Source organism: Urocampus carinirostris, chromosome 20 (genome assembly GCF_059441175.1).
Source record: "Urocampus carinirostris isolate Australia breed hairy pipefish chromosome 20, RoL_Ucar_1.0, whole genome shotgun sequence".
In the NCBI taxonomy this organism is placed as follows: Eukaryota; Metazoa; Chordata; class Actinopteri; order Syngnathiformes; family Syngnathidae; genus Urocampus; species Urocampus carinirostris.
Genome location: NC_142368.1, coordinates 23,019,691 through 23,091,779, shown reverse-complemented (window position 1 = coordinate 23,091,779; position 72,089 = coordinate 23,019,691). Strand labels below are relative to the sequence as shown.

The 72,089-nt window shown below is 41.0% G+C and overlaps 2 protein-coding genes across 3 annotated transcripts in view; both read right to left on the bottom strand.

The window, feature by feature from the left end:
* Window positions 1-21,535, bottom strand: part of batf (basic leucine zipper ATF-like transcription factor) — a 29,185-nt gene extending 7,650 nt beyond the window's left edge. The window contains exons 1-2 of the mRNA XM_088325180.1: window positions 21,424-21,535; window positions 16,594-16,698 (exon numbers count right to left, since the gene is read on the bottom strand). Coding sequence (XP_088181306.1) covers window positions 16,594-16,698; window positions 21,424-21,486 — 168 coding nt within the window. The 5' untranslated portion in view covers window positions 21,487-21,535. The remainder of the gene's footprint in view (window positions 1-16,593; window positions 16,699-21,423) is intronic.
* A 6,712-nt stretch (window positions 21,536-28,247) lies between these two features.
* zc3h14 (zinc finger CCCH-type containing 14) lies at window positions 28,248-57,184 on the bottom strand. Of its 2 annotated transcripts, XM_088325089.1 has the most exons (17): window positions 56,869-57,184; window positions 56,626-56,668; window positions 52,236-52,350; window positions 52,122-52,162; window positions 51,902-52,013; window positions 44,064-44,370; window positions 43,131-43,297; window positions 42,952-43,052; window positions 41,632-41,787; window positions 37,040-37,114; window positions 36,815-36,947; window positions 36,126-36,343; window positions 34,462-34,603; window positions 32,535-32,674; window positions 32,373-32,455; window positions 29,923-30,023; window positions 28,248-28,613 (listed from the first exon to the last, which is right to left on the bottom strand). In XM_088325089.1, the coding sequence occupies exons 1-17, from the start codon at window positions 56,902-56,904 to the stop codon at window positions 28,610-28,612; spliced, it is 1,974 nt and encodes a 657-aa protein (XP_088181215.1). In that variant the 5' UTR covers window positions 56,905-57,184; the 3' UTR covers window positions 28,248-28,609. The 2 variants fall into 2 exon arrangements, with proteins under 2 accessions (XP_088181215.1, XP_088181216.1); XM_088325090.1 differs by lacking the exon at window positions 28,248-28,613 and having other exon boundaries at window positions 29,919-30,023; window positions 34,462-34,600.
* Window positions 57,185-72,089: the final 14,905 nt, after the last annotated feature.

The window sequence follows — 72,089 nt, the reverse complement described above, 5'->3', positions numbered from 1 at the left end:
ACCACAACTTTTTTTTTTCTTTTTTTTTTGCCTTGCCTTTCACAGAGTTTGTGGTTTTACGGGGTACCCTATGAAGCAAGATAGTAGACAATAATGTCAGCCCTCTTTAGGTGAGCCTCGTGTTATGTAAAATAAATACAATTTTGTTGACCTACAACCATTTACACATTATTATTATTTAGCCCCTCCTAGTCGTAAAAAATACAAATAGAAAAACGGGCTAACGGGTAAAAGCCAGAGCTTATCTTGGTCCCGTCCCCTTGAAAATTACATTAATCAAATCATGTGTACCAAGCAAGTCCAAGGTCCCGTGATGAAATTTTTACTGGCCTGAGGATCTGTCATAAAATAATAATATTTGGCCCGCCATTAATGTTGACAGCAATATAACATCAATTTGTACCAGAAAAATCAGCATTTCACCAGATGATGGGAGTATCCTTTTGGTCACTTTGCCCTGGGCTTGTTGTGTTTTAGCCCACCCCATTTCCAACAGAGCAACTGTAAATATAAAAAGGAAAGTTGACTGTGAGGTCTGCCGCTTTCAGTATAAGTGGAGCATATCTTCCCCGAAATCCAAATCAACTGCGATTGCCTAATTTGCAAGAAACTGTGGCTGTTTTTAAATATAATAATGTAATAGTAATTATTATCATATATGATGATAATAATAATAATACTAATATATAACAATAATGTTTTTGAATATAATATAAATAGGTACGGCAGCGCAGTGGCTAACACGTGTGCGGCACAATTCTGAGGTTATGAGATCGAACCTTCCTGTGTGGAGTTTGCATGTTCTCCCCGTGCTTGCGTGGGTTTCCCCAGGGCACTTCGGTTTCCTCCCACATTCCAAAAACATGCGTTTCAGGTTAATTCAAATTCAAAGTACAAATTGTCCCTAGGTGTTAATGAGCTAGTGACTTGTCTGTCTCTGTGTGCCCTGCGACTGGCTGGCAACCAGTTCAGGGTGTCCCTTGCCCACTGGCCGAAGATAGCTGGGATGGGCTCCAGCACCCCCTCGACCCTGCTGAGGATAAGCGGTGCAAATAATGGATGGATAAATAGGTACTGCCGGACAAAACATTCGGACTACAACAAGCTAACTAGAAACGAACGCTGTGAAAAGGTAAAGTAACTGTTCTAACGGCACAGCAGCACCTTTTTATGAGACCCTTCCCTTATTGCTCCAGCGAAGGTCGGGGGGTCCCGTCCCTGTGCGTTGAGCCGACCAGATGAACCAGGTTTTTCCAATGCTGGCGGTCTTGTGCCAGCTGTTCTGCATCCTCTACGGCAACTCCGTGTTGTTGGAGGTCGCCCGCAACGACGTCGAGCCATCGAGTGCGGGGTTTCCCTCGTGGTCGTCTCCAGCCTGCGGCCTTTGGGTCAAACTGGAGAATGGCTCGTGTCGGATGGTCTGGTGGTAGACGAAGGACATGGCCAAACCAGCGGGTGCGGCGTTGTGCGACCAAGGAAGATGCTTGTGGCTGGCACGTGCGGGCTCTGAGCTCTTTATTGGAGACTCGCTGGGGCCACCTGATGTTCTCGATGGTTCTGAGAGCCCTGCTATCAAAACCATCGATTCTTGTGGCCAGGGTGTCGTTCAGGGGCCATGTTTCTGAGCCATAAAGCAGGATAGGGAGTACGGCGAGGTTGTAAATGCGGAGCTTCGTCTTGCGTGCGATGGTCTGGTGCCGCCAGAGTGGTTTCCAGAGAGACTGCAGAGCAGATGCTGCCAGGGCTCTTCTGCGGAAAATCTCTGGTTTTAGGTCCCCATTGTCTGTCACCATGGACCCCAGATATACAAAGCTCTTGACAGGCTCTACGATGTCGCTACCAATTTGGATGGGAGGTGGATCTGGTCCATCACCGACATACATGAACTTGGTTTTCGTCCAACTCACTTGCAGGCCAAGCCGCGCTGCCTCTTCGCTGTAAATGCCCAGAGCGTCTCTCAGCTGGCTGTAGGAAGTGCTGAGAATGATGGTGTCGTCAGCATACTCCAGGTCAGTCAGGTGGTAGTTGCCGAAAGACACTCCGGGGATGCGCTCACTAACCCTGAACATCAGATGGTCGATGATGCAATTAAAAAGGTCGGGAGCAGCCACACAGCCTTGGCGAACGCCGCTGGAGATAGCAAACCAGTCGGAGTCAATGCCGTTGATACGGACACAGCTCTCTGTGTTGCTGTAGAGCAGCTTGAACAGGGCTATGATCTTGGGTGGTGCTCTGAGAGCTTGGAGGATGTTCCACAGTGAAGAGTGGCAGACGGTGTCAAAGGCGGCCTTCAGATCAATGAATCCGATATATAGATTTTTTAACCCGCCTATTCAACCAGGTGTGGGAATCGGAGCAGCTGCCCACCGACTGGACCAGAGGAGTCATCTTGCCCTTCTGGAAATGCAAGGGCGACAGGCTTGTCTGTGGAAACCACAGAGGCATAACCTTACTCTCCATCCCGGGCAAGGTCTTTACCAGGATCTTGCTCAGCCGTGCCCTTCCAGCAATCAGAAGCTGCCGCCGTCCCCAGCAGGCTGGCTTTATGCCCAACCGCTCCACAACGGACCACATCTCTGCCGTCCGTTTGCTGATAGAAAAGACCCGTGAATTCCGTAAAGATTTTTATGAGACCCTGCGAGTTAAATGAAAATGCTACAGAGGCGAGCTGTGAGGTCACAACGCTGATTTCCAAGCACTGCAAACCTTTCACGGAGGGTGAATTTTTCAAGACTGTTCGAAAAATGCCAGGCTGAATCGTCGGCCCCCGCACAGTTTCTTGAAAAGTTTGGACACCCCTGATGTAAACCGTCGTACACATGTGCATTTTTTTAAATACTCGAAGGTCAAGAAATCAACCATGCTCATTTTTAGGTCGACAATGTTGAATGTTCCTTTGTTATTTTTTTGTTGCTCTAGTACTTTCTGCTGTACACTTGCAGTAACAGCAGGTTTGATGTGGTGTTTCTTTTAAAGTCTAAAAACCGCTTTCGGCTTAAAGGGACATTGTGTAATATGTATCGCCCCCTACTCGTAAAAATAACTTTATTGATTAAAAACAAACAATATCGTTTTGAATAAAAAACAAAAACATACAAACCATGATCTCGACTAGCATTTGTACTTATTTTTCAGCTGACATAATTATCTGGTATCTTGCTGCAACGGGTACTCGAAAAACCAAACACCTCTACAAAAAGGAGAAACAAAATGGTGTAATGTTTGATCACTTTGAATCTCCAGAGTTTGGATGATTTTCTTTTTAGAACTTGGTCCAGGTTGCAAAACACAATACAGCGACATCTAGTGGTCAAATATTACGCGGTGTCCCTTTAAACATAAACTCGCTATTAGCACACTCGAAATGTTTACATAGATTACAAACTATATGTAGCCTGTTCTGAATCCTAACTACTGTATTTTCTGCACTAATGCGCACCTGATAATAAGAGTACCCCCCCAAAAATTTTAATTTGCGATATATTTCTCTTATATAAGACACACTGGATTATAAGGCGCACGGAAGTAAAACTTTAATCAAATCTAGCGTTGCGTAAAAGATGCGTATTAAAATAATTTGTTAATAAGACATAAATTATAATCTCTATAATCTCTATTTTCACCGCTAAAATTAATTCTAGCAAAAAGCAATTAACCTGTCACCGCAAGAGGCAACTCGAAGACCACTTTATATGTTTCTCAAAGGCAGAACAGTTACCAAATGCAATAACATTTAATCAAAACTCCAACAAAAGTTTTTACGCTTTTTTTGTACAATACGTTTCATACTTACGGATATTTATTTTTAAAAGGAGTTACAAAAGAGGATTTGCAAAGAGCATTCGAAAGTTAGCCTCTGAGTTCTGCGCTTAACCTTTGTTTCCTTCTAGACTACAGGTGTCAAACATGTGGCCTGTCGGCCAGATCAGGCCCGCCTAGTGTTTTAATCCGGCCAGTGAGACAACGCTGAGAAAAGCTAAAGAGAAAAATGAGCTGCAGTTTTAAAAATGTCCACTAGATTTCCCCAGAGTCAGGCGCTACTCGCAAAGCGACTGGAGCTGTATTTCTATTTCTGTCCGTCTGTCTGTCTGCCTGTCTCTCTTTCTCTATCCCTCTCTCTCCCCATCTCTCTATTCCTCTCTCTCCCCCTCTCTCTCCCACTCTCTCTACCCACCTCTCTCTCTTTTTCTTTCTTTTTTCTTTCATTCTTTCATTATTTCTCTCTTTTTCTCTTTTTTTATCCCTTTTTTCTTTCCCTCTTTCTTTCACTCTTTCTTTATCTATTTATTTTTATTTCTCACAATTTCTTTTTTCTTACTTTCTCTTTCTCACTTTCTCTTTCTAATTATCTTCCTTTCTCTGCTTTTTTCTATCTTTCTAACTCACCGTGTCTCTCTTGTCTCTCTCTTTTTCAGTTTTTCTCACTCTCTTTTTTTCTCACTTTCTCTCACTTTCTTTCTCACATGTTCTCTCTCTTCCACACTCATTTCTCGATTTCTCTCTTTCTTACCCCTCTCAGTCATTGTCTTTCTTTATTAAGCTCTCTTGTCTTTTTCTCCCTTTCTCTCGCTCTACTGTACTCTCTCTATATATATATTTCTCTCTCTGTCTCACACTCACTCTCATACTCTGTTTCCCTTGCTCTCTCTCTCTCTCTCTCTGTTTAAATCTATTTTTCTCTTACCTTATCTCTCTTTCTCTTTCTCTTAAATCTACTAGGGTGGCCCCCGTGATGTTTTTCTAGCATATGGCCCCCAGCTAAAATGAGATGTACACCCCTGTTCTAGACAAACAATAAGAAGAGTTACTGCATGCAGTAACATTTAATTGTAACTATGCATTTCCAATTTTGTACACCGTATTCATTCCGGTATTTAGGGACAATTTTGTTTTTTCAAAGTGTGCCGTATAATTTGAGAAATATGATGCTTGTAGTTAAATAAAAATGAGGTAAGAGAGAAAGATATTTGGCAAGCAAAGGGTAAAAGAATTACCAGACATTTGCACGTTAGTGGCATGCTGGTCAGCTTTGATATAAGGCAAATAGAGCAAAATGTCCCAAAGCGGTTGTCGAGTGGGTGATATCTTCCACTGAGATTGTTGTAAAAAAAAAAAAAGAAAAAAAGAAAAAGGTCATCATCAAACCAAAATGATCATAACCGCTGATCTAAGCTCCGGGCAAACCCCAAGCGAGTGCGTCACTTCAACGGAAAAGGGAGCCGACGAGCTTTACAAGAAACTGTGGCTGGCCCCCACCCTCGGAGGGCCCCATGATAATTCTCCTTCAAAAGGAAATAGAGTAACGTGGCTGGCGGAAAAAACGCTGTTGCAGGACTGCGGGGGAAAATACGCTTTTCTTGTTTATCAGGGGACCATCAAATAAAACCGCAATAGGCCGGCCCACCGCACCCTTCATGCTCTGTCCAAAAGTGAGGTATACATTTTAGGAAAATATGTATTTATCATTAAGAATATACAGTACATTATGCATCCATAGACTCATACAATAAAGAGCTAATGCTTATTATTTTGGTTTTAACAGATTACGTTGAGCGTCTGTTTGGTCTTTAAAATTATTGTTCATGTGTATTTTTAAATTACCGTAAATTACCTGTAGTGTTCCGCAGGGTTCAGTACTTGGCCCCCTTCTTTTCAGCATTTACATGCTTCCATTAGGCGATATTATTCGCAAGTATGATATCAGTTTCCATTGCTATGCAGATGACACTTAACTATGTCTTCCGATGGAGGAATCTGCCACACTAAACTGTGGAAATTTGGAGGCCTGCCTCACTGAGATAAAACGATGGATGTCACTCAACTTCTTGCCCCTCAACCTTGAAAAGACTGAAATAATAATTGTTGGTCCATCTAAATGCCGTAACTTGTTCTCAAAAACGGCTCTGAACATTGACAAATGTAAAATCACCCAGAGTGACTTAGTCAAAAATGTAGGTGTCATATTTGATCTGTCCTTTCAAACACACGTTAAGAATATTACTAGAACAGCTTTTTTCCATCTTCGCAATATTTCTAAAATTCGCCATGCGCTGTCTCAGTCGGATGCAGAGATTATAATTCATGTGTTTGTTACCTCCAGTCTCGATTACTGTAACGCACTACTTTTAAAGAAAACTTGAACTTTTAAGGTTCTGTTGGTAGTATACAAAATCATGCATGGACTTGCTCTTTCAGATTTAATTTCCCCCTATGTTCCGGTCCGGAGCCTTCGCTCTGAAAATGCTGGTCTACTAGTGATCCCAAGAGCCTAGAACAGAGCGTTCTCCATTCGAGCCCCGGGGCTGTGGAATGCTCTTCCCCCTGAGATTTGATCAGCAACCTCAGTGGAAATGTTTAAATCTAAGCTTAAAACACACTTCTACTCCATAGCATATGAATAACCTATATTTTATGTTGACAATATCTTTCTATTATTTACCCTCATGTAGGTTTTAGATCAGGGGAGGGTGTCATAATATTCTGTGGTTTGCAATAATATGTGGTCTGTGCAGCCCTTTGAGACTCTTTGTGATAAAGGGCTATACAAATAAACATGACTTGACTTGACTCAAAAAATGTTTTTTTAATCTGGACTCTGAATTTTCATGATAATTTGAATATGAATCCCCATTTCCCTAGTAAGAAGTAGCAGTTCCAAAAACGAGTGAACGACAATTTGTTATTATAATTTAAATAGCATGTTGTTTTCATGTTACGGTAATTTTCAGATTGGTTTGATTTTGTTCAAATATTTTCTTGTAATAATTTATTGTGAGTAACATTTTTATCAATCATTCTTTTAATTGCTTCTTCTGAATGTGTTTAATACAGTACTGGTAATATTCTTTTTAATAATAACTATAAATGATAGTAATACATTCCAACAACTTATTGTTGTATTGTTGTTTTATTTTAAGCTTAGTCTTAATTCTGTTGTTGAATTCATCCATTTAATTATCATAATTAATAATTAATAATAATTTCCTTTGTATTGTCATTCTTTGTAACAATGTACACAGAACGAAATGTCGATACACCTGACCCGTTGTAGCGAGCCGATGCAGCCGCAGCCAACAGTGGGCGCCGCCGTTTTTACCAATGTTATAAGTCTTAGGTATGACTCGGCCGAGGCGCGAACATCTATAATTCCTTTTAAGAATGTATTGTTCTTGCCATTATTAGAACTTATATTTTTATATGATCACTGATATAACAAATCTTATAATCCTATCATATTTGGATTACCTACGAAAGTCCCACCTGTTATGAAAATTAGTTTTCATTAGAATTACTGAGTTAGCACAGCTTGTACGCGAAACACAGTGTTTTAAACCACCCCAACCATCAGGGGGCGCTTGTGAGTAAACTTAACATAATAACAGCAGCCTAACTAGTCTTAGATTTCTTGTAGACTACGCTATAGTCATCGGATGTGGCAAAAACAGCAGTTATGTAGCCTGCATAATGTTGCTAGCATTTCAAAAGGACATGGATTAGTATTTAGCGCCTTCTAGTGGTAGAAGAAAAACTTTATTCAAGAAAAACAAAAGCAATATGGATTTGGTGTTTTTTTTTTTAAATTTTGCTCTGTAGCATTCATTTTTGATTTTACTACAAAACAAAGAACCATGTTGGGGTCAAATATAACACAGTGTCCGTTTAAGTTTCAGGACGTTTGGCTAATATGCTTGGTGACTGATTAAGGCTATTTTTCATCTAGCATAAGTGGCAGTCTTTTCATGTGGGACTATCTATACTTTATTTTTATTTTATGTAAAGACTACTACTTTCATTGCTTCCCCCTGATTGCATTTATTTCAGATGTGTGCTTACATATTTATGAATTTAACATCTCATTCCGAAGGCCTTCACAATCAGTTTTGCAGGCCCTGAGGCGTTAAATAAGTGACAATAAAGCTATTGGTTTAGGCAATCAGATTCCAAGTTGGTGGACCAGGGCCCTCTAGCAAGTGTAAATAAACATCAGCAGTTTCACAAACTATGATTAGCTAGGGGGCGGTAATGGAGGTATCACTGGAAAAACGTGAAGAAAATAAACCCGTATCCACTGCCTCTTGAACACACATTTTCAGCCATAAATCGAATGAAAATCTATGTCAGAAATACGACAGGAAAGGCTTGACTTTCAGCATTAGCTCGATGGCGATAGAAAAGAACTTCTTAATGGAACTGAGACTCACAGATAATCTGGACGTCAGAGTACCGAGTATTTTCACAACCATGAGGCGCACATAAAAGTCTCTGATTTTCTTCAAATTGTGCGGCGCCCCCTATCGTGCGATGCACCCTGTGCGTGATGTAAAGCGGCGGACGTAGCTGAGGACACCATGAGGCTGCTAAAAAAAAAAAGTGGGCTTCACCGTTAAAGAGTGATGTGTGGGCGTATAAATAAAGGTTGGTTCACACTGCAGAGCTTAATGCTTATTTCCGATGTTTTTGTGACATAGTTCACATCTCCAACTAAATGCGACTTGTATGCATCTTCTGTGTGAATGCCACATGTCCCGCAAGTGCAGAAGAGACCATTGTTTGCGGAAATACTCATGGATGCTAATGCCGTAGCGTATCAAGGAATTTGAAAGTTATTGTGCTACCAAAAGCTGAACAGAGTTGCCCCCCCAAAATATGAATTAAATCCAAAACCTCACTTTCGCTCCATTGAATGCTTTTTGTGTTTTTGTCTGCCATGGTGTGTTGATTTCTACACTATGCGGATAAACATGGAAACCGGGCATCTGTGAGGGAATTGAACCTTAAGGAATTGATGATTCGCAAGTGCAGGAAGCTGAAAAACGAACTCGGAGAAGTTTTTATTCGGGTGTTTTACTTTGTAATCAATACTTAAATAGTAAGGCGGTATGCTTCAGACAAAACATGTGTCGATCTGTATCATGTTGGTATAAAGGCATATTGGTTGGCGTGATTGAAACACAAAAGCGATCATTGTCTAAATAATGAGTTTTTTAAGACCTATGCTAACACCACCAACATCGCAGCGCTGAGAAGCAAAGTTCACGCGAAGGAAAGTCAGATTTTGCAGGGAAGTATAATTTACGCACATAAGCGACCGTAGCACCCCCGCCCTAATGTGTGGTGTGCCCAGTGTGTTAAATAGAGAAATAGAACCAGCTACGGGAACTGCACCTTTTAACACGGTGCACCCTAAAGTTGTGAAAATATGGTCATTCCCCTCATACCTTTCACATTTATTTCCCCCTATGTTCCTCCTTGGAACCCTCACTTTGAAAATGCTGGTCTGCTAATGATCCCAAGGGCCAAGAAGAAATCAAGTTTGAGAGCGTTCTCCATGCAGTCCCTGGTGCTGTGGAATGCTCTGCCTTCTGAGATTGGATTTGCAACCTCAGTGGAACTGTTTAAATCTAGGCTTAAAGCACACTTGTAGTCTATAGCTTAGGATATCAGTGTATTGCAACATTTACTGCAGCCTGGTCATCATGGAAGGGGGATTACCTCATTTGCAGTCCCTTCACAAGGTTTGCTGAGATTTTGAGTTTTTCTTTGCCCACATATAGGTTTTAGATCAGAGGATGGTTTAATAATTGTCTCTAGTCTGTAATAGGCTGTGGTCTTTGCAGCACTTTGATTACTTGTGTGACTTAGCTGTGCCCGCTCATTTTGCGCCAACTGCCGTGGGTTCTGATTGGCTCCCTGTCAGTATTTGAACCCAGTCCTGTCTGTCCCCTTTTGTCAGTCCGTCTGCGAACCTCAGTGTATACTAGGCAAGCCTTTTTGGATCCTGACTCCCACCTGTCCCGTTTTTGGCTCCCGTCCGTCTCTCGCTATGACCTGTTTTGCTCCTAACCACGTCTGTTCTCCCGTCCCGGCTTACGACCTATTCTTGTCCCCCAACTACGTCTTCTCTCCCGTTCTGGCTTTCGACTCATTTCCGACCCTGACCACGCCTTGCTCTCCCAGTTCCGGCTACTGGCCCGTTTTTTCCCGTCCCTGACACCGCCATCGCTCGCTACGGAAGATCCACTTCCGCGTTCGGAGCACAATCCGAGTACGAGAGTGACTTACGTCCAGGGAACACCTTTCCTCCAATAAAACCTGTGAGAAACGTAACACAATTGGGTCCTGTTTCCATTCTGGTCCTGACAGTACGGACTGACCAAAGAAAAATGAGAGCACTGATCTTAAAAAGACGGAAAGCTAATCTGTCAATGAGCTACAGCTAGCGCCACACGGGCGGGGACAATTGGGCAGCATGGTAACCGTGACATTATTTTCTGAGGTTACTAATAATGCTATTCTATATGTGTTATAGCTATAAAGTAGTTGGATTGATTTAGCACTACTATAGGCCAAGGTGTGAAATGCACGGCCCGTTACCAATGTTCCCTCAAGTTTTCCACGGGTCTGAGCGTTCACACAAAGTCGGTGAGCAACGCTTGAAACAACAGTGAGCAACAGCAATCCCAAGTGTGGCAACTAAATCATTATCAAACATGTCCAAAACTTGACATCACATTACATTCTGCTGAGTTTCCGGCAATGCAAAATTATTTATCACTTTTGAATGAATTGACTAATGTATGATTGCAAAGGTTGTACGGCCTACAAACGTCATTTGTTTTTACAATTCTTTCACAATATTTTAATTTCTTTTATTCCTGGTATCTTTTGTCGCAAAATACTAACATTTTTTTACATCTTGCTTTTTGTTCTCTATTACCCTTTTTCCCTTTATTTGCTTCTTTCTTTTCTTCTGGCTTTTTTTCTGAATTTTTCCTGCTCTTTTTTTCTCTTTTTCTCTCCTTTTGTTTAGTTTTATTCTCAGCTTTTCACTACTTTTTCATTTTGGTATTTTTTTCTTTTTTGTTCTATTGCCCCCCCTCTTCTTTTAAGTAATTTTGTGCCTAATTTTAGATAACATTTGGTCGTGTAGGGATTAAAGAAGCAAAAACAACCTGAAGAGCCGTTTGGGACCCGAAAGAGCCGTTTCTTTTTAGTGAGCCAAGCAGAAGAAGCCAGCTCTCGAAAAACTCTACTGACTTTACTAACGTCGTTCTACTTCGACATTGACTTCAAAATACCACATTTAGAACACAGCGTCAGTAGAATCCGCGTGTTTTTACCTTCACGCACTGTAACTTTGACTCAATTCGCTTTTTAATTAGCAATTTCGAGCCCTCTTTTCTGTGAGCTGGCTAGATTTTCTTGTCCGCGGAAAAGCTCTGGGTAGTGCGAAATTGCGCACACACGCAGCTTCGAGGGAACATTGCCCGCCACTGCGGTTAGCTAAAAAGCCCGACCACCTGTCGCTCTCACTTTGGCGTCTTGTTCGTTCGTGCCAAAACACGTGACTTCTGATAATTGTGGCTTCAATTTTTACACGTCATCAACATGAAATAAGTACGCTAGCTTCTTTAACAGCAATCTTAATTTTAGACCAGTGAAATCAGAGAACAGAGTAAGAGCCTTCTTGCTTTCTACTTGCTTCTAGTTTGCAAGGGAGGTGCTGGATACAAGCTCATGCCCACACGTGCTAATTTATTCACACAAACACTGCGAGCGGCCTCCAAGTGTGCTGCCGACAGAAGCCATGACACATGGCCACATGGTCAGGTAGCAAATATGTGAAGAGAAAAATTGCGATTTTGGCGCCAAGCAACAGTCCAATCATTTCAGGGGGGAGGGGGAAATCTACACTTTGTCTGACATGTAACGCGACGTTAGAATTCAAATCTTCTGACTATGTCAAAAAAGAAGAGAGGCACTAGGTTACAGGTGTCAAACCCTTGGCGCGTCTAATTCAAGGAAAAATGAGATGCAGTTTTGAATAGGTTCACTTCACGTCACCAATGCCAGGCACCAATCGAAAAGCAATTGGATCTGTATTTCTGTCGTGATTGCCTCAGTGAAGTCACCTGGGGCAATCGTTTGGCGCGCTGGAGCGCCCTTCCTGATTGGCTGACGTTCTCCACTTAAGCGGTCCAGAGATGGACATCCAGGTATACTCTTTGGATCCCTAAGTGCTTCGCCAAACTACAAGGTACCCACGACTCCTATTGCCTGATTCATGCCTGCCTTCCGTTTTTGACCTGTTTTCTGTTCCACGTTTTGCGTCCTACTCTCCCGTCCCGGCCATCGACTTACCGCTCAGCTGTACTTTCTGTCCACCCGTCACGGAGCTGCCATTCCGCCCGAAGAGGCTGACGACCGACAAGCGTCGACGTCCCAAGCCAGCTCCAACAACTCTTTCAAATAAAAGCACTTTTGAAACTGACGCTATTAGATCCAAGAGTCCGTTCTGGTTCATGACAATTTCTCTCTCTCTCTCTCTCTATCTGTCTCTCTGTCTCTCTTTGCCTCTCTCTTTCTTCTTTTTCCTCCTTTTTCTCCCCCTCTCTGTCTTTCTTTATCTATTCCCTTCTCTCTTTTTCGCTTTCTTTATCGCTCGCTTTCTCTCTTTCTATCTCCCTTACTCTTTCTCTTTTTCTTTCTTTCACTTTTTCTTTCTTTTTATCGTTCTCTCTTTCTACTTCTCTCTTCCTTTTCTCTCTTGTTTTTCTCTTTCCTTTTCACCCTCTCTTTCTCTCCCTTTATTCCATTCTCACTCGTTCTCTCTCTCCCTCTTTCTCTCTCCCTCCCTCTCTCTCCCTCCCTCTCTCTCTCTCTCTTTCTCTCTCTCTCTCTTTCTCTTTCAACTTTTTTCTCAACTTTTTATCTTCCTCTCTTTCTGTCTTTCTTTTTGACTCTTTCTCGGTCACCCTCTCATCTTCTCTTGAACTATTGCTCGCTTTCTTGCTCTCTTTTCCTCTCTTTATTTTCTTTCTCTAACTCTCTCTCTCTTACTTTCTCGTTTTTTCTTTCTTTCTCATCTCTCCATCTATTTCAGTCTTTTTCTTGATCTCTTTGTTTTTTCTCTTGTTTTCTTTTTCTCTCTCTCTCTCTCTCTCGCTCTAACCCTGTATTTTTCTCATATTCTCTTTCCTACCCATCTCTCTCTTTCTTTCCCTTTTTTCTTTTACTATATCTTTCTCATGCTGACTCTTTCTTTGTCCCTCTCTCTATGTATCTGTCTTTTTCTCTTCTCCCATTCGTTTGATCTTTATCCCTTTCTGACTTTCTTTTTTGTTTATATCGTCCTCTTTCAGTCTCTTTCTTTTCTTTTTCTCTCTTTTTTCTGTTCTTAGTTTTTATGAAAATGCGTATTTTATAATTTGCTATGAAATGTCACAGTAAACTATGCATTGCTGTATTTGTTAGCTCTGCCTTTAAAAACATGGAACAGGGATTTTTGATAACTTTGCGCCCTTTAAAAAACAAAAAAACAATAAAATAATTCAAATCAAGAGCTAGCAAGCATTGGGTAATGTTTTAATGCTAAGAAATCAGAAGAGGTCAAAATACAATTTCCCAATCAATTACGTGGTACAAATATTTTCATGAATTCGCACCCCTGAACTTTCCTCAAAAATTAAATAATTCAAATCAAAACTAGCTAGCTTTGGCAAAAACTTTCATGCTATCAAAACAGAATGGGTAAAAAAGTGACTTTTTCCCCTCTAACTTCATTAAACAGGCACTTTTTGATAGCTTTGAACCCCTCAAAATATCCATCCATCCATTATCTGCATCGCTTATCCTCAGTAGGGACGCGGGAATGCTGGAGCCCATTCCAGCTATCTTTTGGGCAGGGGACACCCTGCACTGGTTGCCAGCATGTCACAGGGCACTCATGGAGGGACTATTCATTCGCTCATTCACACCTCGGGACAATTTGGACCGGCCAGTTAACCTGAAATGCATGTTTTTGAAATGTGGGAGGAAAACCACGCAAGCATGGGGAGAACATGCAAACAGGGAGGCTGCGGTAGTTAGACTTGAACCCTGAACCTCAAAACCATGGGGCCGTGCACAAACCACCCATCCATCGCACCGCCCTTCTTCATAATGTATTTTTAAAAAAAGAATAAAATAAAGAGCTAACTAGTGTCAGCTAACACTTTCACGTTAACAAGTCAGAGTGGGTAAAATGACCCCCCCACCCCCATTCAACTAAACTGAAAGTGCATTTCTGATAACTTTGCAACTCTGAAAACCAACAATCAGAACAAACAATTTAAAAAACGAGCTAGCTTGTGTTGGTTAGCGCTTTCATGATAACAAAGCAAAGTGAGTAAAATGACCCGCTCCTCAACTACACTGAACATGCATTTCTGATAACTTTGGACATCAAAACCAACAAACAAAACATACGATTCAAACAAGAGCTAGATAGTGTTGGTTAACGCATCCATACCAGGAGAGCAGAGGAAATACGTTTCCCTTCTACTACATTGACCAGGTATTTTTGTTATTTCTGTACCACCCAACCAAATAAATTATGTATGAATTCAGACTTGACTCTGCTACCATTAGCAAAGGCTTTCATGCTAAAAAATCAGGGTACACTTTTTTGGTAACTTTACTGATGATGTGATGCACCACATAAAAATATTACAATATCATCCCTTATTTACCCCTTAAATGCTTGAAGTTGTTGCCATGTTTCTTAGGTTAGGTGTTGGGCTGGGGCTGGGAGCTAGGGTTTGGGCTTTCAATAAGGGTTTTAAACATTTCATGGTTCCCAAACAAGATACATCCAATCCTGGATGTATTCAAAGTAAATTGAAATCTGTTCTTGAATATCTGTCATGGTTGCCATGGCGCCTAATTGGCCCCGCCCACTGACACCAGCTGAAACGCGTTGACAGATTGCTTAAACGCGGTTTTGCGAGTTGCCTGGTGTCAGAGCGTCTGCGAAACTCCTGCTAGACTCTGTGCGATGTTCCAAGTCCTGTGAATTTGCCTGTGTTTTGATCCTGTTTTATTTTCGGCCCGATCTGTTTGATTTTTGACCACTCCTTAGTTCTGACATTGATTTACTTCCGCGACCATCGATCCTCGGATCGAGTGTGCGCGCATTCCTCCTCTCCCCAATAAATTGTGAGTAACGTTACGCGATTGGGTTCTCATTCCTGTTTCCTGTCCTGGTTCGAGACAATATAGACAGTTTGGGACTTTTTTGAAAGGTAAGACTCTAAGTTTTGTCTCAAAATTAAAAAATCACTGCAAGTGCTACTAACATTGAGTAATCTGAGTCAAAACTAGAGGTAAGATCTTGGGCCCGGGCCCCAACCCAACCTGAACCCAGCCCGAATTTTGGGTGTAAAATGTCAATCATTAGGTTGGGCCGGCCGGGCTTATCGCCGTTTTTTTCCCTTCGTGGAGTATCTGCAAGCATGCACGTGCTTTTACTCATGTAATTATTTGGATAAATAACATGCTTACCAAACTATCGGGTTTACTTCAAATCACTAAATCCAAAGAAATTGTCATCCTTGGTGTTGGAGTAAAAGATGCGCCGCTTCCTTCTTCACCTCCCTCATGTCAGACATTATTTCCACTTCTCGCCAACGGCTTACAAGCTTTACAAACTGAAGGATTTTATACATTTTACCTTAAAGGATTTTATTAAATACAAGTTACATTTATTGAGTGCAATGAAGATTTTCACTGAGTGAGCTTCAGGTCACGGCGGCAAATGCGTAATGTTTTGGCTGGGGAATTTTGATAACAGGACTCTGACAGAGAAGGCCAGACGCACAAAGACAGACATCGCGACGCTCTTCTCCGGGATGACGGAGCCCACGTGGGGGGCTTTTCGGGCGCGCCCATGGGAGGAGCAGGCACACCAGCTTGTGGAAAAAAACGTGGGCTGGGAGAAGGACTTCAGAAGATCGAGAGGGAAGATCGAGAGAGGAGTTTTGAGGGAGACTCGAGCGACACTAATTCGGCTAATTCAGCTAAGTTCACTTAGTTAAATTTTTTAAGAAATTAAATCTGCCCCCATGTGGAAATGCCGGTCACTTTTCTTTCCAGATGTCAATCAATGATTGTGCAAACTTGCACGTAATTATGGCGCGTATAAATGAATTACGGATTGCGTTGCGCACGTTTAATTTTGTCTCTGATTTGAATATACCCCCCGGAAAATGGCATAAAATTATGTTGGGAATTTCATTGGCTAACCAATGAAATCATCGTTCGAACCAGTTACTACTGATTGAAGATATTCGGAACTCCGCAAGGCGATCTCCGTTTCATAAAACGACCCGTATAGGCTGATGCGGGATATGGACTGTAAAACAAAACCTGAATCTGAAGAGCCGTTTCGGAGGTAAAAGAGCAGGCTCTTCTCAACGAGCTGTGCCAAAAGAGCTGGTTCTCTAAATAGAGCTGTCCTCTTGGGTGCGACCAGTGGGGTGCAATGATGCCTCACGTGACAACGCCATAGTGACTGAGAGCAGGCGTGTTGGCGTCATTTTCACACACTTTTTAAAAAAAAAACTTCATTTATTGCATGGTCTCTAAAATCAGGCTGCCCACAAACAAGGCAATAGCAAGAAATTCAAGCATTATCAAGCACTTCACCCAAAACTCAATCATTTTCCTGACCTTGAAAACACAATATTAAAATTCAAGCAGTTTCAAGGATTTCAAGCACTTGTATGAACCCTGCATAAAACAAAACAAATGATTTGCATTTGTCGCTTGTCTCACCAGGTGGAGGCTGTCGGCCTTTTGCATTTGCCTCATTCGGCTTTTCTGAGCCGCGATGCGATTCTTTTCCCGCCGCATCACTTTCTTTACGTCGTCTGACGAACACTGCGGAAGGTAAAAACATACAAAATATTTCTTTAAAAATGCATCTCCATACAGATTACTTTATTTCTGTTTGTTTGGGGAAGAACAAAACGCCGATCGAATAACAATGATCACTCCTTGATTACCGTAATTCCCTCCTCTGTCCTTCAGCAACTCCACTGGATCCCAATCAACCATAGGGTCAACAACAAAATCCTCCTCTACACCTGCATGGCCATTTATAACCTTGCCCCTCCCTACCTCTCCGACCTCCTTCACATTGCCACGCCATCCCTCAGATAATCCTCCTCCCTCCATCTCGCTATACCCACTGCCCGTCTCAGCTCCATGGGGAGCAGAGCATTCAGCCGCTCCACCCCCCAGCTCTGGAACTCATTGACGCCTGACCTCTGGAATTCCGCCACCTTCAAATCCCGACTCAAAACCCACCTCTTCAGACTTGCCTTTTCATGACCATCTACCTCCAGAGCTAGCCCAAGGCATAAGCGAGCTAACCGGCTGCTCAGGGCAGCACAACCACTAGGGGGCCCCCAAAAGTGGTTAACTTTTTTGGTGTCAACAATACTTCCACAGAAATACAACAAAAGTACTACACAATAGCAAAACAAATATCAAATATAGTGCTTAAAAACATGGACTGCATTTATTATATTGCTTTTATTCTGAAAATAAAAAAAACTTGTATATAATTACTACAAAAATACTACTACATTAATACTATATGACAAAATACTACTACAGAATTATTTACTCCAAAAATACTACAAAAAGACAACTACAGTAATATTCAAAAAATAAGAAATATGACAAAAATACTACTATGGAAATACTACAAAAATATGACTAAAATACTGCTTTGGAAATCAATTATACTTCAACTGGAATGCTAAAAGAATACCAATACCTAATACTATAATATAAAAAAATCTACTACAAAAAGAAATATTCCTACAAAAATACAACAGAAATACTGCGAAATACACCTAGAGCGAGACAACGAAAACTCTCCTATGGAAATATCCCTGAAATACTACAAAAATAAAACTACGGAAACACTGTACTACAAAATTACTACAGATATTGTCACGGTCGCCATGGCGACCGGTCTGCCCCGCCCCCTGGGCACCAGCTGAAGCAGATCAGCTAATTGCGTGGCTGCTATTTAAGGTTGGGTTGTGGGTATTGCGGTTGTTGGCTCATTACACCTTTTCCGTTCTGTTATGCCCCGTCCTGTTTAGTTTGTGTCGGAGGAAACCTGTACCTGACCATTCTGAGTGTAAGAATGTTTTTGGTCTGTTTTGTCCCGGAGTTTTTGGACGACTTTTATTTTGGTAAATAAACGTTTTGATCGTCACGCAACTGAGTTCTCCCTTCCTGCCCCCTGCCTCCGTTCTGGTCCGGTCACCCCTTCCACCTCGTGACGGATATACTACAGATATACAACATTCTTATATAGAAATACCGTAGAACAAAATACAACAGAGATAGTACAAAATAATACTACAAAATTACTATAATCATAAAACTACTGTAATAATGAAAAAATACACCGAAAATACTACAGATATACAACAAAAAATCTACAACAAAAGAACTACAGAAATACTAAAAAATATACTACTATAAAAATACTATGTAAAAATGACTTCAGAAATACTGAAAAATAGTAAAAAAATAAAACTACAGTAACAAATACAAATTAAGTGCTTAAAACGGGGACCTAAAACACACAATTTTGCTCTAATTGTGGTCGTTTCAAAACCAATTTGATGAAACTAATCTATTTAAAAGTATCACACATCACACATCACATACGGCCCCTGACTCCAAATAGTTACCCACCCCTGGAGTAGAGCATGGAATGAGTTCTATTAGTTATGTAAATTAAGAAGTAATAGGGGGCCCCAAACCTAATTTTGCTTAGGGCCCCATGAAGGCTTGGGACGGTCCTGTCTGCCTCATATACCACCACCCTTTTGCTGTGTTTTAATTTGCTGTTAATCACTTACTTGTTTTATTCCTTCTTTAGTGTTGTATGTTACTCTATGACCTTGGGTGTCCTGAAAGGCGTTTTGAAGTAGAATGTATTACTATTAATATTATCATTATATACTAAATCAAAATATTGAGTTAGAATTGTTGGCTGGATGCTATCCCCAAAAATACAGTGAGTCAATCACAGGAAAAGGGAAGGGACATGTTAGAGGTATGAGGTTCCCTCTCACTATTTATGTATTTTAATAACTATTTACTCATATAGTAATCCCTTGTTTTTCAACAGGGTTGCATTCCAAAAAGGTCCCGCAATAGTCAAAACCAGCAAAGTAGAAACCTTTGTTTGTTTATTATTCATTACTACTCTATTATACATTAAAGCCAAAGAACACACCATATTTACAGTCGGGACCAGAACGGAAACAGGACCCACTCGCATAACGTTTACCACAAGTTTTATTGAAGAAACGAGGAAGGGGTGCGCCCACGATCTGGCGTTTGCTCTTGTGCTCGGCTTGTGATCCGAACACGGAAGTGGATCTTCCGTAGCGAGCGATGCCGGTGTCAGGGGCAGAAAACTAGTCGGTAGCCGGGACTGGGAGAGCAAGACGTGGTCAGGGTCGGAAACGAGTTGTAAGCCGGGAGCAGACCTGATTGGGATCAAAAACGGATCGTAATGCAGGACGGGAAAGCAGACGTGGTCGGGATCAAAACAGGTCATTGCGGGAGAAAAACAGAAGCAAAAAACGGGACTGGCGTGAGTCAGGGTCAAAAAAGGGCTTGCCGTGTAAAAACAGATAGGAGTGGATTTAAATTGGGAGCCAATCAGACTCTGAGACAGTTGGCGCTGAGGCAGTTGGCGCCATAGAAGCGGGCACAGGTGAATCACATCGCTAATCATGACATTCGTTAAAAAAATCAAAGTAATGTCAATTACAGTTGGTTTTTTTTTTTTACAAATAGTGTCTGTACTGTCAGATAAGACATTTAACAATAGTCTTGATTTCAGGACACTTGATACAAGTGGATGTCATGGAACCCTGCATATACTTAGGCAGAGGTCTGCAACCCAACATTTTGGAAGAGCCATATTTGGCCCAAAAATAATTTCTGAAGCCGCAAAAAAATAAAAGCCTTAAATTGGCCTCGTAAGGTAGAGAACAACAACACGGCGGCGCAGTGGTTAGCGCTTGTGCGGCACAGTTCACGTCTTGGGAACCTCCTGCGTGGGTTCAAATCCAGCTTCAGACTTCCTGTGCGGAGTTTGTATGTTCTCCCCGTGCTTGCGTGGGTTTCCTCCCATGTTCCAAAAACATGCATTTCAGGTGAATTGGCCAGTCCAAATTGTCCCTAGGTGTGAATGAGCAAGTGAGTTGTCTGTCCCCATGTGCCCTGCGATTGGCTGGCAACCAGTTCAGGGTGTCCCCTGCCCACTGCCCGATGATTGCCGGGATGGGCTCCAGCACCCCCGCGACCCTACTGAGGATAAGCGGTGTAGCTAATGAGATGAGATGAGATGAGGTAGAGAACACTTACTGTCTCTATTTATCTCATCTCATCTCATTAGCCGTACCGCTTATCCTCATTAGGGTCGCGGGGGGGGCTGGAGCCCATCCCAGCCATCTCCGGGCAGTGGGCAGGGGACACCCTGGACTGGTTGCCAGCCAATCGCAGGGCACACGGGGACAGACAACTCATTCGCTCATTCACACCCAGGGACAATTTGGACCGCCCAATTCATCTGAAATGCATGTTTTTGGAACGTGGGAGGAAACCGGAGTGCCCGGAGGAAGCCCATTGTGAACTGCACTGTTTTGGCTGTGATCTGTTATCCTCGGTCGACTTTTGTTGCTAGCAATGTTAGGATCTGGGTTTGGAACTGGGCACAGGTGCATCCAATCACCAAACACCTGTCTTTAGTTATACTGACTCTTTATAATGACTGTTTAAACAGCACACAGGGTCAGGTCATTGTATTTCCGCCTCCATGCCAGTTTTTTTTGTTTTCTTTCTGTTTCAGGTTTCTTGTTAGGAAATTTTGTTAGTTGTTAAATGCCCACTTGATTGGTTGTTACAGTATTTTGTTCCTTGCATTACCATTTCTGGTTTTGGTGTTTGTTTCAGGTTTGGATATTTTTAGATTTGATTTTGTTTGGATATTCTATTTGTTTTTTGACCCCTTGTTTGTTTATTACGTTGTTCCTGGTTTTGTTATTAAACACCACACCTATTACTTACATGCTTATACCATACCCTTGCCTCAGTCCCCGCTTACCTTCACTTGGGTCCACGCCAAAAAAAAAACTAACGAATCGGGGCCATAGATTTTGCATATCACGGTTCTGGTCCCCATTAATCTTGATAAACAAGGGAAAATAGTATAATGATAACTAAAAAAACAACTTAAAGTCAACCATTGTTCCACTTTGGAGGACAAAAGTTCTAAGACCACACTTTTTTTTCTTCTATTTTTTGACAGACATTTTTGGGAAGTTGTTTTGGGTTGTCACACAAGTAAAATGAGCATTACCACGTGAATTAGGTCACAATCTCTACCAAGAATGGAAAACAACATTCAGGGAGAAAACGGGATGACTGCATTGACACTTTCTGGTTCAACAAAGTGTTCCCGTCTGCTCTTCACACTTCTCTAACAAAGGCAAGTCAGGCCGAGTGAGAAACATGAAAAAAATAATCAAAATAATTAAAGTAAATAGAATGGATGCTTACCTGCCTCCGTCCAGGTGAAGGTGACCTATAGCTGGCGTGGTTGCTGTCGGAGCCCTGAGCCATGGCCACAAGTGGCAGCCTCACAACCTTCCTGCTTCAGTTTTGTCGTCACGCTTCAGAAAAGCTTTCAAGAATCTAACTCGGCCCCTTAATGAGCCTTTCTCTCCTCACTCCTCCTCCTTTCACTCTCTCTTCTCTGACTATGGTAAAAGTACCAAAAAATAGAAGGGGGCGGGGGTGAGATGATGATGAGATGTACAGGAAAAACAACACACTCAAGATGGGAGATTCCCTTCCTTTCATATATTTTTTATATTCATTTACAGAAAGCAAAAGAGTCGATGTACCAATGAAGAAAAACATTTGTAGTCGAAGTTTTGACTGGCATCCCAAAGTATTAATTTATTTTGGCACATATTTCCTTAGTAGTGCTCAACACCAGTCCTATGTTTTCAAACCTTTTTTCAAACTTTTTATGTTTTATCTATGTATTTTCAGTTTTGTTTTATGTAGTTTCTGTGTGAGTTGTTCCTATCGCAGAGTTGATGGAGTTTTGGAGCACCTTTTCTGGGTTCCTGGAGGAAAAACATGTCCAACAAACTATGGCGGTTGCACCCAGCCAGAGAAACGTCTTCATTTTCTGATGAAACAGCATTTAGGATTTCATACAACAAAATCTCCACAAATTAAATAACAAGGTTGAAAATTTTGAGCTATATAGTTTTGATTGGCATTTTTAGAGCGCCACGTTCTTGGCCCTAAGTATGTGTACGTGATGAAATAATGAAGAGAGACCGAGGACTTAGCTTGAATTATTAGTTTTTCTTGTTTTTTAGGTACCAAGACTGGTTTTGGTGTGAACCCTTTAGAGAGCCTCGTTGTTAGGTCCGAGTGTGTGCATGTCAAGAATATAGAAAGGATGGGAAGAATCAATTCCTTTATCGTTTATTTCTTCAATACATTTTCCCAGATTAGACTTGAGAATGTTGGCAAATGAGTTAGCATGACTTATTTAAAGAGCCCGGTTGTTGGCCCTAAGTGTCCATACGTCTCACGAAGGATTATTGAAGGAAGAGAGGGAGAAACTTCCTTTTTGTCTCATGATTACTGATGTGACTCACCTGTGCCGGCTCATTTGGCGCCAACCGCCGCGGGTTCTGATTGGCTCCCTGTCACTATTTGAACTCAGTCCTGTCAATCCCCTGTGGTCAGTCCGTCTGCGAACCTCAGTGAATACTAGGCAAGCCGTTTTCGACCCTGACTCCTACCTGTCCCGTTTTTGCTCCCAACCTGTTTTTGCTCCTGACCACATCTGTCCTCCTTACGATCTCTTTTATTACCCCAACTACGTCTACTCTCCCGTTCTGGCTTACGACTCGCTTCCGACCCCGACCACACCTTGCTCTCCCAGTCCCGGCTACCGACCCGTTTTTTCCGTACATGACACCGCCATCGCTCGCTACGGAAGATCTACTTCCGCGTTCGGAGCACAATCCTAGTACGAGAGAGACTTGTCTCCCGCGTCCAGCGAACACCGGATCGTAGGCGCAGCCCCTTTCTATTTCCTCCGATAAAACTTGTGAGAAACGTAACGAAATCAGGTCCTGTTTCCGTTCTGGTCCTGACATTTTGTTATTGATTCTACTACAGATCAGACTAAAAATTTAGTAGTCCCTTTTGAGTGCCTTGTTGTTGCAAGGTAGGAAAAGTAAATTCAATTTTAATTGTACTGATGCAGAAAAAAATATTCTCTTGAAATGTTCTTGATGTATATAAAAAAGGGACTGTTTCAACGCAGTGCAGTTTCGTTAGATAGCCTCATTGTTGCAGGGTGGGAAAAGTGATTTAAATTTTAATTGTACTGATGCAGAATAAAAAAAATATTCTCTTGAAATGTCCTCGATGTATATAAAAAAAGGGACTGTTTCAATGCAGTGCAGCTTCATTAGAGCTCCTCGTTGTTGGCATTGAGTGTGTTTAAGAGGATTTTTTTCCTATTGCTTGGTCCATTTTATCTTTAGGTCAGTGTTTAGAACCATAGTATTAAAAGAAGTTTGGGCTGGAGTTGCCCCTTTAGAGTGCCTCATTGCAGCGTGGAAAAGCCTCGAGATGCCATGGTTAACTCCAGGAAATAAGGATGCATGGGGTTTTCCCTAATGTCAAATTATTTTTGTTACTTTTGACTTCCTCCTGAGATTTGATCTGCAACTTCAGTGGAAATGTTTAAATCTAAGCTTAAAACACACTTCTATTCTATAGCATATGAATAACCTATATTTTATGTTGACAATATCTGTCTATTATTTGTTAATGCAGTATCCATTGCAACCTCGTCCTCCCCGAAGGGGGATTACTTCATGTGCGGTCCCTTCTCAAGGGTTCTTCATTTTCCTCATGTAGAGGTTTTTGAGTTTTTCTTTGCCCTCATGTAGGTTTTAGATCAGGGGATGGTGTAATAAGTCTGTGGTTAGCAATAGTATGCGATAAATGCAACCCTTTGAGACTCTTTGTGATTAAGGACTATACAAATAAACGTGACTTGACTTTTTGAATTTGACTTTCTTTTTCACCCTTATATCTTGAATTTAACTTCATGGTGGTTCGTTTTTTTAATTGTTTTGCTTTTTTGTTTTCTGTAGGCCATCCTCCGTAGGTAGAACATGAAATTCTTGCAATAAAAAAAGAAACTCAGCAGCTAAACAGCTTTGCTAGATCGAAAGAACATCCCTCCTACGCAAAAACGTGTTCAACCATCACAGGGATTTTTTTTTAGGGCGCTTGGATGCAGGCGGTCTTTTCTCAACATAATCAAGATGACAACAAAAGCAGCCCGGGGATTTGAAATGATGAAATTAACTTACAGTGGTGAAAATAGTAATATTTGCAGACGACACTAACATTTTCTATTCAAATGATAACTATATTGATTTGGTAACCTGTATTAATCGTGAACTAATTAACCTAAAAGTATGGATGGATATAAATAAATTATTCTTTAAATTTAAATAAAACCAAAGTAATATTCTTTGGTAATCGCAATGCAAATCAAGATTTAGAAGTAAAAATGGTTGGTGTTGCAATAGACATTGTATCAGAAATTGAGTTTTTAGGGGTCATAATAGACAATAAATTAAGTTGGAATACACACGTCAGACACATACAAACTAAGGTATCTAAAAGCATTTCAATAATTAATAAAGCCAAATTCATTTTTAATTGTAATGCATTGTATTCATTATATTGTTCTCTCGTTCTGCCATATTGAACATATTGTGCTGAAGTCTGGGCAATAATTACAAAAGTTCACTACAGCCCCTTTTTATCCTTCAAAAACGTGCAATAAGAAACATGCGCAGGGTAGGATATCGGGATCGTACCAATATTTTATTCATGCAGTCCAAATTATTAAAATTGGATGATTTGATAACATTTTTCACTTCACAACTGTTATTTAAGGTCAACAAAAACATAGTGCCAGAAAACATACAAATTTTATTCACTCTGAAAGAGGGAAATTATAACTTGAGGGGCTGTAGTGAATTCAAAATCCCAAAGGTGAGAACCACCAGGAAAAGTGTGTGTCTGTGTGTGGAGTCAGACTTTGGAATAATTTGCAAAATGAGATCAAACAATGTCCAACTATTCATTTGTTCAAATTTAAATACAAAAAAGGATTACTGGCGAAATACAGGGATGAAGAGAATGGGATATGAGGGAGATTGGAAATACTGCGTTTAAAACTATGGTTAACTTGTTGTTATTGTTGCTATTATTATATCATAACTGTTTCTATAAATATTATGTTTATTTTTATTGTTGTTATTATCATTGGTGCCGCAGTGACATTTGGTAACTAGGCGCATTATGACGTTGAGGGATGGGTATTGCGAAGATTAGTGTATAAAAAATGTGATTATAGTAATTATTATAATTATTGTTATCTGACCTATGTAATAAGTATATCCACGAGATTTTGTTATATTAGACATAAGAGGAAAGGAGGATTTGTAAAATGTATTTAATAGGGAAGGTAAAGGGGTAGGAAAAATAAGCATCTGCTTCTGCTACCCCTTTTCGAACATGTTATGTGACATTATTTTGTTGTTGACTCATTGTTTTTGTCCTGTTTTTATTTTAATGTTCGAAATAAAAGTTTTCATTCATTCATTCATTCATTCATTCATGTGTTGAAGGGGTAATATGTCCATTTAAAAAAAATGAAACTCAGTACAGCTCTAATTTAAAAACAAAAAAGGTGGTCAGTCACAATAATATTCACAGTAATTTGTCACATGTGGGAAATTCCCCTAAAAATAGAGGCCTATATGAGAAACATACAGGTGGAAAAAGAGCTACAATGAGTATTTGTAAGTTCACGGCTCACTGATACCCTAACCACTTGGGTCATCAGCACACCACTTCTGTGGTGTGTCTTGAGCAAGTACAGCCCGGCGGCGCTTTCTCAGGTAGGGGTTTCCTCCCCCACATGAAACCGATAGTGGTGATTTCCACGGTGACAAGTAGCATGAGAAGCCTCCTGACCTGACTCAGATACAGCACCTTCATCATTTAGTTGCTGTTGTTTTTCAGTGTAATGCGTCATCCTGCTCTTCAGAGATGAACAAGACCTCAGCAATGACGAGCACCAGCGTGTGTGTTACAATACTGATACTAGATCATAAATCACTGGGGAAACACTTTCTGGTTACGAACAGTTTACCATCATATCATACAAAAGTCCAAGTCTCAAATTTAGTAAGGACCTTTTTCATATTCTACACATGTCAAACTCATGACCAGTGGGCCATTCTGACTTATTATATCCAGCAAGAACTTAACATGTATGAAATATAAATGATATCAAAAGAGTGCATTGACCAAAAACTGCATTTCCCACAATGCCTGTTAAAAACCCGATCTTGGGAATGGTGCGTGTGCGCTACTGCTCGGTAGTTTCCATATAAATGCCAATACTGTTGTCAGACAGGACGAAAGGAAGACTGAGATCACTTGCGCTCGTTTTTTGGGTTTTATTGAAAGGAAGGAAATGACAAGGTGGGATTCTTCGAACCGTTGGTTGGCGGATTGACGGAACTTGACAGGCGGGTGAAGGCTTGGCGGGAATGGTCGCGGACAGGCGTAATTGTAGTGTTGTTGGCCGGGGCTGGAGAAGAAGGGCATCGTAGTATTCGGAAAAGAGTTCAGGAGTCAGACGGGAAGGGCAGGTCGTAGGCAATTACAGAAACGGGTCGGCAACGGAGATCAATCAGAGGAAAACAGGGAGCAGGCAAAGAGTCAGAGGTACGGTCTTACTGAGCTGAAGGCAACAGGTAGCGTGAGTACAATCAGACAAAGTGTTACCGGAAGCTGGGGATTTATATGAACAGGGTGCGCCAATCAGCTGTCCTGGCTGTTGGCGCCAAAACCTGAGCACAGGTGTTCCCAATACATGTGATTGTGACAACTGTAGATGACATTGCGAAATTATAAATTTTTGTTATTAGTGTGGTAGAAACATAATATGTACTGCTGGTACAGTATGTGTAATAAATTCAGTTACTTTACATTCATTTTGCATAATAAATAACTTTACTTTATATAGTATGTAGAAGTTACATCAAGCCCTTTGACAGAAGCCATTACACTGATGTGGCCCTCAGTGAAATGAGTTTGACACCCTCGTCATATTGTAATATTTTACACGACAAAGTGCACTTTGTTTTGAATGTGGCCGAAAAATTATTAAGTCCTACGCCATTTTTTTACATACTGTATGCTAAAATTGTGATGACATTTACTTCTGCGCCTCCTATAGGCCACCTGTGACTAATGCGGCAGATCAGCATTGAGCGTAAATTAATTTTCATGTCAGTTTTGTAATTCTAACGGGGACATTTGAATAGGATTTAATCTAGGCATTTAATACGTTCCTGACAAAAAAGTACCCGTGTTTTGATCCTTGTTGCTAGGCAGATCAGCTCACCTCTCTAGATGGCCACAAATACTGCACAATACGGTTGCTGAAAAGGCTCACAAAGCATCCATTAGTCTATGACAAGTGTTTAAAATATCTAGCCTGGTCATATCCCTCGAGAGGGGTGACCGACGGCAAGAAAAACATCCCACTATCCTTTCAGAACACCTCCCCACTCATATTTAGACCTCTTTCCTGCAATGCACTCACAACACCATCCATTCACGTCAATCGCGGGCTTCCTCTTGGTCTCCTTCCATTTACTTCTGCTCTGTGGATCCTCTTCAACATTCGCTCCTCATCCATCCTCTCCATGTGTCCAAAACAACTGAGTACTCTCATCCATACACTTGCTCAGTTCCACTACTACTCCAGTTGTCTCTCACAAGTTCATTTCTCAATCTATCCAATCTTGTCACTCCCAATATACTCCTCAAACACTTCATCAAAAAAACAATTAATTTCCTTCTCAAATGTGCATTCATGCTCCAAGTCTCTGCACCATTAAACACTGTCTGCACAATCACACTCTCATACAGTTTTTAACATTTTTACCTTTACCTTACCCCTTTTAACATCCATACTCATACTCTTGTTGCTCATCATTCTCCTCAGAGCACCCAAAACCTTGCTTGCTTGATTCACTCTGTGCAATACCCCTGCTTATACATTGAGATTAGTAACCTTGCCGGCTATAGTCATAATACCTACAATTTTAATTAAACAATGTACGACATTAGATTATTTAACCAATGACTGTGTGAATTGAATAAAGGAATAAAAAACAAATGTGTCCACTCACTTTTTAGGCTTAAATCCGTGGAAAAAAAACTGATTGGCAAAGACAACATGCAGCACATTTCTTTTTATTAAGAAGTCACAGAAATACCTAAACACGTAAAAATAAAACAAAATGTGTTCCGGTCAACAAATTGAGGTTGACAAATCACATATACTCTTGTTTCACCACTTTTCAGTTTATGATCAGAAACATTACTATACTTTCATGTTTGCGCAGTTGTAATATATCATATTTACAAGGGAGGAAGTGAGGTTGAGTTCATCCTATTATTTTTAAGGGCTGAAAGCATTTGCAACAAAAAAAAGACCAGTAATTTAAAAACATCTATTGAAAACACAAAAAAAAAACAAATCCATCGACAGTTTTGAGGGGGGCTCTCCAGTCGTCTTGGGAATGGAGTCGAGACTTCATTAGCTGTGAGAAAGAAGCAGAAAATGTCGGAAAAATCAAACCTTTTTTAATTTATAATTGTACCCTAAAGATAATCCAGGACAAGACAAAAGAGATGGCATAGGATGCCAGTTTGTAATTTTGACTATTATGCACGGTTTACATCATTGTCACTATCGAGCAATAATGTTGGCTATAATTGAGTTCAATAGGAGAGATAAAAAAAGAGTGAAAAAAACTGTACGTATGAAAATAGAAAAATGAGCCAAATTTGGACTCATTTTAATGATATTCATTGCTCCGAAGCAGAGTGCATTCAAGCTTTCAATCTTAGAGACTGATCTTTTGCTTTTCGTTTCACTTATTTTAATTTATATTTTTTCCGTGTTTTTAAATCTCTAAATTGGTTCAAATAGAATTGTAAATAGTTATCTTTTTGCTATTTATAGCACTGAACAGTTGATCATTTTAATATTTGTTTTATTCTGCATTTTCAAGGATTGTGTGTTGTTGTTCGACTGAAACTGTTCAGTGTATAAAGAGCTAAAATTGTTTCGTAGTTTACATTTTTTGGTAGATCTGTGAATAATTTTATTCATATCTCGCATGTTTTTCAGGGATCCCCAGCAAAACATATAAACCAACTAAATAAATGGGTGCATAAAGTTTTATTATCATTCATATAATTTAAAATAAATAAGATCTGAGGAGCCATTTTGGAGCTGAAAGAGCCATATTTTTCAGTGAGCTAAGCCAAAACAGCCAAGTTCCTAAATAGAGCTGTACTATTGGGTGGAACAAGAAGGGGGCAGTGACGCTTCACACGACAACGCCATAAGGAAAAAACCATCCGGGCCTAATTTTCACTGACTTTTTAAAAATGTTACTTCAATTATTGAGTGGTCTATAGTCACACTGCAAAGAAACATGGCAATTCAGGCATTTTCAATGTTTTCAAGCATCCGAACAAACCCTGTAAATGATGTAATAATGTTTTAATCATTTCTAACATAAAGTTTTGGTAAAAATATAACATGTGAAATGATATGAAAATGTGTTAATAATTTCACACTTAAGTCTCACCAGAGTATAAGTTGCACCCCCCACCAAACATGGAAAAAAAACATGCAACTCACAGTCTGGAAAATACAGAAATAAAAAGAAAGGACTCAAGAGAGGGCTTTCAAAACAGATTTTGAATTTAGTATCATGAGGGTTTATTGCCCCTCCCTGTTCTCCTCCCAATTTCGAAAGTCATTCGATGTCTTCTCTCCTTATTTTGAGTGTCTACTAAACCATAAACTTTTTGTTCACCTTGCAGCAACATGCTCACCTGCTCTTGGTCCACTTGAGTGCGTGTCTGGGAGGCACGGACGTGTCGGGGTGGAAGAAGGTGCAGCCTTCCCGTTTGCACTGGCTCGCAAAGTGACACGGCTGCAAAGAAATGCAAATACATTTCAAGATGGAAAATATGACAATGTAGGGGAGAAAATATTTTACCGCCCCAAAAAAAAAGCGGATCTATTTTGCGCTAAATCAATGCGAAAGGCGAATAGTTTTCACCTCAGAGTCTGTCTTCCGTTTAAAAGCAGAGCTGATTTCACATTAAGTTCATATTATCATATCTTAAGGGTTGGTACACCTATTTCATGGCCAAATTCAAGCACTTTTCAAAGAGTTATAAAATCAATTTTCCATTTTTTCCCAGTACCTTTTTAAGACAAATCCAGTGACAATCAAAATTAAGGGAGCTTAAACTTAAATTGCAAACCCTAATTCTAGCCTCAACATTATTTCAGAAATGTAAAATCAATTTAAAAGTCACGTCAACTTTTTTTGTATAACCCTTAATCACAGGAAGTCTCAAAGAGCTGCACTAACTACAGACTATTCTTACACCATTCACTACTCTAAAACCTACATGAGAGCAAGGAAAACACAAAACCTCTTACAGTAACTTGGACCCAAAATCCTAGCCCCAACTCCACCCTTACACCTAACTCTAGCTGTAATCCAAGCCCTAACTCAGTTTTAAACTGTAACCCTAGCTCTTAACATATTTTGGACCCATATACTCAGTTTGGAACCCCAATATGGAGCTCAAACCCTAGTTCCTATACCTAAGCTTACACCTAACTCGAGCTGTAATCCTAGCCCCAAACCTATTTCAGGACTCTAAATGTAACGGGTGTATTAATAACTTTTATTTTATTGAAATTCCTGCTAAAATATGTGTATAGTTTTTGGTAAATGTCCTGCAATGCTGAGTCCAACAGTGCCATCTGCTGGTATGGGGTGGGGTTTGGTTTTGGCTTCTAACATGTGACCAGGAGGCGGGGTTCGTTGTTAGTTTAACCAGAGTACTACAAAGAGATCAAAGAGATCAGACCCAGCAGAAAAAGCTAATGTTGTGACTCATCCATTTGCAGAAACTGTAATAATAAAAACCTCATCATCCAGTCCAGCGTGAATGTGGATACACTTTCAGTTTAAGTAACAAAGCTTGAGTAAGAAACAAGAATTGTGCCTATGTGAGCACTTACAACTACAGGAACAATGTTTGATATTTCAGAGATGTAACAGGCATCTTTGAGTCTGTGCTTAGTTAGGAGTTTGATCGCCTCCTTTCTTTTCACACTCCTTTTTTGGGAGAGTTTTAGAACTGACATGCACTTCAGTTTGTTCCTTGTAATACTGTACCAGTTTTCGTGTCTTTTTCATCAGTATTTGCCGTTTCGGCTGTGATTTTTTTTTCTGTTTAGTGTAGCACTCCCATATTTAGCAGAATTTCAGGGGGGTGTATGTAACGGGTGTATTAATAACTTTTATTTTATTGAAATTCCTGCTAAAATATGTGTATAGTTTTTGGTAAATGTCCTGCAATGCTGAGTCCAACAGTGCCATCTGCTGGTATGGGGTGGGGTTTGGTTTTGGCTTCTAACATGTGACCAGGAGGCGGGGTTCGTTGTTAGTTTAACCAGAGTACTACAAAGAGATCAAAGAGATCAGACCCAGCAGAAAAAGCTAATGTTGTGACTCATCCATTTGCAGAAACTGTAATAATAAAAACCTCATCATCCAGTCCAGCGTGAATGTGGATCTTTGGTGGGACACGTACACCGCGGTTACATAAATGCAGTTAATACCCTAATACAGAGCTTCAACCTTAGTTTTCTTACCCAAGGCCCGATCTTATTTTGGAACCATGAAATGTTTAAAACCCTTTATTGAAAGCCCAAACCTAGGCTCCTAACCCCGGCCCAATACCTAAACTAAGAAACATGGAAACAATTTCAAGCATTTGAAGCACATCACCTAGAATTCAAGCACTTTTCCAAATTCGAAAACAAAACATTAAAGTTCAAGCCTTTTTGAGGATTTCAAGCGCCTGTACGAACACTACAAATTACAGTAGAGCAGAGGTCGGGGAACCTTTTCGACTCAGAGACATGAAACCAATTATCTAGATTTGTTTTTTTCAACGAGAGCCACCGTATTTTATATAGGGACCCTGTGTATTATTTAACACCTCCTAGTGGCAAAAAATTAATTTATTTAAGAAAAGAAACAGTACTGATTTGAATAACGAGCACAAAAGACATGAACTATCATATCATATCAACATGTATTTCTTTTATAATACTCGTAGATGGATAAAAAAAAAAAAAAAAGAAAATTCTACATGAGGCTCACTAAGAGGGAGCTGAAATTATTGTCCAACATCTTGCTGTTACGGGTACCCCCCAAAAACCTCGTAGAAGGCTGAAGTAGAACTCAAATTACCTTGGGATGATAAAAAGGGCAGTCCATCTTCTTGCACTGTGGGAAGAAGCGGCACAAACTTGCTTTTGGTGCTGCTGGGGCCACTGTTAAAAAAGAAAATTGTAATAGTTGAAAAAAGGCTTCACGTTAGGCATGGTATATTATTAAATGTGGGTGGAGCACCTGGCCTGACGGGCGGGGCCACGGACCCCCTGCGGCTCACGTGCGTGTACGGGCAATCGGGCTTGCTGCATCTGGCGTCGTATTTACAATTTGGGTGGATGAAAAGGCATTTGTCGCCAAATTTGCACGTAGGGAAGGTTCTGTGGGATTTCAAAAAAATATTCAACATTTTACACTGTTTACAATTGGCGGTTAGAGCAGGGATGGGCAAACTTTCTGCGTCGCTAGCAGCAGTGGGTTTAAAACTTGGAACAGGGGCCAGAATAGGATGGAAAAAATAATTGATTTAATGCAGAGTCTGGAATGCGAGGGTTGGTTGGGTGGATCCCTTTACCACACGGGTCGAGGGGCACAGTTTCCAAAGGTGTGTCTTGGGCAAGTACAGCCTGGTGGCGCCCATAACTCTCCAGGCCAACATATGTTTCCACCCGGCCTCGAACCGGGGACCTTTCGCGAGTTAGCTAAATGTTCTTAGCACTGCACTACAGACCACGGCAATATAGGAGGAAAAAAGACCGATCCAATTTTTCTTAATATACCGTATTTTCCAGACTAATAGGCGCACCTGATTATGAGATGCACCCTTAAAATGTTCCTCAGTGAGCAATTTATTTCATGTATGAGGGGCACTGAAATATAAGAAACGAAAACTACAATAAGAGCCAGCTTTGCATTTAAAAGAACACACATCAGAAAATACTCAAGAAAAAAAAAATTTCATAGAACGCAAATATTATTAACATTTGGTTTCACATCTAAATTAACTTGATTCATTTATAAATGGTTACCGTATGTAGAATAATTTAATTGTATTGTAATGCATTTATGATTTTATTAAACCGCGCACTTTAAAATTTCTGGCAATTTCTTATAGTTTTCAGCTGTGCCCTATAGCCCAGAAAATACGGTATTTGCAGACATGTACTTTATTTCATTTGATTTGTTCAGACAGACAATTTCATCAAATTGGTTTTGAAACCCTCAAAATCAAAGAAAATTAACATCTTCTGTCCTTTTTTTTATAGGCATTTGATAATATGCATTAAAAAATAAATTAAGACTAGCTCATCGAGGCAGTGTTAATTTTATTTTTGCATATTGAATGTTATTGCTGCACTTTTGAGAGCATTTCGGTATCTGAAATATTTCTATCTGATTTGATACGTTTTTCTGCATGAAATTCAATTAATATCTTAATAAATTAAATACAGTACTTACTCGTTTGTCACTGGGGTTGTTCCACAAAGAACCCCTTGGTACAGGAAATCCGTGATTTTTTTTAATTATAACACAAAAGAATACTAAACAAAGAAAGCTGTTTTACAGGTTCCAGCATTTATTTAACAAAAAACAGCATGCTGTAACTGTAAACATTTGTTTATTTATTTTGTCATTATTTTGTTTATTTGTTTTAGTTTATTTATCTTGGGGACTGTTTATCCAATCAAAATGCAGAACACAATGCATGATGAAAATCCGTGAAGCAGCAAGACTATAAAAGATGAACTGCATTATACCAATATATATATATTTTTTTATCAATGGGGAAAAGACCTACATCAACAACAATTTTGGCCCATAGACTAATTATATAAGTATGTTTTTAGGACTTTTGAGAAAAGAGTTTTCAGAAAGATATGCAAGTCAAGATCACATGTTGGACAGACATGCTGTTTCGCGAACTACAATATGATTGGTTGACCGACTTGGGCACTTGTGCAGATAGTGCAGCTTTCGATGGAAATCTGACTTCAGCAAAAATCAGAACTCGGCCCCAAAAAGTAAATTATGCGCTTATGCAATTAATGTAAAAAATATATTATCATTTTATTATCTTTGTTTGACGGGCCGTATGTGGCCTGCGGATCGTTGTTTGCCCACCCCCTGGGTTAGAGGCTGATAGGTCCTGGTCCTTTAAGTTACCCACTTGCAAGTCTTGGTCGGGTGATGATAGGGACACTCGTCTCCGCTCTTGCACACCGGCCAGAACTTGCAGCGTTCCATCACTTTCTGCCTCTTCGAAGGTGCCGAGTCGCAGTCGAACATCTCCGTGTCCGTTGCGGCCTCTGCTTAAAGACATAGAGTTGCAGTCCGATATATAAGAACATCCCCACCAGTTTCAATGATCCTCCCTTGAAGGGCACTAAACCCGATTTCCATATCTACCTGAAAAAAAAAATAATAAAAAAATAACAGCCTAATATGGTGAGCTAACCATTTCTTTGGATTAGGTAATAATTAAAAAACTCATTCACTGCCATCCACAGATATAAACACCATTATAGTTCCATGTGTTTGATGGTAAAATAGAATTAACTTTATATTAACCAACATTTTTTGGGGGGGAGAAATTATTCAGAATGAAATCAATTTCTATATTATTGAAGACATTTAAACTGTATTTTCAATACCCTAATATACTAACGGATGTTTGAGCCCTTAAAGGGATACAGTTTACTATTTGACCTTTAGTACAACCTAAAACGAGTGCTAAAAAGCACACATGATTTTTAATATTAGACACCAAAAACAAGATTTAACAGGTTAGCAGTTTGTTATTTGGACTAATACGCCTCACTGATTTGTTATTTTGACGAGGGCTGCACGATTAACGAAAATCTAATCGATATTGCAATGTGACGTAGTGCGATTGTGTAATCCCAAGAGACTGCGGTTTGAGCCTTGGGTTGGCAGACAGCAGCGCTAACAATGCATCCCGGAAGAGGGCGCGGTTTTCTTATCAAAAGGATGTCAATAGGATTAATCTTCATGTTGTCATGGAAATGTGAATAAAAAGAACAATCCATGTTTCTATTGTTGGGACCAATCCAGGAAAATAACATTTAAAGTTAAATAAAATATCAAGGGGATTTTTTGGGGGTTTTTAACAACAGATTGACAGGTCATTTTGGACTTGAGGACAACAGCAGGGTGAAGTAGTGAGAGAAAACAAAACCAATGCACCAAATGCACTTTTCTTTTAAAATCGAAAATCGCATCAACATTGCTATACTGGTCTGATAAATCGCTATTAGTTTTTTATTTTCTTCCAAAATAGTTCATTTCGACTCGCAATGTTTACATCATTGTCACCGTCGGCCAATAATGTTGCTATTCTTTTATATCCCACATCCTTTAGGGCGGATCTTCTTTTTGTAACCTAGGAGATATAATAAAAGAAATGGCTAATAGAAGCGCTTTTAAAACAGATTTAAAATTTACCATTTTGAGGGTTTTTGTAGTCTTCTCCTAACTGGTGTCTTCTCTCCTTATTTTGAACGCTACTTAACTATAAAGGGAATAACTAAAGAAACTCAAGGTGACCAAATTGCCTCATTTTTCTTTTCCCTTTTCAGCCCAGTCTTTTGCGAGGTTTGTTTTTTGGGGTACCTTTAGTAGTAAGATGGACAATTATGTTAGCTCTCTCTAGGTGAGGCTAAATAGGTTTTTTTTTCAAAGCATGTTTAAATGATGGGTTTTGTATTTTTGGTTATTATTCTAAAATATATATATACACGCACATTCACACATATAAGAGGGTTGCTACTGCACTATACATTGGAATTTAAGCCTTATTGTGTGCTGGCCTACCTAATGAAGTGTCCATTGAGGCTTCAAATGCTGGCAACGTAGGCCCCCACTGGAGCCTTTGGAGGGCCCCAACCTTCAATTTGGTAGCATCAGCAGGTTTGGAAAGTGGCCTGACTTCGTCCAGGTCCATTTCCGACTCGGCCAGATTCCCCATAGGGCTCGGGACGCCCTCAAGTGTCACAATGAATTTAGGGCTGGGGGTGTTTTCTTTATCCTTGCTGATGAAAAAGACGGGAAAACAGTAAGAACTGGTAATACCAGAATCTAAGAAAGGGTTGGTAAACATATGGCCCGCAAGCCAGATCAGGATCACCAAATGCAAAACAGCGATTGAGAAAGGTACAATAGAAAAAAAGGGTCTTTTCTCTTTCGCTCTCCCCCCCTTTCTCTTTTTTTCACTATTGCCCCCTTGCTTTCTTTCTGTCTGCCTCTTTTTAATTTTGTTATCTTTATTCCTCCATCTCTTTTTCAATTTCTTTTTCTCTTTCTCTACTCTAAAATATTCAGTTTCCCTCTCTTTATTTCTCTCATTAATGCTTTTCTCTTTCTTTCTATCGCCCCCTCTCTCTCCCCCTTTCTTTCTCTCTCTAATCTACTAGACCAGCCCCCACAAGAGTGCATTTTCTACTGTGTGTCCCCTGAGCTCAAATAAGTTTGACACCCCTGATTTATGATGTAAGTGAGTGCACCTGGCCTGCACGGTACGAGGTAAGGCAGGTCCATCTTTCTGCTTGCGGTCCTGTAGTAGTCCTTTGGTCTCATCCAGCTGGGGATGAGTCACGATGAAGGAGCGCGTGTCGGAAAGCTTTGAGGAGCCGTTCGCTAAGAGAAGCGAAAACAACGGTGTCCGTTTAAAAATGAGCCGTTGTCCTTAAAGATACCCTCGTGTTATTTATTTCAAAAAGAATACTTACAGTCTTCACTCTTGTCTCTGTCGTTGTGCTGCACTGAGTCCAACGGCTCATGTGATTCCACGGATCTGGCCGGAGCTGACGGGAAACATTTTCTGTGTTTACGTTTGGGTTATTTTCCAAATGTATGCCTTAAAACAGGGGTCGGGAACCTATGAGTACATTTGGCTCAGAGGTAAAATAATACTCATGCTAATCTCATTTATAGCGTTCCAATTCAGTGGAGTCCAGTGCGCGCATAGCTGACATAGCACTTATAACATAAAGGTTCGGTCCAGTTGAAAAAGAGCATACACACAGTTTACAGTCAAGTTGTCCCACCAACAGACCCCGTCTTGGCTGTGCGTCACAGAAGAATCCTTTATATGGAAGCACATTTGACAATTGAGGGTTACTGTTCAGACACATTATGAAGAAAACCCACAGAAAGACTGTTAACAGCCAGAAATACCAGCCAAGCACACAAAGCAACAGTGAGCGCTTGACATTGGTGGAGCTATGCACACAGTGCACTTCTCTCTGCCCAGCGCCGTCTGCACCAAAGGTAAATAAGTCTGTACGCTGATTTGCAGTATTTTGTGAATTTTTTACAAAATAACTGCTTTCACCTGGTTTTGAAACCATTATTTATGAAAAAAATGTACGTCAAAATGATCCTCAACAATCTTATTTGCGCTTGGGAGACATGAGTTATATTTTTTGGTATGGGACACAGGCTCTGGCATTATTCTTAGTTCATCAATTTGATAAAAACATCCAAGGTCACACAGTGAAATAAAATGCACTGATAAACTAGATTTTGTCTTGAGAAATGGTTTGGCGGTTTTGCTGAAATTTCTCTTAAAATGTATGTTTTGGCTCTATATATTGCTATAATGGCTCTTTAGGTCAAAAAGGTTCCTGACCCCTGCCTTATAAAGGGACACCGTGTAATATTACACTGGCCATTTTGCAAAAAGGAACTTGAAAATAGTGATAAAAGGAGAGGAAATGTACTGTTAAAGGACAGTGTTATTATTTGTTGTATTGTGTAGTGCAACTGAAAACGAGTCATGAAAAGCATAGATAAAAAACTACTTTGACTCAAAGTAACAAAACAGCACCGTTTTTCTTCTCATGTTTTTGCCTCGTTGAGGTTTGTTGTTTCTTAATCACTAAGAGGTGCTTAACAACACAGACTGTCCACTTAACAGTAGAGAACGTCATCACTGTCATTCTTTCGATTGCAAATACGATTTAAATAAACAAATGTAAACTAGGACTCAATAATGATTCATTATTTTTTTTTAATTAATCGCTCCACTTCACTGTATAAAAAAAGGTGAATTCCAAACTGCAATCTTCAGCAGCCTGTAGCTTTTACAAAATATATTTGATCATAAAAAAGTGTATCGTACAATATATTTTAGATTTTCAAAATCCAAGTACTGTATTTTCTGGACTATAGGGTGCACCTGATTATAAGGCGTTTTTTTGGCTGTCCCCCGCAAATCTGACGCCATTTTTAGCGGTGCGGTTTTACGCTCTCCTCTGAATTGTTTACGTCATTTATATCAGATTATGTCACTATTCAGAATAGTGACTATCATATAGTTAGTGATTTTGAATACAATATTTACCAATGCTCTGAAATAAAAGGCAAATTTGTGAATGAGGCGGCACTCGACTTGTGTCGTTCGCGAACGAAACGTCACCATGAGCCGGCACTTGGAAATAAAGGAAGACATCCTGGTACCCACCAATCAACAATTGGCCAAATATAAAGTCAATATGCTGTTGACTTTATATTTGTAATATAAAGTCAATATGCTGTTGACTTTATATTTGTTGACCATAAAAAAAGGTTAAAATTGTGTGGAACTGTAAATATCTTTTATATGCATTTCCTGTGTTTTTCAGTGTTAATGTGTTTGTATTTTGTGTTTTTTTCTTCTTTTAGCGCTCTTTTTTCCATCGAATATGACAATGTTCTATAACACAATTACCTGTTCTTCGATATTCAACTGACTCAAATACTGCTCAAAGAATTTCAAATCCTTTGACACACAGCAACTTATTTTTAAAGTAAAGGAAATAGTTACTTTCTCTGGTAACTAGTTACTTTTATTAAATAGTACTTCAGTTAATATCTCTTACTTTTTGAGGAGGTAGTGAGTAACTATAACCATTTACTTTTGTTAAAGTGACGTGCTCACTGCTTAGTAAGGAAAGATGAAATCCAATTAAAAAAAAAAAAAGATTGCTCTACAGGGCAATAAAACCAAAAGTTGCCACAATGTGGCACCTATAGCTTTACCCTATGCAAAAGTGAACTGGTCAAGATACAGTAGTTTTTCAACATATAGTTACAGTGCATCCGGAAAGTATTCACAGCGCTTCACTTTTTCCACATTTTGTTATGTTACAGCCTCATTCCAAATTGTATTAATTTAATCTCTTATCTCAAAATTCCACACAAAATACTCCATTATGACAATGTGAAAAAGGTTTTTTTTAATTACTTTTTTGAATTTATTAAAAATAGAAAACTAAGAAATCACATTTACATAAGTATTCACAGCCTTTGCCATGAAGCTCAAAATTGAGCTAAGGTGCATCTTTTTTCCACTGATCATCCTTGAGATCTTTCTACAGCTTAATTGGAGTCCACCTGCAGTAAATTAAGTTGATTGGACATGATTTGGAAAGGCACACACCTGTCTATATAAGGTCCCACAGTTGAGTGTGCATGTCAGAGCACAAACACCAAGCATGAAGTCAAAAGAACTGTCTGTAGACCTGCGAGACAGGATTGTCCTGAGGCACAAATCTGGGGAAGGATACAGAAGAATTTCTGCTGCTTTGAAGGTCCCAATGAGCACAGTGGCCTCCATTATTCGTAAATGGCAGACATTTGGAACCACCAGGTCTCTTCCTAGAGCTGGCCGGCCTTCTAAACTGAGCGATCGGGGAAGAAGGGCCATAGTCAGAGAGGTGACCAAGAACCCGATGGTCACTCTGTCAGAGCTCCAGCGTTCCTCTGTGGAGAGAGGAGAGCCTTCCAGAAGGACAACCATCTCTGCAGCAATCCACCAATCAGGCCTGTATGGTAGAGTGGCCAGACGAAAGCCACTCCTTAGTAAAATGAACATGGAAGCCTGTCTGGAATTTGCCAAAAAGCACCTGAATGACTCTCAGACCATGAGAAACAAAATTGGTCTGATGAGACGAAGATTGAACTCTTTGGTGTGAATGCCAGGCGCCATGTTTGGAGGAAACCAGGGACCGCTCATTACCAGGCCAATACCATCCCTACAGTGAAGCATGGTGGTGGCAACATCATGCTGTGGGGATGTTTTTCAGCAGCAGGAACTGGCAGACTAGTCAGGATAGAAGGAATAATGAATGCAGCAATATATAGAGATATCCTGGATGAAAACCTGCTCCAGAGCGCTCTTGACCTCAGGCTGGGGCGAAGGTTCATTTTTCAGCAGGACAACGACCCAAAGCACACAGCCAAGATCTCAAAAGATTGGCTTCAGAACCACCCCGTGAAAATCCTGGAGTGGCCCAGCCAGAGTCCAGACTTGAATCCGATCGAACATCTCTGGAGAGATCTGAAAATGGCTGTGCACAAACGTCTCCCATCTAACCTGATTGAGCTTGAGACTTATTGCAAAGAAGAATGGGCAAAACTGCCTAAAGATAGGTGTGCTAAACATGTGGGATCATATTCAAAAAGACTTGAGGCTGTATTTGCTGCCAAAGGTGGATCAACAAAGTATTAAGCAAAGGCTGTGAATACTTATGTAAACGTGATTTCTTAGTTTTCTATTTTTAATAAATTCAAAAAAAGTAAAAAAAAAACAACAAACGTTTTCACTTTGTCATAATGGAGTGTTTTGTGTAGAATTTTGAGATAAAAGATTCAATTAATAAAATCTGGAATGAGGCTGTAACTTAACAAAATGTGGAAAAAGTGAAGCACTGTGAATACTTTCCGGATGCACTAGCCTAGATGGTAAGGCGCCCGCTTTGAGACTGGGAGGTCGGTGGTTCGCGCCCCGGCCGAGTCATTCCTAAGACTTAAAAGTGGTCGGCGGCGCCCTCTGTTGGCTGCGGCTGCATCGGCTCGCTACAACGGGTCAGGTGCAATCGACATTTCGTTCTGTGTACATTGTTACACAGAATGACAATACAAGGAAATTATTATTATTATTATTATGTGCAATTGGAGATCCGAGATGTCTTTTATTCTTTTGAGAATTTCCAGACACTACCACTAGAGACTGCTCACCACCTGCTCTTCCCAATTAGCAAGTGCATGTCCAAACATAAAGACGTGATCCCGCGCACTTGTGTTGTATTTTTTATTTAAATTACTTAATTATCAACAACAGTCTCTCGTGCTCGCTCACTACTACATTTTTATGTTCAATTAATATTCAAATGTGTTTTGGGGCTCGGGAACAAAGTATTTAGTTTGCAGTTATTTCTTAAGGCAAACATTTGTTCAAGATACGAGAGATTCTAGATATAAACATGATCCGGGAACAAATTAATTTCATATGTAGAGGGGACACTGTATTCATTTCCAATCAACCGCCATTGCTTACCGTGGGCTCTGACGAGCTGGGTTTCGGACGTGCACGAGGCCCCCCTGGGAGGTGCTCCGTGCAGGTGCTGTTGCACCAGCTGGATGGCTGCAGTCAACTGGTCATCTCTGGATAAGCGGGCTCGGGGGGCCACGGGCACCGTCTGCCTCTGTGGAACTGAGGGGGAAGGTGGGAGTGCGGCGTAAGTTACTAACTCGGAGTATAACAACTGGGGCAATTAAGGTAACCATTTTTTAAATAAGCAATAATTCGGCCGATTATTTTTGGGGAAAAAAAAAATATAAAATATAAAAAACTCATTTTAATTTTTTCCTTCTTGTTCAAATATTGAAGATTTGGACAGTTAGATAGAAAAAAGATATATACAGAGACCCATCACCACGCCGTGCTTCGGTCATTGCTGGTTCACTCCTTTGCAGATTTTCAATTGCATTGATTTGATTTCGTCTTTATTGTAATTGATATTGTATCATCCATTTTGTTCTCTTAGACAGCGCACCATAGGGACAGATTAGGGAGGGGGCTGTATATTGGGTGGATGCGATTTTATGTAGGCGCGGTTTATGCTGTCAGTCAAACGTGGGCATGTGCAGTCAATGTTTCTAAATCAAAACAAACTGGAAATAATCACAACCACTAGCTTTTAGGGGCTTGTTACATTGAAAAAGAAATTCATTAATTAAATCGGACTCTGAGGAAAGTCAGAAGAACGCAACGAAAATGGGATCACCAGCTGGTGCTTCGTGAATTATTATTGGGTTCCGAGGGATCTCTGTAATTCTTTTGCACTCCAAATCGCTCTGTTCAGCTCGCCGACTTGTGCTGCAAATGACATAAATAGACGTGGCTCACATCCAGCATCCCGGACGCTTCAGCGCCGTTAGGCCAGACAGAGACACAAAAGCCTGCGGGAAGCGGAGAGGAAGTGGACTCGCTATGTACGTGAACACGAAGTAGTGTAACCCTGGGCACAAAGATTTCCATCTGCTGCAGGGACGTTGAAATTTTGGCCTAGCGTGTGACGTCATCTACTCCACTGTTGCTAAACTAAGACACAGCACCCTGAGGCCATCCTGTTAATCTGATAATAAACAACAAAAGGATACTGCTAGAAGTGTAAATTTCCCTACAGGATGAATAAAGTATCTATCTATCTATTAATAAATGGCTCTGAGTGATGCATAAATTGTGCGACACAACAGATCAATGATGACATTTGTTGCCAACGCTTTTAGAAATCCATTTTTTTGTTTTTTTCCCCGTTGTTGCAGCCTTAATGACAACAGGATGGTCGAGCAGATGCAGGGGGGATATACATACGTATTGGGAAGCTGGTGGTCTTATTAATTGAGTCCTGTGCCTCAGAGATGGCCTTCAGGATCAGATTCCTGTTTGCTTGCTTGGCAGGTGGGAGGGATGGTCTGAAAAGATTTGACAGGATTTGTTTCAGTTGGTACCAATTGAAAGCCTGAAAAGTCCCCCTTAAAAAACAGACATACTTTCGCTCTGGTTTAGAGGGTAGCAGGACCCGACTAGACAGGCTCCGGCTGGCTTGGCCGGAATCATCGTCCTCTTCGTCCGTGTCGTCGCTTTCTTCGTCCGAGTCACAGTTCACTCGCACCACCGAGCTCACAACGGGCGCCTTGCGTTTCCGTGAAGGCTCCTCCTTTACGTCAAACAAAGTGCTTGTGTCTGTTACATGCCCTTAACACAAGGGTGTCAAACACAGCACATAGGCCAGATCAGGGCTGCCAATTGATCTAATCCAGCCCCCAGGACAATGTCAAGACAGATCAAGTCTTGTTTTTCTTGTATAGCCCTTAAACACAATAAGTATGAAAGGGCTGCACAGACTATTAAAGAATATAGACTATTATTACGCCGTCCCTTGATGTAAAACCTACATGAGGGCAAGGAAAAAGAAAATGAAAAAAACCTTGAGCACGAGAGAAAAATGACCAGCAATTTTAAATATGTCCACTGCTAGACTAACAAAAAGAAGTAAAAAAAACCTGCAGTGACGACCGGGTCACTCTCCAGCACTTAGCCCAAAAATCCCCCCCCATCCTTATATTTCTTCAATCTAATGTGTTCCACCCCGAACAACTTTGCAAAGTGGGGTGACGCTTCACATGACTACGCAATAATGACAAGCTACCAGAGCAGGCGTGTCAGCGTCATTTTATCGCACTTGTTTTTTTTATTGTCTATATTTATTGCGTGGTCTTTATAGTCAGACTGCCAAGGAACATGGAAATGGCAACAATTTTCAAGCACTTCACCCAAAACGCTAGCATTTTACAGACCTTGAAAAGTCAACATTAAAATATATGAATTTTCAAGGATTTCAAGCATGAACCCTGGAAATGAGTCCGACATCACCGCCTTGAAAGTTTCAATGACCAATATGTTTTGGTATTAGAATCACTGACCTTGCCGGAGCTGCCCCGAGAACTTCTTCCACTTTTGCTTTCTTGATGCCTCCCGTGCGAGGATCCCTCAGTGGAGCGCACAGTGTTGCTGAGCCTGCCCTGGCCCGGCCTGTAAATTTCCATTGAAGGGCGGGCAGTAGTGCCGCGGGGTCCCCTGTGTGCAACGCCAGTCTCTGCGGCAGGATCTTCGCCGAAATCGTCGTCCATCTCCGGCTTAATGTCGATGACCGCCTCGGAAGGGTTGAGCTCCATGAGCGGCTTGACGGTGGATGTCAGGCGGGAGGAGTTTTTCTCCACGCTGCTCTTCCTGTTGGGAAATAAGTTTCAATAAAGGGAAAGAGTCTACCATTAAATTCGGACTATAAGTTACATTAAACTTGCATCTTCCTCGACACATACTGGACTGTCTCAGAAAATTAGAATATTGTGATAAAGTTCTTTATTTTCTGTAATGCAATTAAAAAAAACAAAAATGTCATACATTCTGGATTCATTACACATCAACTGAACTATTTCAAGCCTTTTATTATTTGAATATTGCTGATTTTGGCTTACAGCTGAAAAAAACTCAAAAATCCTATCTCAAAATATTAGAATAGAATAGAATAGAATAGAATATACCTTTATTGTCATTGTTACAAATGGGCTAACATATTGTGACAACGAAATTGGGCATGACACTCCAGTTTTACACATAGTGAGGGTATGAGCAAGAAGATAAAGGAACAGAGAAGATAATGTTATAAAACAAGGGGAATAAGGCTATAGTTATAATTTACATGGTATTTACACAACAATGTCAGCATGTGGGATGTTACATACAGGGTTGTCGTGATAACGTTGTATCGTAACGGTTGTGCAATATTGCATTTGGTGCAAAGTCATCATGGTGCAAAAATAGTCCGCATATACATTGGTGCAAGCATAGACATCATAGTGCAAAAAAAGGAAATGGTCAGACATTGTGCAATTTGAGCATTAAACGTAGTGCAGTCGACATGTGCAAGAACAAGACTTGAGTAACATTATTTTCGTATGAGGTAGTGTTGGCACGAGTTTTCAGTTTTTGTGCGGTGTCTGTTGAGCAGTGAACAAACATAGTGCAGACAGCATGTACGTGAGTACCATTTTACATACGTGTGAGGTATTTTTTTTTTTTTTTTTTTTTTGCAAAAGTTTTCAGTTGTTTGTGCGGTGTCTGTTTAGGGTGGTAATGGCTGTGGGGAAGAAACTGTCTCTGAGTCTGTTCGTTTTTGCTTTGTGTGACCTGTAGCGCTTGCCGGAAGGCAGCAGGTCGAAGAGATGGTGGCCGGGGTGAGAAAAGTCCTTGATGATGTTTTCTGCTCTGCTGAGGTAGCGAGAGCAGGCAATGTCCTCCAGACTGGGCAGAGAGCAGCCGACGATTCTCTGGGCTGTTTTTATGATCCTCTGGAGCTTTTTCCTGTCTGCTGCTGTGCACCCCGCATACCACACCGTGATGCAGTATGTTAGGATGCTCTCCACTGTGGCTTTGTAGAAAGACACCTGCAGCTGCTGTTTTAGGTTATTTTTCCTGAGCAATCTCAGGAAGTGCAGTCGCTGCTGGGCCTTCCCTACCACCGCTCTGGTGTTTGCAGACCAGGAGAGGTCGTCGGCGATGTGCACGCCCAGAAATTTGAACGAGTGGACTCTCTCTACGCAGTCTCCTTTTATGATGAGTGGTGCTGGATTCCTGCTATTCCTTCTGAAATCCAGAATCAGTTCTTTTGTTTTTGTTGTGTTCAATATGAGGTGGTTTTCCGAGCACCACGTTGAAAGTGACTCAACCTCATCCCTGTATGCCGCCTCGTCCCCTTCAGAGATGAGGCCGATCAAGGTGGTGTCGTCAGCAAACTTAATAATAGTGTTTGTGGGGTGGGTCGGTGAGCAGTCGGAGCTGTAGAGGGTGAAAAGCAGGGGGCTCAGTGCACAACCTTGGGGGGAGCCAGTGTTCAGTGTTAGGGTGGGAGAGACGTGGGTACCGAGTTTCACCGACTGTGGGCGGTTGGAGAGGAAGTCCATTATCCAGTGGCAGATGGAGGGAGAGAGTCCTAGGTGTGCAAGTTTCTCCACCAGGATCTCCGGGATAATGGTGTTGAAGGCTGAGCTGAAGTCCAGGAAGAGCTACTTCCTCAGACCAAGTAAAAAAAATAATTTTATGACAGCAAAACTAAATCAAACATTTGAAAATGTCCATTGATGCACTCAGTACTTGGTTGGGAATCCTTTTGCACGGATTACTGCATCAATCCGGCGTGACATGGAGGCAATCAGCCTGTGGCATTGCTGAGGTGTTATTGATGCCCAGGATGCTTCGATAGCGGCCTTCAGCTCATTTGCATTTGTAGGTCTGGTGTCTTTCATCTTCTTCTTAACTATACCCCACAAATTCTCGATGGGGTTCAGGTCAGGGGAATTAGCAGGCCAATCAAGGACAGTGATGCCATGGTCAGTGCACCAGTTACTGGTGGTTTTGGCACTGTGGGCAGGTGCCAGATCATGCTGGAAAATGAAATCCTCATCTCCATAGAGCTTTTCAGCAGATGGAAGCATGTAGTGCTCTAAAATCTCTTGGTACACAGTTGCATTTACTCTGGACTTGATGAAACACAGTGGACCAACACCAGCAGCTGACATGGCTCCCCAAACCATTGCTGACTGTGGGAACTTCACACTGGATTTCAAGCAACTTGGATTTTGCTCCTCTCCAGCCTTTCTCCAGACTCTGGCGCCTTGACTTCCAAATTAAATGCAAAACTTGCTTTCGTCTGAAAAGAGGACTCTGGACCACTCTGCAACTGTCCAGTGCTTCTTCTCCATAGCCCAAGTCAGACGCTTCTTCCGTTGTCTTGAGTTCAGAAGTGGCTTGACCATGGGAATACGGCTATTGTAGCCCATTTCCCGGACACGTCTGTGAACTGTGGCTTTTGATACCTGGACTCCAGCTTCAGCCCACTGTCTTTGAAGCTCCCTCAAATTCTGGAAGCGGCTCTTCTTCACAATTTTGTTAAGGCTGCGGTCATCTCTCTTGGTTGTGCAGCGTTTCCGGCCACATTTTTCCCTTCCAACAGACTTTTTGTGGATATGCTTTGAAACTGCACTCTGTAAACAGCCTGCTCTTTGAGAAATTTCTTTTTGTGTCTTACCCTCCTGATGGAGGGTATCAATGATGGTCCTCTGGACAGCAGTCAGATCAGCAGTGATTTAGTTTACTGAACCAAGCTGAGTGTTTTTAAGGCTCAGGAAACCCTCGCAAGGTGTTTCGAGTTAATTAGATGATTCAGGTGATTAGTTGAATAGCCTACTTGTATACTTTTTCATGATATTCTAATATTTTGAGATAGGATTTTTGAGTTTTCTTAAGCTGTAAGCCAAATTCAGCAATATTAAAATAATAAAAGGCTTGAAATAGTTCAGTTGATGTGTAATGAATCCAGAATGTATGACATTTTTGTTTTTTTAATTGCATTACAGAAAATAAAGAAGTTTATCACAATATTCTAATTTTCTGAGACAGTCCAGTATATTCCATGCGTCTCACTCTTACCCTTACTGCTCAGGCGGCCGTTATTAAAATGCATAAATTAGCCGCATCATTTCATAGGCCTCAGGTTGAAAGCTTTAGAAAAAAGTTGCGGCTTATAGTCCGAATTTTATTGCCTTCGGGTAGAAGCTATTTTTCAATCTCTTAGTTCTTGACTACATAATTGACAAACGATGTAATTAATCAAAATGAATATTCAACAATGAAGGGCATCATGTAAAAATAATAAAGCACTTCCAAACCATTTTTGATAAAAAAATTAAAAGAATTACATTATCTACGGATATACAACAGTAGCTTAAGTTAAACATTGATCCCTAAACGTTGGACAATGACAGTCTTCATCAACTGCTTATATCTACTTAAAGAGAGAGCAATGGCGCCATCTACCTCCCGATATTCATTACAACATGAGATCGGGAATAACTTACAAAATAGACTTGATGAATATTGGATTGAGTGGCAAAAATTGCATTCTAGATGAGGTTTTTCAACATATTTAGCAGTAAATCAGTAACTAATCTTGTTCCACGGGCTGACTGAGGAGATAATTTCTTCCTCATGCCATGAGGCTTTCTTAACTCGACCCGGGGGAGTAAAAGCCCACATTAAACCCCAACCCCACATTTGCATTTTACCCTATTTTTATTAGTGTGTATTTTCTTTAGCACTATTTAAATACTCTATATCAACACTTTATATTGGGTATTTTTGTATTCTATCTTTTGTTTTATTATTTTATTTTTTTAACAGTGTGGCCAAAAACACTTACAGTAGGGACAAACTTATTCGGTTGGGTGGGCGTCTAAATTTCGACTTTTCGGGCACTTTTTATACCGCCTATGATATACCGTGCGAACTTCAAAGAGATACGGCATCCTTGTGGACCGCTATTCCTCTTAATAAACGACGACAGCGGCGCCGTAAGGACAGAAAACAGAAGCGTGGTTGCCGTGCAGGTAGATGTGTGAAGCGTGCGAAGTCTAAGCAGCAAGATGGACGCGAGGATGTAACTAATTCCACCATTCATTCCTCGCCGGACAACCGAAGCTTTACACTCAGCGCGCACGAAAAGCAACAACCGCGGCATCTTTTGAAGATCTCGACAAAGACTACAAAGAGCTCAGCTAAGTCAAATGATTCAGCAATGCTAAAATTTGGTCTGTTAAATATTAGATCGCTTGCTCCAAAAGCTTTACTTGTTGATAACATTATTCGTGATTATAAACTTAACTGTATGGGTCTTTGTGAAACCTGGTTACGCCCGGATGAGTATTTAGCGCTAAATTATGCTTCTCCCCCAGACTACGAGAGTAGCCATGTAGCACGCACGTCAAAAAAGGGTGGCGGTGTCGCGCTTATTTCTGAAAAAACGCTCAAATTTAATCCTCGTACCTCTAATAATTACAAGGCGTTTGAGGCTCTTGTGATGCGGTCCTCTCTATTGTCAATTTATGTAATAACTATCTATCGCGCACCTGGGCCGTACACAACTTTCTTAGACGAATTTGCTGAACTTTTGTCTGAACTAGTAACCTATGCAGACAAAATTATAATTATGGGGGACTTTAACATTCATATGAACTCCCCACTCAGTTCACTTACTATTGCGTTTAATTCTCTAATTGATGCATTTGGTTTTAATCAACTGGTTGATTTGCCAACCCATAAAGATGGGAACACGCTAGACTTGATTCTGACTCGAGGAGTTTTAACCTCAAACATCATGGTGTTACCGTGTACTACCGTTATCTCGGATCATTATTTAGTTACATTTGAGGTGCTAGCTAAAAGTAGTGTTAAAAAAGCTGAAGGATTTAGCGGACGCAATATAAGCACTGGCACAGTTTCTGAGCTCTTTGAACTACTTCCTGGAGCAGTTGCGTCCTTTCCTTCATACAATGGCCCGATAGACTCACTCATAAATGATTTCAATACCACCCTGACTAGTGTCCTGGATTCAATAGCGCCCATGAAGCTAAAATCACGTCCTAAAAGACGCACGCCTTGGTTTACTGATGAAACTAGAACCCTTAAACAAGAATGCAGGAAATGGGAAAGAAAATGGCGCACTACCAAGCTTGAGGTTTTCCATCAAACATGGTGTGACAGCTTGTTAAAGTATAAAGCGGCCCTTGCCTCTGCAAAATCGGCCTATCTTTCGAAGGTGATTGCGTCTCAAAAGAACAATCCCAATGCACTTTTTGAAACTGTAGCATCGCTTACAAGGCAACAGACTACTGCAGATAGTTCGACGCACTCTGCTCATAACCTAATGGTCTTCTTTACTAAGAAGATTCAATGCATACAGGAAGAAATTGCTAAAGAAATTATTAATACCACACATACTAAAGGGCTGAAATCTACAGATGCACGACAGGGTGGCTGTCCTGGGAAATTGTCCCGTTTTAGTGAACTGTCACTTGATGATCTCAAACAGGTGGTGAATGCGGCCAAACCGACAACTTGCCAGTTCGACCCGCTCCCAGGTTCACTTATTAAAAGTCTTTTTGGCGTACTTGGACCTTCAGTTCTAAATATTATAAACATATCACTCTCCTCAGGTGTAGTTCCCGCAGCTTTTAAGTCCGCCGTTATTAAACCCACACTGAAAATACCCAACCTTGATCCAGAAATCTTAAGTAATTATAGACCTGTGTCAAACCTACCTTTCCTCTCTAAAGTACTTGAAAAAGTAGTGGCACAGCAGTTAAATGTTTTCATATCCGAGAATAACCTTTTTGAATCCATGCAATCAGGATTCAGGGCTAACCACTCTACTGAGACAGCTCTGATCAAGGTAACAAATGATCTCCTACTGGCAATGGATTCTGGCGCTTCATCACTTTTGCTGCTGCTGGATCTTAGTGCTGCTTTTGACACAGTGCGCCACAATTTCCTACTAGAACGGTTGGAAAAATGGATTGGTCTCTCAGGAACCGTCCTCTCGTGGTTCAGATCCTACCTCTCAGATAGGACGCACTGTGTTAAATATGGTGAAATGACATCTGAGCCCTTTAATGTTACCTGCGGTGTTCCGCAGGGTTCAGTGCTTGGCCCCCTTCTTTTCAGTATTTACATGCTTCCATTAGGTGATATTATTCGCAAGTACAATATCAGCTTCCACTGCTACGCAGACGACACTCAACTATATCTTCCGTTGGAGGAATCTCACACACTAAACTGTGGAAATTTGGAGGCCTGCCTCATTGAGATAAAAGAGTGGATGTCACTAAATTTCTTGCGTCCTAACTCTGAAAAGACCGAAATGTTAGTCATTGGTCCATCTAAATGCCGTGATATATTCTCAAAAACTGCTGTGAACATTGACAAATGTCACATCACACAGAGTGACTCAGTTAAAAATTTAGGTGTCATATTTGACCCTGATCTATCCTTTGAAATGCATGTAAAGAAAACTACTAGAACCGCTTTCTTCCATCTTCGTAACATTGCTAAAATCCGTTCAATACTGTCTCAGTCTGATGCGGAAATTATAATTCATGCGTTTGTCACCTTCTGTCTCGATTACTGTAATGCACTACTCTCTGGTCTCCCGAAGTCTAGAATCAAGTCACTTCAGCTGGTACAAAATGCCGCAGCGAGGCTTTTAACTAGGTCAAAAAAGTAAGATCACATAACACCGATTTTGGCTAACCTGCATTGGCTCCCAGTTAGCCATAGATGTGATTTCAAGGTTCTCTTAGTATTGTACAAAATCATACATGGACTTGCTCCCTCTTATCTTTCAGATCTGATTTGCCCCTACGTCCCGGTCCGAAGCCTACGATCTGAGAGTGCCGGTCTTCTGGTGATCCCAAGAGCAAAGAAGTGTTCTGTTGGTTCGAGAGCGTTCTCCATCCGGGCACCGGTGCTGTGGAATGCTCTTCCCCCTGAGATCTGATCTGCAACCTCAGTGGAAATGTTTAAATCTAAACTTAAAACTCACTTCTACTCCATAGCATATGAATAACCTACTCTTCTCGTCGGCTGAAAAAATAGTCTGTGTAATATAGTGTAATAATCTGTGAAGCCCTTTGAGACTCTTCGTGATTTAGGGCTATACAAATAAAAATGACTTGACTTGACTAACACAAGGATACTGCTGGAAGCGTGAATTTCCCGATGGGGATGAATAAAGTATCTATCTATCCATCCATCTGTCTATCTATCTAATTATGGTAAGTGTGAGAACCTAAGTGCAATGTGTGGCCAACAGCAGTCAAAAAAACATAGTCGATGTATCGCTGTAAAAGTGATCATGTTTGTTCGTCACCTGTTCTCATGGGCAGAACTGTGATCAGAGTAGGAGCTGGACATGGAATCTTCCACCGTCATAAAAGTTGTTCCACTGATTGACTGCTGTTCATGTCTGACGGAGGCAGGCTCTGCAATGCATGATTTCAAATTGTTATTTCATTCAACTTTGCGCTAACCGGCGCTAAAAAGTTCCACACAGACTACATTTTGAGGCGGAAAAGAAAAAAAGCACATACCCACTGCGACTGTTCTTAACTTTTCCAGGACGCCGTGCAACCTTAAATGAATAAAGTCATATTATTAAGACAACAGAAACTGCAATGACAGCCACACTTTTTATTTCATCATACCAGGCTGTGAACTTGATAGTGTTGCTCCCGAGAAAAAGAGAGAGGTCGTCTGCCATCTGCTGGGAGGTTTTTTTGTTGGCCACCATCACCATGATGTAATCTGGGAGTTCCTCATCTAGAAGCAGGCAAATAGTATTTTAAACTATGGCGGTATATTCAAGGTTTCTAAGAAATTTAATGGGGGTTAGTACATCTTATTCATGGCGAAATTCAAGCACTTTCAAGGCCAATTTTTCAAATTTTCCTGGACCTTTAAAGAAAGAAACCCAGCACCAATCAAAAAAAAACTTTTTTTGTGGTTGGCTTTGATGGCTAAGATAAAGTCACTATCTTGCTGCTAGCACATACTTTGTTCTATTTTGCGCTGTTCCTGTCTATGATATACAATCTTTGGGTCAATAGGCTGCTATAAACTGACGTGAATTCTGTCATTCTGTTTCAGCAATGCAAGCTAGAGGTAAGATCGGGCCCAAAAAAAGCACCCGAGCCCGACGCAGGCCCGAGGGGTATTAAACCCGACCCGGACCGAGCCCGACTAATTAACTGGATTTGCTGGCCCGGCCCGAGGGGGCCCGAAATTACATATTTTATTTATAAGGAGGGGTGATTTATGATAACAAATTAAACTCTGCCTTTTGTTACAACATCTAGGCCTAAGTTAAATAAAACTGTATAAACATTTACATCATTTTTTGAGGTAGCGAAAACATTTAAGGGCGTCCGTCATTTTGACGACTTGATCATTGGGCCATAATCCACAGCAGCAGTAGTAGTACGTCCTTAAGATTTTAGCGCGGCACTATCATTGAGGGGGTGTTGACGTGTTGTGCCCTTTTCCGACTCCTATGCAAATCCCCCCCCCCTGATCGTATTCTATATAAAACGCTTATTAAAACAATAAAGCGAGCTAATTATAATAATTGGGAGATCCTAGTCTATATAACGCGTTTATTTAAACAATAAAGCGTGATTTTATTCTGCAAATTGCGTTTTTTAATGCGGATGAAAATGTCACCAACGTCAATGTACACTTCCGACAAAAGCGATCGTATTCTATATAAAACGCTTATTAAAACTCTTACCAGAGTGCGTTTTCCTCGTCAGTTCTCCTCTCTTGAGTTTATCCTTAACTTCTTGTTGGTCCGACTCCATATCGGGGATACCAGGCCAAAATCACGCGAATTTGCGGAGGGGAAGATTATTAAGAGGACAGCATTCACGTCACGTCACGTGCACAGAGCATGCTCTGGCTCCGTTAAAAGCAATTACAGCTCCTTCTCCGTTTTATCCAAATTATTTATTTTATAACAAGTATTCCTTGGTCTAGTATCCATACATAGTTTAAGTATATATTTTTAATGAACATATATTTATAATTATTAATTAATTAAAAAAAAAAAAAAAAAAAAAAAAAAAGAAAAAAAAAGCAGGACCGAACCCGACCCGACCCGACCGTATGACTGACATTTCAGGCCCGACCCGGCCCGAAATTGCCTCGGGTTCGGGTTCGGGCTCGGGCCATGAATCTTAGCTCTAATGCAAGCACAGCTTCAATTCATCACACTTGTTTACCAAACACAAAAAAAGGCTTTATATATGTTGAGTGATTATTGAGTTCAATACGAAAGACAATGAAGAAAGCATTGTACGTATAAAGAGGAAAATGAGTCACATTTTGACTCATTTTATATATATTAATTGCACCAAAGCAGAGTGCATTCAGTCTTTTCATCTTAAGAGACTGCTGATCTTTTGATTTTTGTTTGACTTACTTTATTTATATGTTTGCACGTTTTTCAGAGGATCTGTGTATAAATTGCTTAAAAATACAAATTTAAAATGTCTTACTTTTTTGTGTGCATTTTATCATTTCTAGCACTTAAGAGTTAATATTTTAAATGTATATTGTATTGTTTTGTATTTTCGGGAATTTTGTGTTGTTGTTCGACTTTAAATCTGTTAAGTGTGTAGAAATCTAAAAATGTTAGATATTTTAAATTTGATTTTAGATCTGTGAATATTTTGATTTATATTTCTTGCGTTTTGCAGGAATCCCCTGCAAAACATATGAAATTACGAATTACTGAATAACTGATTGCATAATATTTTATTATTCTTGATAATATATCCCAAAAAATAGAAAGATAATCAGAGGATATGTTTGGGAGCAAATAGAGCTCTCTTTTTCAGTGAGCCGAGCTGAAAGAGTCTTTCTCCAAAAAATAAATAAATAAATAAAATAAAACAGCTGGAATCCCATGACTAGTCTTATAAACCTGCCCTTTTGGATATGACAGTAGAGGGCAGTAACGCTTCACTCGATTCCCGGCTCCTCAGTGTTATATGTCGACGTGTCCTTGGGCAAGACACTGAATCCCTAATGTACCCAATAAGCAGGTCGGCGCCTTGCATGGCTGCATGGCCGCTATTGGTGTTTGAGTGTGTGTGTGAATGGGTAAGTGTGAAGCACATTGCAAAGCGCTGTGGAAGGTCTTCGATTCACTTGAAAAGCGCTATATAAATGCAGACCATTTACCATAACAACTTGATAATGAAGTGATGAGCCACCATAGGCGTGATTTTTTTTGCACGTTTTAAAATTTTGATTCATTTAAAAGCATTGTCGAGTCAAGACTGCCAGGAAACAATGGAAATAATTTCAAATATTTTCAAGCACTTCTCCCAAAATTCAAGCATTTTCCTGACCTTGAAAACACAACATTACAATCTAAGCATTTCAAGAACCGTTACAAACCCTGTTTAATGCTTTTAATGCAACTTTATTAACAGACACACATGCACAAAGGCCAAAACTAGTCAAGTCATGTTTATTTGTGTAGCCCTTGATCACAAGAGGTATCAAAGGTCTGCACATACCACAGATTATTGCAAACCACAGATTATTACTTCATTCCCTAAACTAAAACCTACACGAGGGCAAGGAAAAACTCAAAACTTGCATAGACTGTCTATACCAGGGGTCACATACCTTTTGAAGCTGGAGATACGTTTTTTGGTTACTTATTAGTGAGGAGGGTTACTGGTTTGGTACGTTTTTCTGTATTTCATGTTATTACTATGACGTTATTAACAGGTTGTAATTTTTATAATTAGGGTTAAATTGGCCCAATCAACCACTAAAACAGCGGCCCCATATAAGGGCACCGAATAATTTACATATACTGTATGAATTTTATGAATTAAGAAAGAATCTATCATGTGTTTAAAAAACACTGGTCATGTCAATTATTTATCAATGAAGTTAGAAATCAAATTACCCTGAGAATCACAATGTCATGTCACTGGTGAGCTATTTTTAGAACTGGTGCAAAAGGTTTGTCAGGAGTTCCTAGATGAGCAGCACGTTGGTGACCCATAATTATTACCTTTAATAATCTCATCTCATCTCATTAGCTGTACCGCTTATCCTCATTAGGGTCGCGGGGGGGCTGGAGCCCATCCCAGCCATCTCCGGGCAGTGGGCAGGGGACACCCTGAACTGGTTGCCAGCCAATCGCAGCGCACAGAGGGACAGACAACTCATTCGCTCATTCACACCTAGGGACAATTTGGACCGGCCAATCCACCTGAAATGCATGTTTTTGGAACGTGGGAGGAAACCGGAGTGCCCGGAGGAAACCCACGCAAGCACGGGGAGAACATACAAACTCCGCACAGGAAGTCTGGAGCTGGATTTGAACCCACGACAGGTTCCCATGACATGAACTGTGCCGCACAAGCGCTAACCACTGCGCCGCCGTGCTGCCTCCTTTAATAATCATTATTCACAAAATGTTTCCATTGTTTTATCTTGATTATGGAAAAGGCTGTACATTTGATCTGCAATACATTCTAAATTTAAAAAAAAAAATGACAGATGTAATAAAAATGTGGTTGTATTTCCGAGAGTACGAAACATTGAAACATTTAGAATTAAATTTTCTTATACGAGATGTTAATAACGTTTCCTCCTGGTTGTTAATCTTAATTGAATGTGACAATTTAAACAAGGGCCTTACGAGATAAAATGCAAGTCTCCTTATTAAATCTTGCAACTACACGAAATAAACAGTTTCATGTTTACGGAATGTAAAAAGTCTATCACGAATGACCCATTATGACAAGTCTTGATGGCAGGAGGCTATGATCAAAATTCAAAGCTGTAACAAGAATCACAAACGCCAAGTTTTTATTTTATTTTTGTTTGTCAGTTTGATTCTACAGTGCGAAACAAAAACTGCATGACTCCAGATTGTAGCTATTAGAACTACGTTTTTAACTAGGCTTTCAATTACACATAAGGTGACTTAATTGTGACGACATAAGCCTAAATCTTGCCAGAAAGTGTTTTATTTGTATTTAAATATAATGTACTGCAACTGCTACTTACCAATATATGCACCAAGTTCTTGAAGCTTGCTTTTAATAGCAGCCTGCAAACAGAATTACAGAACGCAGTTGAACGTAAAGCCCAAATGTAAATAAACAAAAAAAGCAAGCAATAGAAAACAGTGTTGCCATTTTGCTCCCCGGGCCACTGTCGCACCAAGCTAGCCACGATTTAGCAACTCCAATTAACCGATTAAATTCACCCTATCCGCGCTATTTCTCCCCGTGTGAAAAGTTAACTCACTCTTATTTTCTTGCTGATTTCCGCCCCGATCTCCATGGTTGCACCTTCGAAGCTAAACGGACGCAGACGAGCTTAAGCGTAACAAGAAAGGCAGTTAGCTGCTAACGCTAAACGTTAGCACAGACAAGACAGTGACGTGATCTTCTACGGAAGATGGCAAGGGTCTAATGCGCTAAAGTATTTTACCAATATTTTATTTTCTTTATTATTATGATAACTAGATACTGTGCGTAATGAACAGTATTGGGAACGTTACTTCAAAAAGTAATTACTCATACTTCCTCTAAAAATTAACTGAGCTAGTTACTCATTCGATTGTAAAGGTGACAAGTTCCCAGGGAAAGTAACTACAGTACTGTATTTCAATACACAGTGGTACCTCTTTCCTCAACCATAATGCGCTCCTGGCTTTTGGTTGAGTACCGATTCCCCCCATAGGAAACAATGGTAAGAATTTAATTCGTTCCACCCATAAAAAAAAATACCTAAAATAATAAGAAAAAGTGTATCCAAATAACATTAAAGACCGTAAATGTGTACATAATATATAATAAAAATAACAAAGAGGAAATATAAGCTATTTTGTATCGGTTACATACCTTTGAACAGTGGTGTGATGGCATACAGGAATGGGTGTGGGAAAGTTACTGCTTAGCCTTCATCTTCTCTTTTAATAAGAAACCTGTCCATTGTCAGCTACTTCTTCCTCTTTTGCACTAGTTTTCTATAGTGTAACATGACTTTTCAATTTCCATGATTATCTGGGGCCTTTGCTTGGTAACCTCTGTCACTCCCATTGACACATCAGCTTTCTTTATCGCTTCTTTGTGTTTTATAAATGTCGAAATTGTCGACTTTTCAATGCCATATTGCAAGGCGAGAACAGACACTCGAAAACAATTATCATACTTAGCGATTATTTCCTTTTTCAGTCCAATAGTTTGCCTTACTGTTTTCCTCTTATCTTTCCATTTATCGCTGTGGTTCTTGGCACCCATGTTCAAAAGCAAAAGCACAACTATATATATATATATATATATATATATATATATATATATATATATATATATATATATATATATATATATATATATATATATATATATATATTTCCAATATTAAACAATTGGGAGTGATATTACAAAATGAACCCATCATAGGCGAAAACAAGGAAGTAGAAAGCTTCATTTTTTTTACAATCATTAAACAATTAAATTCTTAAACAAAAACTCAAGATAAATAAGAGAACAAAACCTTATAACAGCCCGATACATTTGTTTACCAAATGAAAGTGTTGCATATTGTAAATATCTATTTATTTATGATCAATAACTACTATCTTCAGGACTGTTTAGCCAATCAGAAAGCAGAACACAATGCACGATGCAAATCTCTGAAGTACAGAAACTGAGAATAATAAGCGGCGTTATATCCAGGGATCACTGTTCATATTTTTCTATTTTTTTCTTTTAAAACTTGCATGCACGTACATTTTTTGGTGTAAAAGTAATAGTTAAAATTAACAAAATTATGTCCAATTTTAATTCTATTTTTATGCATTTTTTTATTTTTTGCATACCAATCTTAGACAGCTTCAACAAACAAAAATATATAATAAACATACTGTACTACAACCAGTTCAGGGTGTCCCCTGCCCACTACCCAAAGACAGCTGGGATGGGCTCTAGCACCCCCGTGAGGATAAGCAGTGCGTATAATGGATGGATACACTGTACTCCATTATGAGCATATATTTAGTATATACAAAGAAAGGCAAGAGGTCAAAAATCTTCAAATTGTATTCACCTTACCAGTTTCATGATAAATATATATTTTTCTAAAGTCTAATTTATATTGTTGCCTTAAATTTTTCTTATCATTTGTGGTCACAGTGGCACCAGTAGTAATGCAGGTTCTAATTTTGCTATTATTTTGGATTTCACTCAATGCCTTTCAAGTTTCACATTTTGATTATTTTTTTGTAGAAGAATCATGATGAAAATATTGTATCTTTTCATATTCAGTGCTAGTCTATGCTTCTTGAAAGCTGCATTTGAAAATAATACTTAAAATGAACAAAACATTTCTCCTAACATTTTTTTTACTAAATTATATTTTTCACGAGTAAAAAAAGAAAATAATTAAAATCAGCAAAATTACTGTATGTGCAAGATATTTCTTTATTTGATTCCCTCATGTGCTGTCCCTTCTCAAGGTTTCTTTGTTTTCTTCATGTTGAGGTTTTTGAGTTTTTCCTTGCCCTCAATAGGTTTTAGATCAGGGGATGGTGTAGTCATAGTCTGTAGTCTGTAATAGGCTGTAGTCTCTGCGGCTCATTGAGACTCCTTGTGATTAAGGGCCATACAAATAAACATGACTTGACTTGACTTAACATGATGGTGCTCCAGGGTAAACATAATAAAATACTTAAGAGGGAAAAATAAGATCAAAAACGAATGTTGGGGCTTGAAGACTGGCCCAAGTTGTAAGTGCATCATAACAATAGTGCAATAAAAACAAATGTATTTGTGTGGCACAACAAGGGTTGCTGACTAGTTAAAATGTTATATTTTGGGATTTATGTTGTGTAATCCGTATTTGACTGTTAGGGGAAGTTTATTATTATTTTTCAGGGTATTGAGTTTTGTACAGCAGAAAGGGTAAGAGAAGTACCAGTACATCACCACTAGATGACAAAGTGTCACAGGTCAGAGAAGGGTGCTTGGACCAAGTCTCACGGGACCTCACGTGATTTAGTGAGACTTGCTCAATAAATGATCCTTAATCCCAACAATTAAATTGTGTTGCGTGAGACTGACATTTATCATCTATTTTGTGGATGAGGTAAAAGAACGAACAAAAAAACAAAAAATTATACTAAACAAATGTGTAACACCTGCTGGAGCTAGCCCATCCACCTGAGTCCCGTTACATTTTCATGTATTTTTATATAAAGAAGTCAATGAGAAAAAGATGAACAAACACAAAACAATTAAATTAAAATTAAAAGTATTTGTATTTCTGCTCAGAAGCATGCAATTGCGGTTTACTATGGACTTCTAGACAGCCTTTTGTGATTTTTCAATTTAATTTGACTTCACGTGTTTTTTTTTTCTTCAATGGGCGCCTGAAAGTCATTCTATTGTCACTACCATACACCTGCGAACAAAAAAGGCGAATTACATTGTTGTAGTAACAGAAAAAAGTATTAGTCTCATTTCCGTTTGTGGAAACGCGTCACGCAAAAGTCTCGGGAGAGACAAACATATCTCTCGTTATCATCTACCTTCTTTCCTTTCATCTTATTGAACTCTCGTTATGTTCTGGTCTCTTCCTTGGCCGTCTTTGACTGATGTAAACCTCCACAGCCTTGTTGTGTATGAGAAGTGGAGCATGGTTGGGCTGGTTTTTCCTGAAGTCGATAATGATCTCTTTAGTTTTTCATTCAGGACCAGGCTGTTGACTCTTCACCAGCCCACCAACTGCTCCACCTCCTCTCTGTAGGCCAGGTTGTTGTCGTCCCTGATGAGGCCCATCACTGTTGTGTTGTCCGCAAACTTCACGATGTGGTTTGTGGCTGACCTAGGGACGCAGTCGTGTGTCATCATGGTGAACAGCAGGGGGCTCAGGACACAGCTTTTGGGGGAGCCCGTGCTGAGGGTGATGACATCGGAAATGTTCTGACCAAGCCGCACTGACTGGGGTCTGTCAGTGAGGAAGTCCAGCAGCCAGTTCCGCAGGGGGGTGTCAAAGCCCAGGAGTCTCAGTTTGTCTACCAGGTGTTGTGGGATGATGGTGTTGAATGCTGAACTGAAGTCCCGGAACAGCATCCGCACATGGGTGTTCCTCTCCCCTAGGTGTGTCAGGCTCAGGTATAGAGCAGAGGAGATGGCATCCCCGGTGGAGCGGTTTGTCCGGTAGGCAAACTGAAAGGGGTCGAGTGAGGAGGGGAGACTGGAGGTGATGTGCTCTTTAACCAGTCTCTCAAAGCACTTCATTATGATAGGAGTCAGTGCAACGGGCCGGTAGTCGTTCAGTGATGAGATCTGGGGATTCTTTGGCACTGGGATGATGGTGGCAATCTTGAAACATGATGGTACCGCGGCTTGGTCTAGCGAGGTGTTGAAAATGTCTGTTGGGACACAAGCCAACTGATCGGCGCACTCCCTAAGGACCCGCCCTGGAATGTTGTCAGGGCCTGGAGCCTTCCGTGTGTTGTACCTTTTAAGGGTCTTCCTCACGTCAGTTGAGTCCAGGAGGAGTGCTCTTTCGTCCTGATCTGGAACCGCTTTCACTGCAGGGGTGCCATTTTGTGCCTCAAACCTCCCAAAGAAGTTGTTAAGGTCATTCAGGAAGTCCATTTTAGTGTCCCCCACTAGGGGGGGTTGGCTTGTAGCTGGTGATGGCCTTAATGTCTTTCCACATATCCCTGGTGTTGGTTGTGCTGAGGAAAAAGTCCTGGATTTTTTGACTGCGATCGCTTTGCTAGTCTGATAGCACGGTTCAGGTTAGCCCTTGCTGATCTCAGTGCCTCCTCATCACCAGATTTAAAGGCAAGGTTCCGTGCCTTTAGCAATTTGCGTATCTCAGCAGTCATCCAGGGCTACTGATTGGCACGGGTGCTGATGGGTTTGGTGTTGCTGACATCCTCTGCGCATTTACTGATGTAGGCTGACACAAACCTGCCGTACTCATCTATGTTTATTTTGTTGTTGTAAGTGGCAGGTAATTTAAACATGTCCCAATCTCTGCATTCAAAGCAGTCCTGTAGTGCCTCCATTGCCCCCTCAGTCCACACCCTCACCTGCTTCACTGTAGGTATTTCTCTGGTCAGCAGGGGCTTGTATGCAGGAATTAGCATAACAGAAAGGTGGTCTGATGAGCCAAAGTGGGGGCAGGGGGCTTCTCTGTATGCTCCTTTGATATTTGTACAGGCCAAGTCCAATGTGTTCCTACCTCTTGCAGCAAAGTGGACATGCTGGTGGAAATGCGGGAGAACTGTTTTCATGTTGGCCTGGTTAAAGTCCCCAGCAACAATCAGTGTTCATTTTACCTCTGAAAAGTGATGAGTCCCAGGGACTCGCATGCTCAAAAATCTATGGGTCCCAACAAAGATCTATGGGTCCCCAAAATTTAGTGTTATCAAGGTTGAAACTGTAAATCGGCGACAAATATATAATATGAATCTATATATTCATTCAGTTTTTTCAGAGGCATACTCATACCCGTCAACCTCCCCTCCATGCCCTTACAAACTGTCAGCTTTTACCTTACAAAATAAAGGAAAAATCAATTTTTTTTTCAAACGTGTTTATTTATGTTGTTTAATATGTTATATTGTACATGTGTTTCGTTATATCAAATATATTGTTAATGAACATTTTGTTTTGAGACACTGAGTTGCTTGACATGAATGAGGTTTGTTATAAAAAAAAAAGGTCAAAAATTAAGTAGCTGGGACGTTCACCGTAGAAGGAAAAAATACATGCAAATATAATTAAGTGGAATAATACATTTTCTTATTCAAATTATTAATTCATTTTCTGCATTAAATTATTGTTGGTAAAATACTGATTAAAGTGATGACCACAAACCTGTCTTTTTCATTTTCTCCTTTTATACTTCCTTTTTTTCTTAACTTCTTTATACAACATAATAATTCGTAATATAATGCATCATAGCAAGTGAGCCGTTTGAGAGCCAGCTCTCTTTAATGAGTTCAGCCGAAAAAGCCGGTTCTCTAAAAAGAGACTTCCTTCTGAACACAACTCGAACTCGTTTGACTTGATTGATTTGCCGTTTCGTGATAGTCGGTGTATGCCGGATGGTACCCATAATGGACAAATTTGCGTTTTTCCGTACAGATTTTCTTGTAAGTTGTACACGTCTTAAAATGCATAATAAACGTACTTTGTACGGCAAAAACGTACAGGTTGACAGGTATGCATACTTAACCTTCACTCAACGACAACCACCACAACAATGACGTAATCTCGAAGCAACGAGATCTCGTTTGCCGAGATCGGCGTGCGGACGAAAACTCGAACCGCGAGACCAAAACAACAATGGCGGATCTCCCTGACGAGAAGTTTGGAGTTCGGTAAATTTTTGTTAAAAAAAAGTAATCGGGTAATAATGACAATTTCGTGTCCAAAAAGTTGCGTCCCGGGGACGCACATTGATTTGACACTATTCGTCGCCAGCAAAAATATTGCTCCTGGGACGCAGGGACGTGGGCAAACGAGAACACTGAACAATAAAAATGCATTCGGTGTAAGCATGCTGCAGTTCACTCACAGTTCGGTAGAGAACGTCCATTGCCTCCCCTGTATTAGCGCTGGGGGGCACGTACACAGCAGTAATGATAGTAGCTGTAAACTCCCTGGGGAGGTAGAAGGGTCTGCAAATCACTGTCAAAAGTTCAATGTCCCATAAGCAGTGATTCAAGATTATCCTAGCATTTCTACACTAGTTGTTGTTGGTATAAATGCATAGTTCGCCACCGCTATTCTTACCAGTGAGTTCGCCGCTCCTACCAGCACGGAATGCAGTCAGCCCCACAATGCTAACAGCGTCAGCCGGGATGGATGAGTTTAACCATGTCTCCGTCAGAATTATAGCGCAGCAGTTCGTCATCTCGCGGTTCAATGTTAGTTCCAGTTGTAGATGGTACAGTTTGTTGAGCGAACATTGGAGAGGAAAATGGATGGGATAGGCGTTTTGAAGGGTTTAGCCTACCTGTTAGCCCGACCCGACAACCTCGCTTCCTCCTCCGGTCACATCGCCTTCTCTTGCCTCTCTGCTCCGCTGCTCCATAGGCCGCTGGATCTTGTTGGCATAGCACTCCGAGGCTAAGTAAACACTCCAGAGTGATCGTAGCAACGGGCACTTGATTTCTGGATGATTGCATATCCAGCAAAAACCTGCAATCATACATTGATCTGCAGTTTGAGTTGACTGTGTTCGCTGTCAAAAACTGAGTTGAAGACTGAGTTTTATGACCAAAATGTCCAAAACTGTAGCGAGCCGATGTAGCCGCAGCCGAACAGGGCGCCGCCATCTTGGTATAAAAATCTACTACCTCCTACTGATATGGATGACTATTACAGTTCCTCGTCTGAAGACTGCAAAAATACTGAATAATGGCCTGAATTTTTTGGAAAGATAAAATTGGGCAAATTCCAGCGGCACACTAGACAAGGTCTCACGGCACTAGTGTGTCCCAGCACACTGGTTGAAAAATAGTGGTATGAGTGACCAATTTATCTTCCACTATTCTTGTTCATCAATCAACTAAAAAGGAATGTGAATAACAAGTTGAAAGGCCTGTAGCCATCCATGACTTCAACTTTTTGCCACAAGAATTAACCAGAATCAACCAGAATCAATGAACTACAATTAAAAAAACAAGTGATATGGACATCTACCATACCATTCATCAATGATATCAAAACTTGAAATAACAGCAGCAAAGCAGAAGGCACGTGCGCGCACACACACACACACGCACGCACACACGCACTTCTTAAAAGTATTAGCCATCAGTAAATGGTTTTCTGTGCTTTGCTATGCAGTGAACAATGTGATAGCTTGTGTTTTTAGCAGTGACAAAAGGTTTTCAGTGTCTGTATTTGTTTGCTGCGCATCTTTGCCTTGAATTCATGTTCATGTTTCATTTAGTAGTGACGTTTAACACTTGCCGTGCGGGGTACAACTCTCTCGAGGCATGATGCACAAAACAGCACGGTCATTTTTGGTGCAAAGCCCAATTCGTCTGTCCACGCTGGCTGGAAAGAATGAGATGTTTTCGCTTGAGGAGCCGTCATGATTCGTTCATTTATCGCGTGCGTGTTTCGTTGGCTGCATTAAAACACGGAGCTCTCCTCTGCGAGGTGCAGCGCAGTCATCCACTCACACAAAGATCAGAGAACCAGCGGTGGAAACAAAGAAAGTCATAATGCCACCACCTTCAATGAAACTGCCTGAAGTGACTCTTGGAAGAGAATTTCGGCTCTATGGTCAGATCGGAGAACCAGGCCAAAGAGAGAAAATCTACACCAGCCTAATCAACCAAATAGACACTGGACAACCTAAGGGTCACTCAGAAGGAGAGATCATCGAAGCTGTCACACGTGCAGTGACCCCCGGCCTACATTTGAGGGGCATTTTAGAGATTAAAAGAGTCCTGACCCTGTGCAATCTTGAAGTTATTCTTAAAGGTCACTACAAGGTCGACTCATCCTCAGACCTGTTACACCGGCTAATGAACATTACACAAGCCCCAAAGGAATCAGCCCAAACATTCCTCTTCAGAGCAATTGAATTGAAGGAGAAGGTAATGTGGAGCTTAGGTAATGAAAATGAGGATGAGCAGCTTAGTCTTGAACTAATTCAGAGGAAATTCCTCCGCTCTGTTGCAACAGGCCTGTATAGTGAAGCTGTAAAATTCCAGATTAAGCCGTACCTTAAAAGTCCCAGTGTGACAGATGAAGAATTGAATCGAGCGAATAAATTAGGAAGCAAACCTGGAGCAGGAACGGCAACAAAAATTGAAGAAAATGGTAACGAACAAGCCTCCTAAATTCAGTGAAATTCAAACAGAGGTGTCAGCCCATGCCCCTAAACCTTCACTAGAAGATCACAGAGACCCAACAAACACAGCTGAGGTCAGAGCCAAAACTAAGAAAGGTCAGGGACATAGCACAGGTCAGTATACCAGTAGCAGTCATCTCATGAATGGCTCAGAAAAGAGTTGTTGGAAGTGAAAAAAAAAATGTTTTGGAGCGTACAGAGGCTAACAAAAGACTCAAACAGATAGAGCTGGCAGATCTTCAGGCTACACCAGTGACAGACCAAAAGGATGCAGAGCCTGTCAAGAGCCTCAGATTGGAGAGTCATGCAGACACTGCTTCAGGTGTGGCCAAGATGGACACCTCTCCAGAGGGTGTCGACAGGGCAGGGAACAGCAGGGAAACGGGAGAGGGCTGCTGGGCCGGGACACTCAGTAGCCCGTGGACATGAACCCCCACTGAGTCCCACTGAGCAGACAGCTCTCACCCAAATAACGTCTCCGTTCCAGAGCCCCACTAACTATCTGTCACCCCGACGCCAGGCCAAACTCCTCAACCTCATCGGTAAGAGATGTACTGTCCATTGTCAATTAGACAGGATCCATGTAGTGGCATTATGGGATACTGGTGCAGAGTCTTATTAATGAAAAATGGAGCAAAGTGAATCTACCCCATCACGTGGTGAGACCTAGTGATGAACTGTTGGGGTCAGACAGATTGATTGGACTGGCAGCAAACCAAACAGAAATACCCTTCCGGGGTTGGGTGGAGGTGGCGTTCAGGCTAGGCAAAGATGAAGACAACATAGAAGAACCACTGTTAGTACCCGCTCTAGTGGCAACTGGCAAGTGACTCAAATGTTGCGGAGCAGGCTATACTTGGCTTTAATGTAATAGAAGCTGTGCTTAAATGGGGCGGTGATGGCGGATACAAGGTCCGCAACTATTCTCCAAGTGAGCAAGGCATTTTCAGAAAGTTTTTAATCTGCAAAGTCAATGCTCAGACTTGTTCAGTCCCAAGAGATTAAGAAAGAAGTGGGAATTTTGCATACGACAAAGAAAAAGATTAAACTTGCAGCTGGACAGTTCAGTGTTGTATATGTGAAAGCTAGTAGTGGAGCACAATTCGAGGTCAAAACCTTCTACACGTGCCTGGTGAAGAACCCGCCCTACCTGAGGGTGTCATCATTGAAGAGGGGTTAGTCACTATACCCATTGACAGGTCAATGTATGTGCCGATCCCCATTGCGAATGTCAGCAAGCAGACCCTGACCTTAAATAAATGCACAGTCCTAGGTCACCTCCAGATAGTCAAGACTTCCTATCCAGTGAAAACGGAACAGGTAAAGAGTGGTGTCACCGAAGGAGATGGAGAGAGAATTGTAAACTGAGTTACACCAAACAGGCAGGTGAACAGCAAAAGGACCCCACTATACACCAACCAAAAACACCAAAACCAAGTCAGTGGGATCCCCCACTTGATCATTCCCACCTAACTGATGACCAGTGGGACACAGTGAAGCAATTACTGAGAGAGGAGTGTCATGCGTTTGCCTATGATGAAGATGACAGAGGATGTATCCCTTCCCTGAAACTTCACATTAGTCTTCAGGACCCTACTCCAGTAAAGAGAACGTACATGTCAGTCCCCAAACAGCTACATAATTAGGTCAAAGAATATCTTCAGGACTTGCTGAACCGTGATTGGATTGTCCAGTCAAGATCTCCATACGCATCACCAATGGTGTGTGTGAGGAAGGAAGATGGGATATGAGACTTTGCTGTGATTATAGGGAGCCGAACAGAAAATCGATCCCTGATTGTCATCCAATCCCTTGAATCCAAGAGCTGCCTCGCAGGCAGCTCTTGGTTTTCAGTCTTGGATCAGTGGAAGGCTTGCCACCAGGGGTTCCTGAGTGAGGAAAGTCAACAACTTACTGCCTTCATAACGCCCTGGGGCCTTTATCAGTGGACCAGAATCCCCTTTGGTTTGAGTTCAGCCCCCGCTGAGTTTCAGTGTAACATGGAAGAGTGCCTTGTGGGTCTGAGGGATACTATTTGTTAATCATACCTTGATGATTATCTCGTTCACAGTTCTAGCTTCGAAGACCATGTCAACCACATTAGATCTGTGTTACAGAGATACCAAAAACATGGAGTTAAGCTCAGTCCACATAAGTGTGAGGTGTTCCCCGCTGAAGTCGCCCCGGTGCAGGCTTTAAAGGAGAGGTTGCATGCCACCGTTTCTGACCTGAGACAAACAATGGGCTTCTTATAATACTGCCGGCCTTTAATACCAAACTTCTCCAGACTTGCAAAACCCCTTTACCAGCTACTCTCTTCACCGCCTGACAAGACAGCACCAGCAGAGCCAAAGGTGAGCAGAAAGCATGGGACCAGAAGAAATAAAGGTAACCTCCTACCTAACACCCCCATACACACCAAGAGACACTGAACTTCCGCATAGATACCCTGATCAAGCCTCCCGTTCTTGGGTACCCTGACTTCACTCAGCCATTCACTTTGCATTGTGATGCATCCCAGGAAGGACTGGATGCAGTGCTTTATCAGAGGCGGAACGGCAAAATGGTTGTTATTGGATATGGCTCCAGAACACTTACTCAACCGGAAAATAATGATCACATGCACTCAGGGAAGCTAGAGTTCTTAGCACTGAAGTGGGCAATTTGTGAGCATTTCCGCAACCATTTATATTATGCTCCTCATTTCACAGTATATACAGATAACAATCCCCTATGTCCTCTCAACAGCTAAGCTTAATGCCACAGGTCATAGGTGGGTTTGCTGAGTTGTAAGATTTCAACTTCTCAAAAAAGTACCGCCCTGGTAAACATAACGCTGATGCAGATAACCTATCGCGTATGCCTGTAGACATAAACAAGCTCATGGAGCAGTGTACTGAGGAGGTTCACCAGGATGTTATCAGTGCAACTGTGCAGGGAGTGACTATACAAAGGGATACACCTTCCATAAGGGCCATGCCAATGTTTATAGAGGCTGCAACAGCAGTGAGAGACTCATCTACACTGGGCAAACCTCTAACACCAGAGAAAGTCATCTGAGAGATCCTGTCATCAGTCAAGTCCTTCATTTTAAAAATAACGGTCAGCAGCAGCCTCCTAACAAGGTACTCAAAGCTGAGTCAGCTGACGTAAGAGCTTTATTGAGACAGTGGAATAAGTTGTATATCGATGAGAAAGGTGTCCTGTACAGAAAAGCCGGTGACAAATGTCAGCTTGTCCTGCCAAAAAAGTATCACCCCACTGTATTTCTAGAGCTCCACCGTGAGATGGGACATCCTGGGGTCGACAAAACACACAGCTTGATCAGAGACCGGTTTTATTGGGCCCGAATGCAGAGTGACATAGACCACTTTGTCACCAAGATCTGTGAGTGTCTGAAGACTAAACGACCCACAGAACAACCAGGGCCGCTCTCATGCGCATTGTATCAACACGCCCTTTCGAAATGGTGTCTGTTGATTTCCTCCACTTAGAAACATGGAAACAAGGGTACCAGTATATCCTAGTATTAATGTATCATTACACCCGCTTCGCACAGGCCTATGCCACCAAGAACAAAAGTAAAAAGACGGTGGTGGACAAGTCGTTTAATGATTTTGCTCTGCATTGGGGTTTTCCTGAGCGCATTCATCATGACATGGGTGGCGAGTTCCAGAACCGACTGATGGACCAGCTGCAGAGGTGTAGTGGTGTGAGAGGCTCTCATATTACCTGCTATCATCCATAAGCCAACGGACAGGTAGAGCGTTTTAACAGGACACTACTGTCAATGCGCCGAACCCTCACAGCTACACAAAAAGCAGACTGGAAAAGTTAATTGGCCAAGATGGTTTATGCATACAACTGTACACACAGCGAGGCCACCAGATTCTCACCCTGTTACCTGCATTATGGCCGCACACCCCGCCTGCCAATAGACCTGATTTTCAACAAACCACCCACAGAGAGACAAGAGAGCTATGCAGCTTACATTGAAGATTGGCAAACCAGAATGAGACAAGGATATGCGATTGCCTCCAGTACAGCAGCCAAAGAAGCTGCCCGGGGTAAAGCTGATTATGAAAAAAGAGTTCATGGGGATGCCCTTGAGCCGGGTAGACGGGTGCTCATCCCTAATCTGTCAGAAAGAGGGGGTCCGGGCAAGCTACGTTCCTATTGGGAGGACCAAATCCATGTGGTGGTGAAAAGAAGAGGCAGTGACAGTCCTGTTTATGAGGTGGTACCGGAGGGAGGTGGTAAATGTCGGATGCTGCACAGAAATCTCCTACTTCCATGTGACAGCTTACCCCTAAGTCACCCTGAAAGAGACGCAGAAAGGAAAAAAAGCAAGCTCCGCACAGAGGATAAAAAGAGGACAGAAGACTGTTAAACAATTGGAATGCTCTGACAGTGACAGACGTGATAAGGGTGAGTTGGTTTGCCATTTCCCAACCCAACCGCAACAGAGCCAAAGGACTGGAAACTTAAACCATGAGGTAGAGCCTTTCGTGCCAGAGATTGAATATCTACATGAGTAATCTGCACCACAGGACATAGGACAGGACATTGCTGACCAGATGCCCCAGAGGACGGAGATGACCACACGCCAGCAGAGGACAGCGATGACAATGCTGCTGACCATTATCTAGAGCAGACCTGGGCACTCCGGTCCTGGAGGGCCGTATGTTCTGCATGATTTTTGAGGTTTCTCTGATCCAGTACAGGTGATTCCAATCACCAGTATCATTAACGAGCACTTGCTAGCTTGCTAACGAGGTTATAATTTGTATCACCTGAGTTAAAGAAGAGAAAACTTCAAAATCTGGCAGGACGTATGGCCCTCCAGGACCGGAGTGCCCAGGTCTGTTCTAGAGCCATCATTAGAGTATCCAACGTTAGAGGAAGATGAGCCTGCATCACCAGTCGTGAGTGCTTACCCGCAGAGGGAGCGGCGTCGCACACGAACGCTAACCTATTAGGCCCTGGGTGAGGCATTGATGGTTGAGGTTGGAGTTGATGACCTGCGTGTAAGTATGCCTTCAGCCTGCAAGAGAGTGTGGAGACCTTGGGCCATGCTGTATCTTGAGGTAAAATAGACAGTCAGACAGACATTTGAAGAAATCGTTCTACTTTCAAAGACACTGAGTACTGAGAATACAAGGTAAAGATATTACCTGAGAAACCTATTGGATGGATCTTGTAAACTGACAACAATGGTAGCAGACTAATAGAATTAAGTGGCCGAAATTGGAGTTCTGTTACACTGGGAAATTTACCTTTAAACTGGTTTACTGAAATTTGAACGACATGATGTATGTGATCTAGTTAGGAGGTACAACATGATTCATGAATATTACTGTCGGAAGTACAGAATGTTAATTTACATGTCATATGCCAGTCTAGAGCAACACCAAGTGGGATATCAGAGGGAGAAGTCAATGTGTGTAGTTTTTAACTTTTTAACTAAATGTCTGGAGACATTTAGGTTTGATGGGAAGAGTGTGGCGCAACAAGGGTTGCTGACTAGTTAAAATGTTATATTTTGGGATTTATGTTGTGTAATCCGTATTTGATTGTTAGGCAAAGTTTATTATTATTTTTTAAGGTATTGAGTTTTGTATAGAAGAAAGGGTAAGAGAGGTACCAGAATATCACTGCTAGATGGCAAAGTCTCACAGGTCAGAGAAGAGTGCTTGGGCCAAGTCTCACGGGACCTCACGTGATTTGATGACTTGCTCAATAAATGATCCTTAATGTCAAAAATTAAATGGCATCGTGTAAGACTGACATTTATCATCTATTTTGCAGATGAAGTAAAACAACAACCAAAAAAAAAACAATAAATATATAAAACGAATGTGTAACACCAGCCCATCCACCTGGGCCCTGTTACATTAACAGCAACATATTTCTTAAATAAGAGTACAGAAAATGAGACCTTGATAACAACCTCGCTGGTTCACTGCTTCACGTATTTTAATCGGCCATTGTGCTTTGCATTTTGATCGGCTAAACGGAGAAAGATGCTCCCTATTGCCGACAGAATTGCCAACAAAGTTCTGTCGCACAGAACCGGAGGGTAAATGCAGTTTTCTGCAATGGCCACATAAGGTGTTCTATATATCTGGCAATGTCCTCCAGATTCAGTCAGGAACAGCCAATGGTTTACTGGGCTGTTTGATGATCTCTCGCTCCCTCTCTCTCTCTCTCTCTCTCTCTCTCTCTCTCTCTCTCTCTCTCTCTCTCTCTCTCTCTCTCTCTCTCTCTCTCTTCTTTCTTTTTTCCCTATTTTTTCTCCCTGTAGCTTTATTTCTGTCTGTCTCTTTCTCTTTCTCTTTCTCTTTCTCTTTCTCTTTCTCTTTCTCTTTCTCTTTCTATTTCTCTTTCTCTTTCTCTTTCTATTTCTCTTTTCTCTTTCTTTATCATCCCCTATATATTCCCCTCTCTCTCTTTTTTCTGTCTCTGTTTTTTCTCTTTTTCTATCGCGCTTTCCCTCTTTTCTCACTTTGTCACTCCCTTACTTTTTCTCATGTTCCCTCTTTTTCTCTCTCTCTCTCTCCCCTCTCTCTCTCTTCTCTTGTGACTTTGATCTTTCTCTATCTTTTTCTCACCTTCTTTCTCTCTTTTTT

What these genes read in the sequence shown, in the direction of transcription:
- zc3h14 (XM_088325089.1), bottom strand. Translation starts at nt 56,904, where the DNA reads ATGGAGATCGGGGCGGAAATCAGCAAGAAAATAAGA. An exon ending in CCCTCTAAACCAGAGCGAAA is followed by an intron (nt 43,053 to 43,130) that starts GTATGTCTGTTT and finishes AAATCTTTTCAG; the next exon opens with ACCATCCCTCCCACCTGCCA. An exon ending in CTCAATGGACACTTCATTAG is followed by an intron (nt 34,604 to 36,125) that starts GTAGGCCAGCAC and finishes TATGTCTTTAAG; the next exon opens with CAGAGGCCGCAACGGACACG.